A 61,318-nucleotide genomic window follows, 5' to 3' on the forward strand; every position below is an offset into this window, starting at 1 on the left:
TATTTTGTGATATTGATAATATTTTTATATAAACAACTAAAATTAATTACGGAGTTATTATTTATTTATAGTATTGTGATATAAATATAAATTATCATAATCACTATAATGCTGCCCTCTGTATATGAGTCTAATTTGAGTAATATGAGATTCTATGAGTTTATAATTTCTATATTTTCTGCAAAATAAAAACTATGTTTGCATTTTTATGATATTTTTATATATTTTAATAGTTAATAATTTCAATTATTTACGTACAACAATTGAATTAGTAATTTAATTATTTCATATTCTCAAACATAGTTTCAACAATTCATTAATGACAATTAAATTATTTTTCATATTTCTAAAGATTATTCAACAATTATTTAGCTTGTCTATAACAATTAAACTTAATTCAAAATTTAATTTCTTCTACATTCCTCCGTGCTTATATTATTTTATTTGGTATAGTCACAGACGAGATAAATGAATAGATCTCGCATACAATGTATTTTTGTGGTCCACAATTGGAGGGTCTTAAAGATCCCTTTACCATTTTCGTATCACATCCTATTACACTAATTCTGGCAAGTTACACACTGCAGCACTACTAATAATGAAACTTATAATTAATACCACAAACGCAATGAAACATATTTGAACTCATTTAGACATAAAATAGCAATCAAGTGAATCAACATAAATGATTCTATAAAAAAAATTAGTTTCTCATCTTCTATAATTACAATCATTTCTCTCGTAATCACCAAGCAAAACAAATTGTAAAATTTGATATATTATTATTTTTATATTTTATATAAAATTAAATATATTCTTACCAAATTCAACTGTCATAACTTAATAATTTCCTTGTCTATTCCTTCTCGCGCAAATATAACTGTCCTTGTCGTATACTATCGCTCTTCTTGTCTACTGCGCGTGTATGTCTGTCTTTGTCGCTAATGACACTAGACAAGGAGAGCAACAATGTGCGAGGACAACCTTCGATCTATAGAAAAAAAATGCCACTTTTTATATACACGTATAGAAAAGTAGTAAATTCCTTTTTTAGTACCACCGAATTATCAATAGATGGCGCCACCGTCACCTTTAATGAAGGGATTGAAAGTGTCGATGATAATGCGAGAATGATGTAGGAAGTGATGATGTGGGTAAGATGAGGAAAGGTTGTGGCATTTCATCTCAGAGTCGCTGCCTAGATCCAATGGGGTTGATGGCAGCGATTCCTTAACCCAGAGACGCTTGGTTGTTGTAACTACTCGCTAGGCTGGATTTTGATCACCCATCCTAGCGGTTCCGCACTCTGTTTGCTTAGCATCGAATATCGATTGACTTCGACGCTAGGCGCACAGCCACTTGCGGCTTGTGCAAGTTGGTGTTCGAAACTCATACTGGAGGAACTATAGGTCGCTACATTATCATTGACAGGTGACAGATTTTCCACAAATTACGTGAAGAAATTAATTACGAGGAATCATTTGTGAACTGTTATGGTTGCGTCTTCGATTTTAGAGACCCTAAGCTTGCGTTTTATGTTTTGTTTATGTATAGTTTACGTATATAAAGAATGTTTCAATTTCGTTTACGTAGTAGTGCCAGTAGTGAGTGCATAATTTTGCACAAACTATAGTGAATATTAGATTCAGATTTGTTTGCGAACGTAACTGATAGCATTATCTTTAAAATATGTGCTCGGAAGTGTAAATTAGTAGCGTGAAAAATTAAAATTAATTACCCTTACATGGTTATAGAAAGTTTAGTTCCACCGGCGCTAGTGTTTCTTACCCCGTAAAACAGTGAAATTTTCATTTGCGAAAAAATCTAATTTAGCGAAATGAATTGTAAACTTTGGCGATTGTATTATCCTAATTAGACCCTTAGCTTTCTTTTCCCCATTTGACCCGTAAAATGCAGAAATAAGTATTTTTAAAAATAATTAGTACCACTGAGTTATCGCTAGATGGCGCCACCATGTCCATTTTGTGACAGTTCGCACTAATTACGAAAAAAACCTAATTAAGAGGAATAATTTGCGAACTTTTTTATATGCCTCCTTAAAATTAGGCTCCTCGCGTTCTTTCTATGTATGTTTGTCTTGGAAAAAACTGTGTGTAAAAAGTTGAATTTTTTTTTCAATAGATCGAAGGATGTCCTTCTCGCACACTGTTGCTCTCCTTGTCTAGCGTCATTGGACAAGGAGGGTGATAACGTGGGACAAGGACAGACATATCTATGTGGTAGACAAGGAAAGTGACAGCATACAACAAGGACAGACATATACGCGCAGTAGAAAAAGAAAGCGGTAGTGTGCGACAAGGATAGACATATTTGCGTGGTAGACAGAGGGCAACAGCGTGCAATAAGGACAACAATATAAATTAATTCCGACACCTATCCTAGGAGTGATGCACACAGTGCATGCTTAATTCATGGATGCTTTACATGTGCATAAAAATTAATTAGACGTAATTACTATCGTAAAATATAATAAAAGAATAATAAAGATACGGTTAATGATAATTTTTATTATTAGTATAAATGGTATAAAGTCGAATACAATTAACAAAATGATAGTCCGGATGACGGAGCTGATACATTTTGCACTAAACGTAGTTTCATTTCTGTTCATGTCTTATTAATTAATAGAAAACTTAGTATACATATCAGAAAATATTTTCTTGTTAAAAAAATGAATTTGAACATTATATTCGGCGGGCATCACACTCCTATTGCATCCGGGTTTGTACTTAAAAATAAATACTATTATCTACTAAGAAAAAAGATCTCTTTCTTTTATATTTAAAAAGGCACGATAACGACTAGGTAGAAACAAATGGTATGCCAAAAATAGTTTCGATCTCGCTGAAAAAATTACTCGTGCTCCTTATTCAATAAAGTAGTAACTCTGATGTAACGGACAAATAAGTTTTGTACGAAGTGCAAATATATAAATGCAATAATATTTGTTTCAATCCTCGTGAAACTCTTCCTTAAATTTGATTTAAATATTATATTACAGAATATTTTCTCATATGTTGTACATATCTCTATAAATATAAAGTACTAACATGGTGTTGCGAATTCTGTTTTTAATCTCTTCTTTATTGTTTTTTTAAGCAAAATATATCATTCTGACGTGCTTTTTCTGTATCTTTTTTTTTTAAAGCATTTTTAAAAACGTGCTGTTAGAACTCTTAAGATTATTTCATGGACTTATTTTCACATAAGGCGACAAAATTCCTCTCCTTGGGGATCGCCCTGAAACAAAGAAAAAAGATTATATTATATAGAAAAAAAATTAAAGATAAGATTATATTTATATAGAAAAAAAATTAAATGAATTGAGAAGTTGAATCACTTAATAAACCCAACTGACATGATGTGTATATTATTCGACAATTAGTAATTACAGAATCTAAAATCAATATTAATGAGATGATGAATATTGTGCGTTCATGCCTGCATGCATGTAAAGATACACATACACGCATATTCTCAACATACACACGCACGTACATGATATTTACTGGCATTGATAACTATTTTACTACTGATTCGGAAATTTTGTGTATTTTAATGAAATCTTTTTATTCTGTAAATTCAATTTCACGAATGAAATATGCTTCGGAAAGAATGAAATCGTCAATGGATATTTCCATCGATTTATTTCATTTAGCTCACACCAAGCCTTTTTGGAAAAATGTTTTAAAAAAAAATATTTATGCATGCATCGAACCGGCAAAATTTTATAATAAGCTTATGAACACAAATGAAAAATCGTTTCTCCCTTTTTTGGCTTCCACATATATAAAAACAATATTGACACTTAGCAAAATTTTAATCATTTCAATAAATTAATATAGCAGCAATAAAGTGATGAACTGTATGTTAATAAGTTTTTAGCATTTTAACGTTTTTTTTTTTTTAGTATAAATAGATTAAAATACCAATAGTATTGCGTTAGTAATATATATACCAATAGAAAATGTTGAACAATAACTATATACTTATATGAGAAAAAATATTTGGAATTGTTTAAATGCGTATCTTAAAGACAATGTGGTTAACAAATGAGATGTTTATATTTTAACAAAAGATTATATTACTCTTAACACTTATGAAGTTTTAGTTAAGCGTGAGCATGAAAATAAAATGCTGTGAAGAAAAAAACAAAGCAAATAATTCCTTTTATTTGAAGCGCGAATGACATTGATCACCGGCGACTATTTTAACGTTCGATAAGTTGAAAACTTACATAAACTGACCCATCAGAACCATTCGGTCGCCCACTTAATATGGGTATCTTCTCTATGGAATAAGAAGATTCGTTGATGACACATATCCCGATTTTATTTTACGTTTCTAATATTAAGTCTAACAGTAAAATCAATTTAACGAAAACGTGTATATCTTAAAGAAACTTTGTACAATATTTTAACAATAAATGTCAAAGAAATTAAAATATTCTATAGCCACATTGTCTTCGTTAAATACAATTACAAATACAAGTACACAATTACCAAAAAGAAAAAACAAATAATTTTACAAAAATTATAAAATCGTTAATTATTTCGTAATTGGTTTTCAAATTTTCAATTCAACATGGATACTTGTACAATAACAGTTAATGCAGTTAATTTTTAAAGATCGTATTTAGTTCGATATTTCTCACTTATATTTTTGATGTTCTTATTAACATAAGCGATAAAAAAGATATTTGAATATTTAAAAAAACAAATAACACTAATACTTATTGCTAGAAAAAAATAAATAAATTTTTCCTTTAGCTGTGAATAAAAAAGAAAAAATAAGCCGAATTAATGTCGACTATCATGGCATTTATAATCTCTATTTTTGTATCGTATTTAGATATCCGTAACATACCTGTTGATGGTGAAGTTCTTCAGAAGGTCGAAAACCCAAGTTTTCTCTATGTCGAGACAAAGACGTAGACAATTGTTGTCTTTTACATTCTGAAGTGGCCATTTCCTATTTAAACACGAAAACATTGAAAATACAATTTATATTCATAAAATGGTACAGCAATAATAGAATCTAAAAAACACTCACTTCGCCTTCGTTATTAAGAAGCATAGTTGTCATGGTATCCGCTGTAAACCATTTTTGACCCTTCATGACAATATTTGATGGTGGTTCATGTGTGGCACCAATATCAGCGGACCATACCATTACAGTGGCACCACTTTCTAATTTTGCGGTACGATGGAACTTAAATACTGTTTCCAAAGAACCAGCTTTGCGAATAATTTGCCAACCACTAAGTCCTATTTCCTATATAGCATAAAAATAAATTGAAAACATTAAATATTAGCGTGAAAAAATTATTACGCACACTGGAATAATTTACCCAGTACTGGACATCTTACTTTATTGCCTTTGTTGGTAAGTTTAACAAATCGTCCTTGAGGATCAGCTTCTGTAATTTCTATGTCCCCTCTAGATGTTCCAGATACACTATAGTCAGTACTACTACGTTCTTCACTTTCCTCCAATAAAGTGCGTTTTCGTTTCCCACCTCTTAAAGGAGTATGTCTTGAAGGAGTAGTTCTACCACTAGATGCTGTTGAGCTCGGTTGTACAGGCATGATATTCAATCTATGGACGAGTAAATTTTCATGTAATCATGTAAAATATTAACAATTCTACTTTATTAAATATTAAAATTTTACTTTATTTATTCTAAAAGTTTATAGAACATTAATTCTTATTACCTAGCTTCTTCAGATTCCAATAATTTTCGATATGCTGCAATTTCCAAATCGAGAGCAACTTTGATATCCATAAGATCTTGATATTCTTGTAATTGTTGAGCCATTTCATCGCGTATACGTCCTAATTCAGCTTCTAAAGATGCTAAACTCTCTGCGTGGCGAGTTTTTTCATTTTCACGCAGATTTTCTAAATCTCTATAATAAAATTTAACTTTAGCAATGATTTAAAATACTTAGAACTATAAATACTTCCAAAAAAATACTCAATACATTTAATTACCTTATTCGTGCATTAAGGGCGTTATTTGATGCTTCTAATTCATTAATTTTTTGATTAAGTGTATCAATTCTTGTTCTTGTTTGCCTTAATTCTTCAACAGCTAAACTTGCTGCTCCGCTATTACGCTGAGCATGAGCTGTCAAATTTTTGATCTTATTTTCATATAACAATTCAATTTCTTCTCTATTAGCTCGCATTTGTGCTTCATACTGGTCTCGTAAATCTTGCAAAGAATGTTGTAGTTTAGCTTCATATTCCTCAGCAAGGCGGCCATCTATCTCAGAAATTTCAATCTAAAATGAAAATAATATGCAATTATACTAAGTATGTTTATATCTATTATTAGTTTTTAAATTAATAGCAAGTACTACTAAAAACAAACCTGTCTCTTTGTACGTGTTTCCGTTAACTCCTGTTGGTACATTTGATCTTTGAAACTAATATCTTCCTTTAAACTTTGAATATTATTTTCAAGAACAATGCGTTGCAATGTCTCTTCACCCAAGTGTTTACGAGCATCTTCTAACAACGCCTTCAATTTCTCTACTTCTTGTTCCAGTTCTTTTTCTCTTTCAGCCAGCTTTTTACGTTCTGCTTGAGACTGATTAAATTGTGATTGCAAATCATTGTAACGTGTCTCATATAACAACAAGTTTCTCTCTGCTACTTGTAAATCCACTAATTTTTTATCCAATCTGAAAAAATCACAAGGAGATATTCATAAATTCGAATTACAATATTAATTATAAATAAAAAATAATATTAATATTTAATATTGATGTAATATAATGTCCCAAAATATTATATGTATTTAACAAAATGTTGTAAGTATTTATAAATATCTAAAACTTTGATAAATTAACACATCAACAGTAATCTTGTACATTCTCATTTGTGTATTAAAAATGTCGAGTTTGATAGTGTCGAATAAAAATCTTTTTCTACGTTTCTTAAAATGTATACAAAATAAGTTTCATAAAAAAATTTTAATCAAGACATTCCGGCAGTCGGGAAGAGGTGAGCTTTCATGTTTCTATTTCAGGCAACCGACCCACATAGAGAAATTTTATTTTATACCACGATGTCTCAAAATCTCTCAATATTTTGTTACCTTAAAGCGTACAATGTATTAGATTCGTAATGTATCAATATTTTTATTACTACAAAAAAAGTAATAAATAAATACAACATTTCAATATGATACGTGAAAAAATATTAAATAAAAAAATTAATTCAAATATTTAACTTAAAAATACAAAAATATTAACAAACTATATCATATTAAAAACAATTCTATAAAATGAGGTAAAATTTATAGACCACGCATAAATTTTATGGAATTATTTCACAAGAAATGTCAAGTTTGTATCTTCATACAAAAACAAGCATTTATAATTCCATCAATGCCGCTTCTTCATCAAGGATTCTTTTTTTATACATATAACTGCTACAGAATCAATGTTGAATGCATATATACACTTTGCATACACTTTTATCTCACTGATAACTGTAGTAGATCTTACGATCTCTCTATGTAATTACTACGAAAAAATTTCGATAAAAAAAGGAGAAATCGAAAAAATCAAAAATATTACATTTTGAGCGTTTCAATGACAAGCTTGCATTCTACAGCGAAACAAAAAACTAATTTCAAGTTAGAAGCTAGCTAAAAGCGGCATCGTTCAAAAACATAACTGGATTGTTAAACAAAACAGAATCGAACATACTGATCTTCAAAATGTATGTCAGTTACAAAGACAGAAATTGAGGTGATTAAAACATAGATGTTCCACTAAATGTTTCAATATATTGCTCGTGTTTATTCGCAAAAATGTAAATGTTAAAAGTCTTCAGTATTTCGTAATATTAAACACACGATACACGTAGAATGAATCCAGCGGTATTTCGACATTAACATATATCTCATTTCTGCTCTTTGCTCATATCTCTTAGCTTGCCTGTGTTGAACGAGGTAACATTTCCCGCTTATTTCTCGTTTTATCCATATTTTTATCGATTGCTTAAACGCGCACTCGAAAGGAGGTCAATGTTTTCAGTCGAGGTTATACATGCCATGGTTGAAAATGACATCACCGCCGCATAGTAAACGTGATACAATCGCTCGTAACGTCACGTTTCAAGTTAGGCACACCCAAATATTCGGAAAATTTTATAACGAATTTTATCAATGGAACTCCAAACTTTCATTCAGTCGTCTTAAAAACGATATAGAAGAATACTATAGATAATTACTATAGTAAGTATCTAGTACAGATAAGTAAAACTTCATTATGTTTTTTTCTTTTTCTTTTTTTTTAAATTAAGATCAAAGAAAAGAGAAGAAAAGAAGAAAAGCAATTAAACTACTTATATTATATAAATATATACAATTTAAGGATCGCTAAATTAATGTAGGAACAAATATGAAGCATTTGCATGTCATTACATGTACCATTCATTTTATTCATATACAACCACTCATTAATAAACACAAGCAAGTGTGCAAGTGTAAGTGTAAATTCTACGCACAAATAAGTATAAAAATACATACACAGTTATAAAATCATTACTTCCTGATATCAGGATATTGCATTTAGTTAAGAAAAAAAAGGATATTGCTCTGTTCAATTTCATGTACAGTTCACGAACATTTTTACTTCAGGTTGGCGAAAAATGTTTCTTCTATCTCAAATATCAACACTAATTTTGTCATTCTTTTTTTTCATTCTATTATTATCATATTTGCGATACGATCTAACTACAAAGTACAAATCGAAATTTATAAATAACATTCAAATTAAATAAAAAAAAAAAATAGATAAAATAAATCATGTACAAACAATCTCGACAGAGAGTTTCATTTATCTTCGCAAATTTCTAAAAAATACTCGTCACGAAAACAGCAATAAACGCGTCGTAAATGAATACGATATACATAGCATCTTAATTATAACTTTTAAACGCAAATTATATACAATGCATGCGCAAAATGTAGACCAGCATAAATATAAAAGATACAAAATCAAATCAATCAGTCTCAAGATCAAAATCAAAAGCTCGAAACACGCTAATTGCAATAAACCGTGAATTCCGGCAATCGTCCCGGCCTTGTCCTTTCGAAAATCGGGCTTGCACGGATTCGTATTCCCAAATACGTACGTCATACACCACTCGAAATGGAAATCATCGGAAAAGCGACTTACTTGGATTTCAGTTCCTCATTGTTATCCCACAATCGTTTCGTATCAATTTCCAGTTTCGCTCGTTCCCTCGCAGTGTCGTCCAGTAATTTCCTCGCGTCAGACAGTTCATGCTCATACATAGACTTTATGTTGGATACTTCGCGGGTGATAGTCTCCTGGGTCGTCTGTACCTCCCGCGTGAGCCTCGAGTTCTCGGCCTCCAAGTGCCGAACTTTGTCGATGTAACAAGCCAGCCGGTCATTGAGATTCTGCAAGTCCTGCTTTTCCTGCAGCCGCGAATAACGAGTTGGGCTCAATGGACTTCCTGGTCGCTGGCCGATCGGCGTTGACGTACTAAATTGCGGCGACTGCACGCTGCCGCTCGAACTCGCCGCCGTGCTCGCCGTCTTCTTCGCTGCCTTCGTTGACATGTTCCTTTTTCTTCCTCTTTTTCCTTTTTTCTTTCTTTTCCTTCACAACTCTTCTATTGCACTATCTCACACACTAGTCGCTCGCACTATCGAATCATCAATTTGATGCACAATAACACCCGTGTCTGTGAGAGACGCTTAACACTATCGAAGCCCAGGATCCTCCTATCTCAGTCAACGGAAGAACTGTTTAGCGGTGACGCCAACGTTAACGAAGCAACCTCCTTACGTGCATCTTTATAATGCGTTGGTAAACGCAACAAGACAATGCGATTGGCCGCGTCCGTGTGCACGAGGCTCCCGTTGACCAATCGCATGCCACTTCTTTGGAAGGATGCGCCAATGGCGAAACGCTTAGCTACACTAGGAAAACGCGTCAATCTTGAATTTCTAACAGAAAGTCCCGGTGAAAAAGAAAGAAAATATAACGAAACTTGCTGCTATTGCGATAGAAATTTTTACCAACTGTAAATTTAACTTTTTATTCGAATACATTTAAAATACATTTTTTTTTAAAAATACAAATTCTCGGAGATCCCGTCGGAACTTTAAACCATAAAATCATCTTTATTGTTTCGTAATGGAGACTTTCTTGTCTCTGATTCAATATTTTAAGGATTCTATATTGAATATTTTATTCTTGATTTAATTACATGATAATACAAACATTATTTATGTAATTTGTTTATGTATGTTATTTTAAAATTCAAAAAGGTGTTGTATGCACTTCTGCATACTTTTGAATGCTTTAATGCAATAATAACAATCTGTCATTTATCCAGTTCAACGTTGAAGGTAATCAAAAAAGTATTAACGAGGTTCCACATAATTGGCTTCTGATAACAAAATCCAATGACGACTCGAAAAAATATGAACACTAAAAAATGATAATACATGTACGAGAGTGTAACAACATAATTTTGCAATGTTCCTTTTTTTCTGTAATTCTCATAGTCTAGTCATTAAAATTTCCATGCTGAGATAATTTTGCAAGTTCTTGGTAACATTTACATGTATTTTTATTTTCATTTCTAGAGTTGTTTTGAAACACGTTGTAAATAAATTCCAGTTAGTGTTCGAATATCCGGTAGAGGGCAGCGGAGTAAAATTTTAAAATGCCTGTGAGTGGTGAATAACCGAAGAGGTGGACGTTGACATTTTTAAACGTGAGCATTGCGATTATTGTGACATAAACATTTTATATTGACATAAATGATTTATGAAACACTGATAATTGAAATAAAATTTAACGTATAGCAAAGAATTATGTACTTACTTGGAAACGATTTGTATATCTATAGATTGTAACAACTGTGTTTACAAGTATTAACACGGATTAATACCATGAAGAAATAACATTCTTGTTTAAGAAATAACATTCAGTCAGCATAAAGAAATCGTCACCTGGAAACGAAAACTGTAACGTCGTAAATAGAAAGAACGTGAATATGTGTGATCTTATAGATTTAGATAGTCCTGACAAAGATTCGTTAAGTTCGAGGCTCGCATCGCCTTTAATACCAATACCTACAGATGTTACGTCTAACAACAATAATACTCGAATCAATACGAACGAGCCAAGTTCTCTAATAATAGGAAAACGTGATAGTTTAGAAAATAATCCTTTTGATATGGTGTTGCATAAAACTACGGAATACATTCAAAAAAAGGACGACCCTTTTGAAATAACACTGGAGAAAGCATTGACAGTGAAGTGCAAAAAAAATGCTTCCTCGAGATCAGGTTCCCTTGATTTATCAAATAATCAGGTTCTTAAGGGAAAAGAGACTAGGCAGAAACTGAAAATAAACAAAACGTTGGATGAGATTTTAATTAATGACGAATTAAATTTAAGAAATACAACCAACAATGAAAAGTCTACTAAAAATGCAATTGATAATTCAAATAATACTAATACATCGAACAACCTACCCATCATCGATGTTCAAGATCTTGATTTATCAATATTAAATCAATCTGTGATGAACGATACATTATTCGAGGACAGCAATAAACAAAATAAAAATGAAATACAATCTACTTTGCACAATAAAATGTTAGTTCCTAATGTGACCTTACAAGTTCCAAAAGTTAAACGTTCTTTTTCACAAGGTGAAGTACAGCCTGATATGAGAAAATTGGAGCATCTATATCAAAGATCATTGGCTAAATCTTTGAGAACTGTTTCTAACAGTGGAATTAGTATATCTTCTTTAAGTTCACCTGATATGCTGAACGAAGGGTTTTTTAAAAGCGATATTGGAAGTTCTGTATTCTCAAGTTTGTCAAATATTTCTTCTATATCAAAAGTGAGTCCTGTTTCTTCAATAATTAGTCCATCATTAATGCTATCAAATGGAACTATGAATCGGACATTCTTAGAAAGCTGTTCCTTTGAGAAATCAGAGAATACAAAATTAACCGAATCTAAAGATCGCAATAAAGAAACAGATTCTGTAGCAACAAAAAATTTGGAAATATTAAAAAAGACTTCACTGTCTGATTTAACAGATCGATTTAATAAACTTAAAGCAAGAGTATCAGGGGTACACATTTCTGAAAGTTGTACAAATAATAAAGATGAACTTACATGTAGCTCTTCCAGTGATATAAAACAATCTATAACTGTAACAGAGAAAAATGAAACATGTAATGTTAATAATAAGTTAATTGATGTAGATGTATTTATGCCAGGCAATAATTCTAGCAAAGAACATTGCAAAAGTTCTTTTTCAGACACGTCATCAGATTCTGTATTTCTTGTAAGTTTTTTTTAAATCATTCCTTAAAGGACACTTTTTGATTTATTTTTGTTTTACAGGAAGGAAATAAGATTAATAAATCAATACTACAGGAAGCAAAATTTCTTGCAAGAACTTTTGAAGAAATGGCTATAAAAACCAGTTCTGACTGTAAGTTCATATTATATTCAACTTTCTTTCTTTTAAAATTTAACTCGTCTATAAAATCTTAATATGAAAAATACTTAATAAAAATTAATTATAAAATAAATAACTTGATATTCTATATTTTAATTGGTAATTTTCATTTCATTATCTAGCAAGCATTGAGGATCTCATTACAAATAATCTTTCATGGACATCAGAGTTATTACCAGCATTTGATGATGAAACTTCTGTAAATTTAATTGAATTACCAGTATCTCCTGAGAAAAATGATTCAAAGTTGAAAAATATAAAAATTACAAAAAATGAAAATAATGATTCATATGAAAATAAAATAGATGAATGTAGTAATAAAATAAAAGAAAATGTGAAAGATTTAGAAATGGAACTCGTCGAACCAATATCAGTAGAAAAACGTCCTACAGCTATAACACTTCTGTTAGATCTTAAAAAATTAATTGAAACAGAAAAGAATGTAGAAGCAAATAAACTATTGAAAAATTTGGAAAAAGTTTTAGGTATTAATTGTGAAAGCAATACCGAATTATTAACTACTTATTTTAATGCAACTAATAATTTATCAAAGAGTCCACAAAAATCAAATAATAGTTTAGAAGTGATCAAAAACGTGATAGAAGATAATACAGAATATAGTAAAGAAAATAATTTGACTAATGATTCAACGGAAAGTATCAAGGAATCAGTATTCTTCGAAAGCATAAATTTAAATGATGTAAATACGAATAAATGTATTGATAATCAAAAGTATTTAAATAGCGTAAATAATAAATTAAAATGTGAAACTTCAGGAGACCAAATGAATATTAGAAACATAAACAAAGAAAAAAATGAAAATGAATTTAATGATCAAAAGACATCTGAAGAAAAGGTGGTAATTGATTTACTTGCAAATATAGGAAAATTATTACAGACTAAAGAACATCCAACTTTGGATATACTTAAAAATTTAGGAGCAGTATTGAATGTTGCTTATAATTGTAATGTTGATGAAAACATAGAAACAAAATGTGAAGATGTAAAAATTCAACGAACTTCAAAAAAATCAAAATTGAAATCTGAAAAGGAAATAAAGTCATCATTTTTATCAAAATCAGCTAATAGATTAAGTTTAAATTTAGACTCAAAGGTAAGAATAATATTAAAAAAGAAATTTATAAAATTCAGATAAATTTATTATGATAGAATTAATAATGTCTATTTTAGAAACAAGCAATTGGTAAAAATTTTATTAGGAGAAGCATATCTGTATCTCAAGCACCGTCAACTAAATCAAGTTCATCTATCAACAAAGATATACCTCAATTGGAAAAACGATATTCTAGTGATCCTAATTTTATTAATCCATCATTAAATAAAAAAGTGATAAATAACAATAAAAATCAATTACGAAAAGGTAATAAATTGTTTTTATAATATTAATAAATTGTTTTTATAATATTAATAAATAATAATAATAATGAAGAATAATTGATATATATCTTTTTCAGATACAGAAACTAAAACGACTACAACTTTAGATTCGCAGAAAGAAAAAATTTCAATGATAAGTACAGTTAAAACTAAATTGAAAAAAAAAATTGACACTAATATCACAAATAAAAAAGGGCCAATGAAAGCTATTATTCCTATAAGAAATATGCAGAAAAGAGGTATAATTAATAAAAAAAAAATTATATTTACATTTATCCTTATTGCACTAACATTTTATTTACATTTTCTACAGATGCTGTTAACAAAAAAATAACTTCGTCTGTTGGAGGTATAATATCACCCGAGTCTCATGAAATAATTAGCAGTACACCTAATTCGATAACCAATGAATTCCCAGTTAAAAAATCAGGATCCTCAAAACCAGTAGCTTCGTCAACTCCAGATGCACCAAATTCTAAAACGCGAAAAATACAATCGCAACTAATTAACAGCCCGAAGAAACGAAACTTTTTTTGCGATATTTCGCCAGTAACTACACGCGTAAATGTTGATAATAACAATACAGTTGACGATAGTCCACGAAGGTAAGTTCAAATAACTCTCATCATGTTTAGAAAAATATAGAACCATATTTACAAAAGATAATTTATTTTTTAGGAGTAATAAATTACCATCGCCAAAGAAAACAACACCCAAACATCGACGTACAGAATCTGGTATTCCAAAAGCGCAAACACCTCCTATAAGCAAGCGATTACATTCCTCATTTGAAGTTAATCACTGTGAGCGTGTACACGAATCCCCACGACGTTCAGTATATAAAAAATCAAATTCGCAAAGATATTCGCCAGTTTCCTTAAAGAAAAATGAAAATATCCAACGAAGTCCATTAAGGGATAATAACAAACTTACCCATAAAGTAAAACCGATTAATCTGGTATGTCCGAAATTGTATCTTAATAACAAATCGTTATTTGAAAGTAATAATTAATTCATAACATTTTTTTAACAGATTTCAAAACTTCAGCGGCATAACAGTAATACAAATGCGATGGATAAAGAAAACAGTTGTGTTTAATTTATAAAATTCTTTTATAATTAATAACAGTTAAGCATGCGTAGAATTTGCTACAGCGTGTGTATATTTTTTTTACGTTTACATTTTTTCACATCTGTGTTTTACAATAAAATATTTGCAACATGTAGTAATTATTATTTTCCTTTGTTTCTTTCCCTATTTGCTACTTGTCATTTCAATATAAGAAGTTGTAATTCATATTTTGCTATATAAAAATATGAAAAAAAAGAATGTATCTAACATTACATCGTACTTTCTTTTGCATATTAAATATTTATATTTAGACTTTTCTCTTTTCCACCACAGACTATGAATTTAGAAACACCAGTCTTTTCTTTTATTTTTCTTACTATTCATCTTTCATCATGAGTTGGGTTTTTTATTTGGAACTTTATTTAATACTCTATTTTCTTCTTGATAGTTTAACAATATATTGGACAGTATCAATACTCTGTTTATAATTTCCGTGATTTCGCGAAATGAAAGCTTTTGCTTTTGAAAACTTTCAAAAGACATTTCTTGAGACAATTTCTTGCTTGTCTCCTTCATTTTTATTATTTGAAATTCTTCGATTTGGGGAATTCCCCGAAGGGGATACTGTTATCGTACAATTCTAGCTGCAAGTAGTTTCTCAGCCTGGGTTGCAGTAATTTTATTTTTTCTGTACCTAGGAATATTTATTTTATTTTTTTATATCACTATATAAAAAATACAGACACATTTACAATGTACGTTCATCATTTTTTTTCACGTCATCCCTATCATTCTTTGACAACGCAAAACGTTGAAATTTTCGTTCGCGATGCACGATGTTGGTCGTGACTCACTGTACCTTAAAATTCACTTGCGATCTGTTGCGTCAGATCCGTCGATCTGAAAACAGGCTCAAAAGGGAGCTACTCGGCCGGGAACGAGGACAGCAGCGCTCGGGAACGGCCGATACGTCACGGTCGTTTCTAAAATCACAGACGCAGTAACGTATCATGCGTCGTGGAAAAAAAATTCTATCCTAACACGTACTTTTCCCTGAATTTGAAATTTACCGAAGGTAAGTAGAGACAAGTAGACGCAAACAGAACAAATTACAATCGAATCTCGCGTAGATACGACATTGTAACGAGAACATTCAGTGAAATATCTTAAAAGAACGTCAAAATTGAATCTCGTCGAACCGTTCGTCATGTTTTCCGTTCGGATGTAAAAACCAAGTAAACAAATTTGAAATTGGACTACGATAGGTTAATTGCAATCGGGGACCCACGCCATCTAAACGGAAGTCCAACGTTGACCACTGATGCCGCATTTAACCTGTTAAGAATAAAATTTCTAAATTCTTTTCTCTCTTTTTTTTTTTTCTTTTCTACTTAAGATCTATCGGTATACTTGTTGGGAGAATGTGCTTCATTGATCAATCAGTCAATTAATCAATTGTTGGTTCGATGAAAAAGCGATCGATTTGAACACGGTCGACGACTACGTGACAATGACGAGCAAGAAAGGAACAAAAGAAGAAAAAGTGAGAACAAAGAACATTTAGGAAAAGCGAGAACAAAGAACATTTAGGGAAAGCGAGAACAAAGAACATTTAGGGAAAGCAAGAACAAAGAACATTTAGGGAAAGCGATGCGCAGAAGCCGGCTTCCGCAGGGTACTGACAAAGGCAACGCCGCACCTGTACGAACCCGTCCCCGCAAAAAGTGCGCTCCGCGTGTTCCGTACTCCAGCGGCGGTCCGTCCACACTCGCGTGCAGCCGCACCCGGCATCGCGCTCCTCGCTCCTCTCGCCGGAGTGATATCGTCGGGCAGCAGTAGCAATCAGCGTAGCGCAGCAGCCGCCGTGTTTCGGTGATCAAGCTTGACCGGCAATGCAAAACGATTGTCTCGACAGTGAATCGTCGGATGTGACAGTGGCAAAGCAAGGTGAAGTGCGTCACAGTTTCTCGGTGTTCGATCTTTTCGGGTGTTCGGTGGCGAGCGAACAAGCGGAGGTAGAGTAACGCGGCGCGCACAAGAGGCCGCCTCTGGGAAAAAGAGCGCGTCTCGCAACGTTGCGGCCCAAACGTAACTTTGTTCCGGGAAGAGAAACGCGATGATTTCGACGCGGAACTATCAGTCGACAAGACGACGTTGAGAGAACGACGATGAAAACGAAACTCCGCGGGCTCTCGGTGACGTGTGAGCGGAGTTTTTCTTTTTTCTTTTTCTTTTAACGAGCACGTTGATTCGCTTTCTCGTTCGAACGTACGCGTGCGATTCGCTGAATGATCTCTCGCCGGTGAAATCGGCAATCGGAGAGAAGTTAGCTGACGCGCGCCCCCCAGTGAAAGAACCCGCGTTCCGCAGGTTTCGCCCGTGTGCGCGATACGGACAATCATCCGAGCTTATCGATATTCTTAGAATCGTCGTCGTGTGTGTTGTCGTCGTCGCGCGACGACGATCGAGACGACGAGACGACACTTCGCAAAGAGGCGAAGATTCAACTCATGCGACTCGTGCACAGTGTCAACGCGCACGAGGATACAGTATCGCAACTGTTGGGAGGAAAGAGGGAAAACGCAACCGGCGACGATATATCCCGCGTGGTACGTACACGCACGTACGCGTAACACGTAACACATACAAGTGCGAATCAACTTTCGTGCACATGCATGTTCGCGCAAAGGACCGTGCAGACTTGTGAAGTCTCTCGGTGCGCCGTTTGATCGCGTGCGTCGAAGTGGCCTGTCGCGAAGCGCGCTTAAACGGAGCTAGAGATCCGAAACGACACTGCGAAAAAGTTGTCGGACACGGTGAGAAAGAGAGAAAGAGAGAGAGATACTAGTGATAGAAGAAAGAGGTATCCCGCTTTGTTAGACGATTGGCGCGTGGTAAAGACGTGGTGTTCGACGGTCACTTGGCACGTAGCACCAAGTGGCGCGATCATTCTTGCGACGAAAAGGGTTATTCACGCGTGAAAACGGATCGGTCGGTGGATTTTCACGAGCGAAACAAAAGAGAGAAGCAAGCGCAAGCAATTCTCGGGGGCCCAGTGCCGAGGAGGACCGCTTCTACTCTTTTCTTTGATAGACTTGATCGTTCGAAATTTCAAATTTGGGCGAGAAACGATCGAGAGTAAGAGGATCGGAAGAAAGTTACGTGTCGCACGGACACGGTAGGTACAACCGACGACGTCGCAAAGTCGCGTGCAAAGGGTGTGAAATGCGTCGCGCTGCAGTTCGATGTTCGATCCGACAGCGGCGGACGACCTGACTTCGCCGGATCGCCTCTCCGTCGTCGCGTTCACCTCCTCTCCTCTCTCGGCTTCAGTCCAACGATAGATCGGCGCAGCTGCGGTACGCGATTCGAAATTCTCTCCCGGTAGCGGACGAGAGCGAAACAAAAGTGTGATCACATCTCGGTAAGCTGCGTGTCCAATCGCAACCGCTCAGGGCTGATTGACAACGAAACGGACTCTGCGGCGGATGTGTTTCGCGCGGTTCCCGAATGCGCCATAGATTTCGCACGCTGTATTGACTTTGTCGATCCGTGCAATCGATAATATCCCATTTGACACGTTGCGTTGTTCTTCTCGTCCTGACTCATTGTGCAATTTAAAAAAAGAAAGAAAGAAAGGAAAGAGAGATCAGACAATCCGAGCGCACAGAGAAAAAACCTATTGGGACACGTTTTTATCATGCGGTGTGTCGCTCACCGACTTGTTTATACGTGCTGATGAAAAACGATCGCGCTCAACGCTCGAAGCGAGAATGATCGACGCTTTATCTGCCCATTGTTGTTTCCAACGGTGATCAAGAATCAACGTCGATGTTTATGCATTGATACATCGAGATACCGTGTAATAAGATATCTCGCGGATTGCGACTCTAAGAGGAAAGAAAGGCAGGCGGACGACGATATTCGATCGTGGAAGGCAGCTGGAGTGGTGAAGTAGTAGAAGCGGGGACGACGTGAACCACGCACGTATAGCGCGACGCACAAGAATTTTTGCCGGCCGTTATGACATTACGCGCGAATGCGTCAGGCACTGTAAAAACGTGCACAGACCGCCGCCAAACGAGCTCGCACCAGTCCCGCGTTCTTTCCCACTGTCCACGCACGAACAAAAACTGTCGGACACACTACCGTGGTAGAGAAAGTCTCATCGACGCGTAATAATGCAGCAGCACCGAGTCGAGACGCAGATACTCCACGAGGAGCAGATCCTGGAGGCGATAGATCAACTGCGTCGGCGAAAGGCGCGACCGGACGCCGACCGTATCTGCAATTACTTGCTGAGGAAGTTCTCGGTGGACGCACGGGACACCATAGCCGATCTTCATCGGTTGATCGAAACCGAAAAAGTGATTCAAGTAGATTATAAGGGGAACACCAGTTACCGAAATGCCTCGAAATGGTCACGACTGCAGCTGTACAAGAATCGGCCGGAGGGTTTTGTGAAGGAAAAGCTAAACTCCGGGATGGTGGCCGGCGCCGTTGCCGAGCTTGTCGTCGAGGAGCCGGATTACCTTGATCAGGGTGTACCAGCGTATAGGCTGATCGAGCAGTTGCTCGATGGTATGTCAAATCCTACCTCAAGACGCATGGTAGAAGATTTTCTCGGGAAAGAGGTGGCCAGTGGTAATTTGACGCGTCTCTCAAACGGTAATTACTCGCTGGTGGCGACGTCTGACATGACAACCACCGCCGAGCCGATACATCGTGAATCTTTTACCATCGAGAATGGGAACGCGCGGCGGAAGGAGCTGCAGACTGTTTCGTCGACCACCGGTGCGTTGTACGACTTCGATGAGACGGAGAACCTGACAATCACGGACTCGAGGTCAAACACGCCGAGATCGTCGCGTCAGGCAAGCCCCAAATCCGATCCGCAGATTAAAAAGGAAGAATGCTTCGAGATAATCGTCGGGAGAAACGAGAGCACCGAGTCACCGGTGGAACACGATCCCGTGAAGGAGCAGGAACCGCAGGAGCCATCGCAGACATCCGTCGAGGACGTGAAAGAAGAATCGAAAAATACGGATGGCCAGACTCATAACCTTAAAAGGTCGTCGAAAGCCGAGCGTAAACAACGCCTACTCGTTCGGACGGACGATCCTATGGACATAGAGATTAAATTCGAGGACTATCGGAATAAAGATAATAAAGAAGAAATAAGTTCGCAAAAGGATAAGAGAGAGGAGACCGGACATCTTAGCGAGGAACGAGAGGACGAGGATGCGGGAAGAAGTTCCACTAATCCTTCGCCTACACCATCCAACACTAACATTGGCGGTTTTCGCAGCGCTCGCAGAAAGGTATGTATTTTATTTCTTTTTTTCTTCTTTTTTTTTACGATTGTTAAGACGAGACTTTTGATCCTATGTGGGTATGCTTGAAAAATAATTACATTTTATAGAGAGCGAAAAAAGTGTTTGATCCTTCTGACAACAACCTTGTGAAAAGAAAACGTGGAAGGCAACCAGGCTCGCAAAATAAATCTTCTGTGTCTCAAGAATCTCAAGATTCTTCTAAACCGACTGTCAAAGACGGACCTTGCAGGCAATGTAGTCTCTGTGCCAAAGAAAAGCAAGAAAATCTAGTTGCTTGTCGTGACTGTACCGTACGAGGTATTGCCATATTTGTGATAAAATGTGATGAACGTTTTAGATCAAAGATGTAATAAATTTTCACTTATTTATAGCACATCCAAGTTGTATTTATAGCCCAGAAGAAATGATTCAAAAAGCTGGCAGCAATTGGCAATGCGAACGTTGCAAAAGTTGTACGATATGTTGCGAAACCTCAGATGCTGTAAGTGATTCGTGAAAGACATGATTTTTTTTTATCTTTTTCCTCATTGTTGTATGGTTTCATTTCAGGGACCACTTGCAACATGTTTTACTTGTGACGAAGCTTATCATTATTATTGCCACACACCACGTATAATAATTCCTAAATCAAATTCAAAGTGGCAGTGCAATGATTGTGTTCAAAAACAGTATAAAACAAACTTAAACCAAAATATTAATCTGGCTACCAGTAGGCCCGATACACCGTCAAATCCTCCTGTGTTACCCCCGGTTCTAAGTCCTCAAGTTTCTCCTACCAGAGGATCTTCTGATCAAATGGAAGATGATAGCCCAAGAGATGGAATTGATCCAAATATACCTGATGCTTCAGATTGGACATCTGAGCAAGTGTATCAATATTTCGCAAGACTCTTTCCAAAAGAAGCAGAAGTATTTAGACAACAGGTATTTTTTTTTTTTTTTTTTATTCCAAAAAATCTTTATATTATCTGATACCTCTTAACAAATATTTTATATTTTGATATATATTTCAGGATATTGACGGCCATTCTTTGTTATTGATGAAAAGATCTGATGTGTTAAGTGGACTTGATTTACTTCTAGGGCCTGCATTAAAAATATATAGACATGTCCTAAAATTACAAGTACGAAGAGATGACCCGAAACTTTATTGGCTGTAAATGCCTTAAATACTTAAGTTTAGTATAATATTTAAATAATAATTACACTGTACAGTTTGATTTCTTTTATATTTAAGAATTGAATATTTTTTTAATTCAGGATACTTTTTTATATTGTACATATTGCAGTTATCTTGAATTAAAAAAATATTTCTTTATCGTAAAAAATTTGAAAATGCCGAAAAATAACGTACAGAATAATAAGAAAAATTAAAAGCTGTTGTTTTCTTTGTACAAATACTTTTGAATTAAATAGTTTGAATGACTTAATATTAATGTAAATTTTCTTTATTACAGTAAAATGAACTTCTTTCAATATTCTATAATTGTAATCAATATTTTTAAAAGGTGCTAATCTTATTATTTGTTACGTGTTAAAGTTAAATTTGTGTCTCATGATAAAAATACTAAAAATTGTTCAGTTTGAATAAAATAGTTCAAGCATGAAGTATAATAACAAGTACTATTTGCATACCTTCACATCACTTCTTCTTTATTTTTTACAATGTATAGTTAGATAATAAATATTCCTAATACAGTAAATTAATAATATTCTATGTAAGGAACATGATACTTTGGTTTGAAATATACTTTCTTATACATTAATTATGTTAATACTTAAAAGATATTATATTTTATACAATTAAAAGAAACGATAAATCTTTGATTACAACTTTTGTAATTACACATTTATTAATCTCTGATAATTTCTCAAAGATTTTAGTTCATTTTTATAAAACAAAATTCTATTTGAAATCAATTCTTATAATGATACAGGACAGGTGGAATTTATTCACCTATTTTTTTTTAAAGAAATTTATAACATTAGTATATCATCTTAACATCACGTTTGTAACATTTGTACTAAAATATTTAATTTAAAGTATATAATTTTAATGTTACAATAATATGAAAATAATATTGCTTTTTGAAATAAATATTCTAGTAACTGTATAATCTTATTGACCTTTTACTTTAAATTACATTAAATTACATTAAATTGAGAAACGTTGTATATTTACTTTATCTACTCTAAAGGTAAGGACATTGTAACATTTTCTTATTTATAAGTAATGTCTTACGTTGGTTAGATAATCATACATTAATCTGTTTCTTGAGAAAAAATACGAAATTTATACATTTTTGCATAATGCAATTAAAATATATCGTGGAAAAATCTTAAATTATATTTCAAAAATTGCAGTGACATAAGTTATGTACTTATTATATGATTCGACGCAATATAGGAATAATATAATTAATATCTAAGACTTTCTTTGTGTAAGAATAATCGTACATAATATTGTACTTACTTTTATAATCATAATATTTTACATTTTCTTATGCAACATAAAACTTACAAATACATAGTTTCTTACTCCAAACCTTATAATTTTTAAATTTCACTTTTCACTGTATCGTAACATTAGATATAAAAAATACAGAAAAACGTATGCATATATAAAATATAGAAATATTTTAAAACAAGCTAACTACTTATATTTTCTAAATATAAAATAAAATTTATCATCATTAGAATGTTTAACCAATATAAAAATAATAAAACAAAACTTTCCAAATACAATTAACTTACAATAATTGTACATAGTTTTTTTATGTTTATACATTATATGTAATAAAATAATATATTGATATAAATACAAAATCTTATCCTTGCTCAATCACTAACAAAGTACATAATTTGCAGTCTTATACATGTGCATATCCATTTTCCAAGTTTTATTTCAGTACTGATTTCAATAACTTTATCTATTGGAAAAAGAAGAAGAATAAGAGCTGTTATTTTCTATTATAAAAAACAATATTATTCTGTACAAAATAACTTTATCATGTATCACCATATATATTCAACCATAAATTTTTCCCACAAAATATTTTGTTACTTATTTTATCATTTATTTTGATTTTAATCTTTATATGTTTCAAAACCTCAATCAACGTTTTAAAATCTTATTTTTATACACATATATTCTTAAAAGCTTATATTTCAATTATGAATAATTTTATCGAAAATTGAGTGCAGTGTTTTTAATAATTGTATTCACAAAAATCTATTATACACAATATAAACAGTTTATTCAAAACTGCATTATCATACTGAAATTTAAATAGTTTTCAAAATTATAGAAAAAATTATAAAGCTAAAACATCTAGCTAAACTTTCATGTTAATGTCTGCTGGATCTACACTATTTTGGAAGGGGTTGTTTATGAAATGATACTTCTGGTACATATAAAGCAACTGTTGAATCAGACTTTTCAATATGTTTTTTCTCAATACGTTCAATATGTTTTTTTCCAAAATGTTCAATGCGTATTTTTTTATAAGAATCAGTAGGTTCATCTGAACAAAAAAGACACATACAAAATGCAGACACTATTCCTACTATAGTAGCAGAAATTAACAACCAGTTTGGCAGTTCAATTTGTTTTGAAGTGCACTGAAGCTGATCAGATTCAGGTACTGAAGTTGATTGGTCATTTTCTCCAGAGTAGTCTGATGGTACACCATAATCCACTGTCTATCATATCATAATCAATCAAATTTAAATAACTTAGAACAAGCAAATGTATTTTATGTAAAATAAAATTTCTACAGAAGATAAATATCTACAATTAAAATAAAGTATTTCTAAAGAATAAAAAATATTAACATTTGTTTCATAGATATACATTTAAAATTGTATTGATTAAATTTTTATTTAATGAAACAGTTGAAAACTTACCCCAGTATCTAAAGGAACAGTCTTAATATATGTTTGTGGTAATTTAAATCCATTAAAATCCCACCATCCTGGGAGAAGTTCCTTTCGTAAGCCTGGATCACTCAAAATATCATTTTCAGGTATATCAGGTGACATTACAAGTAAGTTAGAATCTACACCCTCTCCTATATAAACAGCAACAGAGAAGAGTGACAATAAATCTGAAACACGCTGCTTGGCCATAAAATCACAACCAGTGCTACATGCGTAGCGATCTTGGGGAGCTGTATATGCTTCTGTACATGCTACAACAGAATAAAATAACATTCTATTTGAATGTTTTCTAGTTGCAGCTCCTGAGTAAGCTTTTTAGCAATATTTTGAATTATAAAAAAAATACTTTTAATTGGCATTTAAAACAATCTTATATACAAAATGAAATAATTGCCTAAAGTTTCATTCTACAATTAAATTTAGATTGTCTTTTTACTTAGATGTTGTTACAATTATTATATAATTGTAACAACAATATATAATGTTGTTACAATTATTATATATAGTGTACGTACAAGCTTCGCAAGCATCTCTAGTGCCATTCAAACGATTTGGTTCCAACCCATAATGTAAATCCACTAAATTGAAGAATCTACATCCTCGTTGACAACACGATTTAACGTATTTACTCTAGAATCAGTGAACATCGTTAGTACATTAGTTCATCGTTAATACATCATTTACAAATGTCTGCAAATTGAGAGGACACGTACATTTGTAAAAGACAACGGTGTTTTTTCGCATAAGTTAATGCAAGGATCTTCTCGGTTTACGAGACTGCAGGACATATCACCATGTACAAAATTTGTAAAAAATAATAATAGTAATGAAACGACTCCCTTTTCTTTTATCATCTCGGAGAACTCGCGTTTTCCGAAGGGAGTACTTAGTATATCGACCAAAATATTTCGCCAGACGAAGAGACTTCACTTAGGAAGAGTTGATAGTTCCTCGAATAATCGAGTAAATATCGATTTAATTATGGTGGGTATGCATCGCATTGGTCGACGCATTTGCCGCTTGCAAGAATCGACCAATGTTATTTTTCAAAGTTACAAATGCCTGTCGTCCGCTAAACTTCGATATTTTCCATGCTTTAACTCATGTTACATATAAAAACTTCACGCGATAAGATTGTATCGTGCGTGTGATAATTTTTTGTTGAACGAAACTTCATTTTTTTTCTTTTCTTTTTTTCGGAAATTTGTATTATTACAAAAGACAACATTATGATTCTTTCATTTTTCTTTCGAATGTTAAATTAATAACAGCGTTAGATAAAACGCTATTGACGATTAGATACAGTTTAAACTGTATCCGTATCCAGATAAGTGCCATATCTACGAAAGATAAATTTAGATAATTGAAAACATTATTTCATAATTGTACAATTTCCAAGATTATATCAACTTGACCGTGAGAAAAATTTACAACTGCTATCATTTCTTTGATAAATTCGATGGTTTTTATTTTATAATATTCGAGTTGGATATCGCGATATGACATCAACACGATATAATTCGATAAGTATCGTGAGCTGCTGACGTGTTCGAAATCTGCAAGAATTTGAAGCTACCATGATATTACAATCATATTTACCCATAGAACACCGGACTGGTGGTAATTCACTGATAAATATTGTACATTGATTCAATATTTAGGTAGTTGAGAATATATAGAATTTAAATTTTGCACTGGACGTTAGCAGAAGTTTCCACGTGTTGTCTATATCTATTATTTACTTGTAAATAGTAACGGAAGTATAATGTGGTAAAGTATGAATATATTTTTATTATAAATTATTTTGCTCGCCAATGGCAATTTATAAATCGAAAAATTATAATTTTGATCTTTTGTTATTTTGGTTCTGTGCTTTGGTTCACTCTATTGAAAATAGAAAAAAATGTAATTCAAGTTGAGCTTATATAATTTATGTACAATGTGCCAAATGGTTACAATATTTGTAACAGGATGCCAGTTGAAGAGGGTTTTGCCACAAAAGCTATTCACGCTGGCCAAGATCCATTACAATGGAGTCATTGGGAAGTAGTACCTCCTATTGTAACATCCACTACTTACCGTCAGGATGGACCTGGAGTAACTAGAGTAAATTGCTTTTACTTCAAAACTAAAGACGTTGTACTCTTACACAATGAAAATGTTGATTACTTTAATGAAAAAGTTACATATTTTTAAATTAGTGTCATATTACTAAATTAAATTAATTAAAATTATAGAAATTTAAATTTTATATACTTATTATTTGAATCATTGTTATTGTTCTAGGGTTATGATTATGGAAGAAGTGGCAATCCCACAAGAAATATTTTAGAAACTTGTTTAGCTTCTCTGGAAAATGGAAAATATGCGTTAACTTTCGCTTCTGGATTAGGTGCTACAACAGTAGTAACTTCATTATTAAATGCAGGAGATCATATTATATCTGGAGATGATATTTATGGTGGAACTAATCGTTTTTTTCAAAAATGTTTATGCAGACAAAGTAATACAATAACGTTTGTGGATATGTTGGATATTAGTAATGTTACATCTAATATAAAATCAAATACAAAGGTGAAATGTGGAAAAATCTTTAATCACATTAACAAACATAAATTTTGAAAAATACATTTATATTTTTTAGATGGTTTGGCTAGAGACACCAACTAATCCTTTATTGAAAGTAATTGATATTCAGGGTGTTGTTCAAGCAGTGAAGGAAAAAAATCCTGAAATTATTGTAGTGGTAGACAATACTTTTCTAACAAGTTACTTCCAGGTGACTAATACTTTTTATTTATCATTTTAACAATATTAAATACTTAATAAATACTTAATTTTACAGAAACCATTAAATTTAGGAGCAGATATTGTACTTTATTCTGTAACAAAATATATAAATGGACATTCGGATGTTATTATGGGTGCAATAATTACAAATAGAAATGATCTCCGGGAAAGGCTTGCATTTTTTCAAAATGGTATTTTTGAATAACATATTATAATTTTTCCTTAATATTAATTTTAATTTTATTCACATATATAAAAGTAACCTCAAATTTTGAATTATTTTAGCTATGGGTATTACTCCATCGCCAATAGATTGTTTTTTGGTTAATCGTAGTATAAAAACTCTGAAAATTAGAATGCAACAGCATATGGAAAACGGATTAGCAGTTGCACGATTTTTAGAATCACATTCTTGTGTAGATAAAGTATTTCATCCATGTATGTATCTTTATAAAATATCGAATTTATATCTTTTATACTGCACTTTATGTAGTTTTATAAAAATTTACAGAATAATATTCTCTACAGTTAAATAATATCTATAACTGATATCTTTTGTAGACCTTCCTTCACATCCACAGCATGAAATTGCTCTTAAACAAGCATCTGGTCATAGTGGAATGGTTTCGTTTTATCTAAAGGGCGATTCTAACAAATTTTTAAAGGCCTTAAAAATATTTACATTAGCAGAATCACTTGGTGGTTATGAATCTCTTGCTGAATTGCCGTAAGTAAATAGTAGTTTGTCATTAAGATTTTTCTTGTCTAACAATAAGTTTTCTCTTTTTATTATTTTTATTATTCTAATTTTTTGTACAGATCTGTGATGACTCATGCATCAGTTCCTGAAGAAGATAGAAAAAAATTAGGTATTAATGATCAATTAATTCGTTTATCTGTTGGTCTTGAAACAAAGGAAGATCTTTTAGCTGATCTCGATCAAGCTCTTAAAGCTAGTCTCTAAAACTAAAGTCTAAAACTAAAGTCTCAATGAACATACTAATTGATGTCCGACAAGTTTTTATACAATATATGGCATAAAATATAAACATATTTTTCTAAAAAGTAAAATTGTTTAAGCACTTTATAATGTATATAATATGTGAATTATTTTACTATTAGAAGTTTTCTAAATAATTTTTTATTTAATTTAAATATATACCAACAATCCTGGTACTAATATTGCACATTATAGCAAACAATGTATTAATATAATAATAACTATCAAATTTGTTCTAATAGAAGATCATGATATACATATTTTTTAAAAAAGATTTATTTATTTAACATTCCACACTACATTAATATAAATACATCACTTAATTTAATAGTGCCGCATCTACCATTTAATTTTTGTATGAAAAAATTGAACGTTGTATAATAAGATTTTAAATAATTATATATTAATATTTGTATACATCATACGTCAAATAATTATACACACATAATAGTGATCAAAGAAAAATAAATATTCAAATATTTAATATGTTTTATGAATTAAAATAAAGTAGAATATCTTTATTAAAGAACTTATAATTCTTAATATTTTTCTACAAATTTTTTGAATCTGTATTGAATCAACTTTACATACATATCCTCCAAAAAATAAATTATTCTTATTTTATATTGTACTCAATGTACAATAAAATTTTTATGATTATGTAAATTTGAATTATTGTATATATACAGTCATAGACTGTTTTATTATAAAATATACTTAAAGTGCAAAATACACTTTTCTTTATAAAAAAGATTTAAATTATAAATAATTTATCATTGTAATGAATAAAATACTGTTATAAAAATTAATACTAAATTTGTTCATTATTCATTACATTAATGCAAACGCCTATTTTTATTAAATATAAAATTTTAATAAATAATATTGTAATTACTGTAAATTAACTTTAGAGTTGTATCGTAATTTAGCTTTGTTTAGTTTATCATACTCTTGTGCTCGATTATACAACAATACTCCTATTATTACTAAAGATGTTCCCATAGCTGATAAACCAGTTACTGGATTATTAAATAGTAAAACAGAGAGCCAGATTAAAGATGCTCTTTTTGCTGTATTAACAACACTGCAATGATACAAAATATTATTAGTAATCAAAACTCAAGCTACGTTATAACTATTTTAGTTTAAAATAGCATAAAATACACACCTATGTGTCACAGGACTAATATAATTCATGAGTACATATGCTGTAATACTTTGAAAATGGAAGAACACTCCATTAAGTAGGAATGCTGTGAATAGTTTAAAACTCAATGAATGCTCAAGAGTTGGTAAATCTACAAATAAAATCAATACTGGTATTTGTACCACAATTGATGCTAAACTAGTATAGAATTGCAGTTCCGCAGGCCTGTAATTTTATGTTATTAATAAATGTAAGAAACTTAACTGTATTTAATACATAAAGTGTAAATAACAGTTTTGATATATATACAGTACTTACGTATACCTAAAATTATCACCACTGATTAATATTTTGGAATAAACATTTTGTAAACATTCTGTTACATTTGTAGCCATAGCAGCAATAAATCCCCTAAGGTCAAAACTAATTTCATTTATTGAACATAGGGCTAAACCACCCATTAAAGGAATTAAAGATAAATTTACATATAACCCTGTGTGTTCCCCTATAAATAATATATAAATTGTCACATAATAGTTATATATAACAAAGCATATAATACATATAATTACACAATGATTTTTACCTAATAAATATCTGCTAATAAGGACGGTAAAAAGTGGTGCGCTACTTTTAATAGTTTCTGTGAAACTGACTGCTACATAATTAAGTGATACTAATCCTAATACTACAGTTGTAAACCTTGTACATCCAACCAATATCATATGTTTATAAAATCCTGCTGGTCTCATTAATCTGGGACGTGCTTTGTACATTCCACATGGAAAATACATTTGAATAAATCCACAAATTGTAGTCATTAACATTTGACAAGCACCTAGTTGAAGAAATTAATGCTCAACATTAAAGATAGAAACTATTAATTTTATATTTGTAAAATAGATAAGGTTTATATTAATTTACCCAAAATTGTAGGATTTCCCTCCATATATGATAATATGTATTTATTTAAAAATAAAGTACATCCGCTAATAAGATACCATAATACTAGAAATAACATAGCTTTCGGATAGAAAGAACTACCCATAGCTTCATTTGTTACGGTCGTTTCCTCGTGTTTCTTAATATTTTCTTCATATGAATTAGTTTCACTGTCATGTATTAATGGTTGTTCTGTGTCACGAGGTGTTAACGCGTAATTTATACGAACGGAATGATTTTCCATTACATACAGTTTCTTCTCAAATGAAATGTTTACAACATTACATACAACTTTGCCGGTGAGATCACATTTTTCATACGTCAGAGTCGTATGATGTTGACATTCGTATGTTTCTTCCAAAGATTAAAGAGGTTATATTTTCAAACTTTTAAATTTACAACAAAAATTTTTGTTTCATTGTTACATGCGGTATGAAAAGCTTTATCAACTTATGATATTGACATCCATACATTCAACTTTATACTTGAGTGATTATAATTATTTTATAGTTATTGCATTGTTATAAAGCAGTATGTAATTATGGTCATACTAAACTCGTGTATTTAACACACTTCGAAATCCATGTAGTTGAAATAGAAATCTTTGTTTATTTTATTTTCATAATATATATGCTTAATATAAAGTATGAAATAAATATTAAATAATTAAAAGATGTTCATGTTTTTAATGAAATATAACATTTTGTACAATAGTTTTATTATGAAAATTATCTTTTACAATTTTTTAATAATAACTAATACTAACTAATAGTAATTAACTAACTAATACTAATTAATAGTAATTAACTAACTAATACCAACTATTTTGTATTGATATTATATTATAATTCAATAGATAATTTTTTGGTAGACAAATTTCTTTGTATAATTCTTTCAAAACAAAACTTTGCAGAGAAATCCTTATATGCTAATAATGCAACATTTTTTGCACCTATTGCACTCATCTCCATTGCACTAGCTATCAATTCAATAGCATTAACATGATAGAGTGTATCGTGCAATTTAAATTTTGCTTCAGGAATTCTTGTTATATATTCAGGATATGCCTTCCAAGTTATCTGTTTTTTTTCCTGAACCTTGAACATAATAAATCAATTTTCTCTTACACACTAGATAAATCACAGTTTGTGCAAATATTACAAAGTAAGTCTTACATTTAAAAACATTTCATTTATAATATTGGATTTTAATGGTTTATTACTAAATATTTTCCAAATGTTACTACTTTTCATTGAACCTTCTACAGAGTTTAATCTTCCCAAAGAACTAATTATTGTTTTGTTAGGATTACAACTTAAAATATTATCTAATTCTTCTTCCAAACCAAAATAGTGTGATTTTAAATCTGCTTTGACAAATGTAGCTATAGTTTCATGGTATTCTGCAGAATTATAAAAATCATTGTTTGGAAAGCCTTCAAAAATTATAGGAAATTCTTGATTACTAAAAAGTGGAATTGCCAGAATTACAATATCATATGCTTCCTTCATTATAACTGTACTATCTGAAATAGAAATTGTTAGATAATTATTACAAATATGTATAAGTTATTAGTAGTATTCCATACTTTGCGCACAAGAATGTACTTCATATACATCTGGACTATCATCGTGTGGTATGTAAACAATTTTCATCACTTGTGAAGATATAACATTTACATATTTATTTCTATATATTAAATGTTCAGGTACCTAAAATATTAATACAATTATTGACTGTGAAGTGAAAATATTTTCTATGAAATTAATAGAAGAACAACCTTTTTATTTCCTCCTTTAACAGACCACAAATTAGAACCTGCTCCAGCTAAAGATACAAAGCCAACAAAACTATGAATATTTGTGTCTTGCCCATAATTTACTACCAGTGTTGTTTTCACAAGTTCGTCAATTAACTTTTCTGAATAACCTAGATCTAAAAGCTCATTTTTGATAGATTTCTTTAACAATTTCGAAAATCCAGTATTCACAGATAGTAGCAGATTACTAATATTCACAAAAGCTTCTCCATTATTCTGTAGATGGTATATTTTTTCAAAGTCATTTATTACAGAAATTACATGTCTGTTTAAAATTAAAGAAATCAACTATCATCATAATAATATATATATAAAAAAAAAAATGCATTTCTAATCTAATTCTCCAATAATTTATGTGAAATACCTATTGAGACTAAACGGTTGAATTCCATATCTATAGATTAATTTGACTAATGATAATATTTCCCAATTACTTTCTTCAAATACAATTTCATTGCCATTCCAAATACTTGTTCTCTGATTTTTAGATGGTCTATGCTGTAAACCTAAGTCAAGAGACACGTAGTTTAGATATTTGCGAAATTGTATTTATACAAATCTAGAAGTATTTATAAAAAACGAAGTACCAAGCAGTTGAACAAAATCTTGCATATATTTATTTCGAGGATGTATGATTGAACCCCCAGCTTCGAATTCATTATTATCAATTTTTACCGTGGCCAAGCGTCCGCCGATAGTTTTCGCTTCGTATAAATCGATATCAAGGTTATTATTAAATATTTCTGTGAGAAAGTGAGAAGTCGCTGCACCACCAATGCCACCTCCAACAATTGCTAAAACAAATTTTTGAATGATTTATTTAAATAAAAGTAGCAACAATTAATCAATGGTATTTTATTAATCACCGAAGTGATATCTTCATTGCTTGAAGTACATTTGCTTTGTTACCATTTAATTTAATTTTTCCATTTTTTAGATATACGTAAAATTATTTTATTGTTATTGATATACAGATAATTTACAGATTTTATTTTAATTACCAAACTTTCACTTACCTATGTTCGGCTTACATTTATTATAACAAATTCCTCTTTTAAAAATCAGTATACTTAACAAAACTGTATGCCAATTCATGTTATCGATTGATCTGTTGCGCTTCTAATTTTTTTTCATAAAAATTTAGCTATCTGCATATGTACATATATATATTTAAGATTATGTATTTTTTTATATTAATGATTGATAATAATAAATAAAATTATTTTAAACTTTAATAAAATTTATACCATCCTTTAATTGTTACATACATATTTATATTGTTGTGTAAAATATATGATTTATTTATTCTATAAATATATTTATTATATTAAAATGTGATACATATATATAAATTATATACATAATTAATTATATTTGTATAACAAAAATATGAATTATAAAACCAATTAAATTGTTATTATTTTACATAATTTAATTACATTATTATGAGTATTATTATAATTATGACTTAATTACGTTATTATAAGTATTATATTATTATAATTATAATTTAGATACAACTACAAATGTCAAACTATATATGTTAAATATACTACTCTAGGTAGATTTATTCACTCCATGTTAGAAAGCACGTGTAACATGTTTCTATGCAGTTAACCTCGCGTCGGAAAATATTTTTGGATTTGTTTCTGTGAATTTTTTTAAATCAATCATGACAAAAAAAGAACTAAAACGTAAACGGACCGATAATGTTAATAAGGAAAATATATCGCAAGTTGAAGTTTTACCAGCAAAAAGAGTATCAGATGAGCCACCACCAAAAAAGGTTTAAAAATATTTTTGGTTTTGTTTGCCTAAATTCTAACACAAGTTGGAATATAAATGGATGCAAGACGTATTATGGTAATAAATCTGCCACATATTTTCTTTTTGTAATATAGGTAAAATGGATTAATAGGCAAAGAGTATTGGTATTTGCTACTAGAGGAATCAGTTATAGACATCGTCATCTTATGGATGATTTAAAAACTCTCATGCCTCATCATCGTTCTGAATCTAAAATGGAACATACTAAAAATTTGCAAGTAGTCAATGAAATGTGTGAAATGAAAAACTGTAACAAATCAATATTGTTTGAAGGCAGAAGAAAAAGAGATTTATATTTATGGTTTTCTAACGTCTCTGTAGGACCATGTGCAAAATTTCTTGTTGAAAATAGTAAATATTATAATTTTTAATTATAAGATATTTATAACTGAAATTATAATATACAAATAAACCAATGACTTTTATGTTCTAGTTTATACTATGGGAGAATTAAAAATGACTGGAAATTGTTTGAAAGGTTCCAGACCATTGCTATCATTTGATGAAAACTTTGATGCAAAACCACATTATAGTTTGTTGAAAGAATTGTTTGTACAAATCTTTGGTGTTCCTAATCATCATCCTAAGAGTCAACCATTTTTTGATCATATATATACATTTACTGTATTGGACAATAGAATATGGTTTAGAAATTTTCAGATTTTAACAGAAGATGGAGGTTTAGCTGAAATAGGTCCAAGATTTGTATTAAATCCAATAAAAATATTTGTTGATAGTTTTTGTGGAGAAATACTTTGGGATAATCCATCTTATGTTTCCCCTGCTAAGGTATAAATCAAATTTTTATGATAAACTTAATTAATATAATTTTTCAATGACAAATTTAATAATTGTAATATTTTAATTTATAGTTTCGACAATCTTTGAAGAAAAATACTGCTGGTAAATATATAAATAAAGTACAACAGAAAATAGCACAAGAGGCTAGTAAGCCAAAAAAATCATATTCATTGAATCCCTTGGATGAAATATTTAAAGGTGATCCATTAGAAAAAGCATTAGAATTACAAAAAAAAGAAATAAAACAAGTACAGGATAATGATGACAAACAGAAAAAAGTTCAAAAACATAGTAAGAAACAGTTAAGAAAGAAAGTAGTAAAGTGTAATTCCAAAAAGAAAAAAAAAAATTAGTAATATAATATTGCATTCAAAAATATGTAACATCAATAAACTTTTCATAAATTATTTCATAAACAATATATTTTTATTTTTCATACAATGTAATGTACATATTTTATAAAGACAAGCTTAAAAAAATTAGTTGTTATGTGTATTTAAAAATGTTAAAAGTTTCATGATGAACAAAATATGCAAAAAACACGTATAAACATTTTACATTTCTTCAAATTTTGTGTAATTTTTATATTGTGCATATTTTTTTATAGAATTACATAATTGTGTGATTTATTCTTAAAAATTACTTATATAAAAATACATAATGCTAAACATGAAGCACGAACATAACTCAACATTGTTCAAAAAATAAAGTTATTGCACCTAATACAATTCACTCAAAAATAAACATTTGATTCAATTAATAATAAGATAATATTTTACATAATAACATACTATACATTATAGTGTATTATACAGGTTTCATATAAAAGTAAATTCATTATTGTAACGCGTATCTTTTGATTATATAAAATTATTCATAAATTCTTACAACATTATAAATTGCAGCTGACTCATATTTGTACTTGATTTTGTTACATTAAAGCATACTTTATAGGATAATTTATACAATATATCTTAATATAGAAGTTTGAGTGTTTTCACGTATAAATCATTACTTAATATTAAATTTTAAGTGTAATAAATTTAATTAACTTAATTAAAAAACCATTAATTAAAAAATTGATTAAAAAATATAAAAATTCAAATTGATTCAAAATTTTGAAATATCGAAGTGATTGTTACAGTTATACATTACTGGACCTTCATTTTTATTTAATATCTTAAGAAAATAATAGTATAATCTTAAAAAAAAACCTAATATAAAACATAAAAAAATATTTTATCTACTTATAGTATATGTCATATGATAATAATAATATTTTAAAACTAGGAGATAAGATATTAAAGATCTGAAATTTATTAGAATCAACACATGTATTACGGAATCATATGAAGTAATTCAACGTAACCGTAAAGTAAATTGAAATTGCAATGATACTGGGAGTAGTTTTATTTAGTTTTATACATTATTCAAAATAATTCACCCTCAAAGTTATGATTCCATAGAATTTTAAGTCTGTTTTTTTCATTTCATTGAATAATAGCACTTGTGAATCTTTAATATCGTTTCTTTAGTACTTTGCACTACTCATCTCTTTAATTCATATAGAAAATTATATCTTTATGTTATATTTATAAATACTAATAAAAATTCTAAAAAGAAAAGAAAATATGTACTTTTTTTGAAATAAAAAAATACATATTTCGTTGATGCTTTTACAAAAATATATATATTTATGGACTGTAAAAATGCATAATTAAAATTTATCTTTTTTGCCTACATTAAGTACTATAAAATCTGCCTTTACTAATAAATTTTATAAGATCGTATGTAAAATATAAATGAGTGTTGATTTTTTCTTTGTTTAATATTTTATAAAATTGATTTTAAATATGTCATAATAATTTAGTATTTTAGAAATATAACATTTCCTTTTATAAATAAAATACTTTTCATAATTTTTAACTAATACTTTTTAAAGATATTAATTAATGCTAAATTGATTAAAAATTGATTAAAAATTCTACAAATCAAACATATTTTGTACAAATATATGGCAGTAGTTTCAGACATAAAAATATTGATAAATTTAAATTTAAACTGTTATCTAAATATAATATATAATTTTAGTGTAAGATACATATTTATATCATAATATTTATAATTATTATAATCATTATATATCAATTATATACATAAATATGTATATACTGATTTTATGAATGATTGAATGTTATATAAAAGTTATGAAAAGCTTTCAAATTTATAAATATTAAATGCTATTGTAAGCTATTGAAATGCTATTGTATTTTATACATGCTTATAAAAGCATGTATAAAAGTGAGAAGCAGAAAGTCTGTGTTTTAGTATAATACTTATGTATTCATTGGTACTAATTCATGTGCTTGTTGGCCATTTGAACTAGTATTAGATTCGATTTGAACTAACGCTGATTGACGCCATTTTCCATTCTCGCCATTTAAATTCTTATCTTCACAGATGCAAAGAAACAAAGTGTCTATTACAGTCTGTAATAAAACATTAAACGATAAAGATATGTAATAGCATGTATATTATATTTATATAAAAAATCTGTGCAATATACCTCATAAAGAGAAATAATACAATGAGCAATAAAGAATGCAAAGATACAAATAACGAAAACTGGTGCTGCATAAAAATGTAATCTAGGGTCTTGTTTCATAAATAATAATGCAATACTTCCAGTTGCAGCAGTGACAAAGCATTTACCCAAAAATAGAATAAAATCTCCTATTCCATTAATTACTGCTATTTGTAAAGCATTATTAACAAGAGCTGTAAATGCCTATAAATAAAAGGATGTAAATTATTTCGTTTCCTGTATTATTTTTATAAATTTTTAACAGATGAAATTTTATATATATATATATATATACGATTTTAGCTGCATTGCAAAAATGTGTCCCTTCGATGGCAACTACTGTGTATGCATTATGGTTCATGTATCGAATAAATTTTTCTAAACAATAAAAACAGCATATGCAACATTTTAAGCCACACTGTGCACATGGAGATGTTTCTTTATTTTTCTCGAATCTATAAAATGTTTGTATTTTAAATTTTTGTAATAGTATTATAATCTTATGCATTAGTGAAACATACTTAGCATACAAATATGTCAAGATTAAACGAGGTAACTTAAAAAGTGTTATTAAAAATGAGCCACAAGCTACAGAACCTAAGTGATAACTAACTAAATTTCCCATAGCAGAGCATACTGGGGATGTACTAGCATTTTTGCCTCTGAAATAATAAATGCATGTATCATACAGGTGTGTATATTTTACTTTACTTATATATATAATAATTGTCCTTATAGTATTACCTAAAATACCAGTGTGCTACAGCTCCTGATATTACCATATCTTGACAAGAAATAATGAATTCAGATGTCCATATTAATCCTATGATGTACACCCACCACATATACTTTACCCAAGTTGGGTCTACATATTCCACAAGCGTGAAAGCTGAAATATTTTAATGCTAATAATAAGTGCTAAATTAAAAGAACTTGTGTATATTACTACTTACTTTTAAATGAGTCAAAAGAAAAATCAAATTTTTTTTCTTCAATATACGCACTTTTTTCTCTAATTAAACTCAAATTTAGAGGATCAAATATGTGATTTTTATACATCTGTACAGATTTTGTTCCAGGATAATCTACAATTTTTGTATTACTATATAAATATTATTTCCATTTTGAAATTCTATTACACGAATTAAAATACTTACTGGCTGTTGCAAGGCAAAGAATTACAGTTATCCAAAATGCAAAAAATAGTATCAGTGCAGTAAACGTTAGCAAAGGTTGAAAAAATAAACCTGGTAATTCTGCTAAACATTTAGCACTTTCTTTGAATAATGCTGTCATGAATCCAATACGTTTGCGCAATATACTTAAAAGTAATAATAAGATGACCTGAAACATATAAAAATTTATAAGTGTTTTAATTAATCATAAAAGAAATTAATTAATAACTAGACTTACAGTTATTATTGTTGCAATAATAGAAAAAGCTAAAAATGCTCTTTCATTTCTAACAGATTCCTCTAAAAGCTGATTCGGATTAGTTTTATCTAAAGTTCTTTTAATTTCTATATATGTCCACCATAATAATGCACTCCCAGCTATATAATTAAATAATTCATTGAAATAGAATCTTAATAACTATATTTTTGCATTTCAATAATTTTCAATTTCAACAAAACAATTTCAATAATTACCTATAGTTGATACACTGACAAGAATCATCACAATCCATGTCACAATACTTGCTAATAAATGAAATATAGCAATCATGAAAAGAGATAAAACTGAAATAAAACATTTCATTTGATTATTTGTGAAGAAGATGCAGAACTAGCAATAATTATGGTAAATTTCATACCAAAAGCTAAAAAGGATAAAGATAAAATCTCTCTCCATGTTTTATACAAATCTCCCAAAATTTGCTCAATAATATCCCAAGAATTAATAAGGCCATATAAATTTGCAATTATAGTTTCTCCTACATCTTTTATAGCCTTAGGAATACAACGGTTAAGAACTAGCATACTATTATACACTGGTAATCCAGGACAAGAGCCAGTTTTGTTTTTTCTGTTCCCATTACTACAAGCACTGAAATTATTTGCAGGTTTATCATGACAAAGTTGAGATCCTGTTTCTTCATAAAATTTACATATATCATTCATTGTTGTCATAGTTCGATCTGGGCACTTCTTGACACAAATTTTTAAAGACTGGGTGACATTGTATATATCCAAAAAGAACAGGTATCTGAAATAATTAATTTCATGAAACTTTACAATATTTCTTGTTTTTCAATATGAAAATTGATTATTTTCATATTAATACTAAACGGTTTATCACTGGTGTCTTGTCCAGACAACTCCATACTACCAAACTTTGGATTATTTTTCATACCACAAGTATTTCCAAAGCTGTCATATCCATTTATAAGTCGTATAGGGTTACCATAAACAAGAGCAAAGGCTGCTATCAAAATCTGTAATGTAATATATTTAATCTGTATGTAATATGTTTTACCAGTAACAAGTAGTACACTTGTATAGAGAGAACTGTATGCTTTATTACATAAAATTTCTGTGTCTCGTTTCTAGCTTAAATTTTATGTCTCGCGAGATAAAATTCAACGACAAATTTTGATTTACATACCATAAGAAACCAAAATACTATAAAACAACAAAGCCAAATAATATCGGTGCATTCTCGTACGTGTGTCGGCTCAGGCCGTTGCTCATCGTCCTCGTCTCCCGAACAGCAAGACATTTCTTAAAGCTTAAATTATTATTACAAAATAAGGCACTTAAATATTACGTTAAAAATACTTGAGTTGTCTTCGATTTCAGAGCTACTCCCTCCTTTGGATTACCTTGAAGTTATCTTCAGTTATGAACACATTGTATATAACATGATAATTTTTATTTCGATGTATTCTTTGTTTAATATTACGTTATTCGGAGTAATTGAGGCAAAAGAGTAAAATTACAAAATTAAATCAGTTCACGTTAGTCAACGTGAGTCAAATATTAATAATAATCAGAAAGACGCAGGGGACTTAGTTTCAATGTACAGTATTGTGTTTTGTATAGAACAGATTCGTCTCCAAGGTAACAACAAGTACCAACTACGTCACATGGATTACTACAATGAAGGTTGTAGCAACAACTTATATCTTCATTCGTGTATATGGAATAATGAAACCGACGAAAGGCACTAAATAGTCGAATAATAAAAGAAGTTCGATTTATTTTATTGTAAAATATAAGCATTTCATTCTTCGGAGTATTGTGTTTGTTTCAATAAATATTTTTATTGTAATAATGATCACTGATATCAAGTTCTATTGTCTAGAATTAGAAATATAACCTATTACATCAGGTAAGTACGTATCATCTTCGACATACAATTTTGAAATAAAAATTTACCTTGTTAAATCGTATCGAATTAATTAAATCAAACCATACTTTCGTTGCAAATAGTATATTCGTTTAATTTTTGAAATAATAGCTCATGTGTATTTTCTTTGATGTTTGTGTGCAATTTTATGTTCTTTTTCTTTTTCTTTGATCTTATGCTTTAAAAAATTAGTGGTAGACGATTTTAGCTCACTGAATTTTTATAATTTTAGTGATGGAGGAAGATGGTGGTAAAAGAATGAGAGGCAGAACTCGTGGCAGAGCGCGTGGCAGAACACGAGGAAGAGCTAGAGGCAGATCTAAGAAACAAGTAAAGGTAAATCCGAGTATTTTTGAAGTTTTAAATTTTTGGTTAATTTATTTGTTCAATGTATACATTCTATGTTATTTTATATACATTTCAAATAGGTCATTGAAAGTGATGAAGAAGATACTCCTCAACAAGCAGAAGAAACTACAACAGAAGTTGTTGGAACAGAATTAGAAGAACATGAAGCTCCACCAACACAACAGATTCCTTTGGAACAACAGTTCGACTTAGAAGCTGATATATCACAATTGGAAGCACCAACTTTCACAACCATCAACAGAGGACCTCCTGAACCAATGTTACGTTTAAGATGGGATCATAGAGTAAATCTTATTGGAGAAAAAGTATTAAATCCTATGATACATTGCTGTGACAAGTGTTTGAAACCAATTCTTATCTATGGACGCATGGTGAGGGTTTTCATTGTGAAGAAGATATTAAAACAAATATAAACTAAGTTAAACTTAATAAATTTTTAATATTTAAGTTTAAAAGAAGGTTTAAAGAAAAAACATAGTAGCCTCTGGAATAGAGTCAATTATTATAAACTAAAGTAATTTGTGTTATATTCCTTATAATTACATTATTGTTTTAGATACCTTGCAAACATGTATTTTGCTTATCTTGTGCCAAAAGAGAAGACAAAGTTTGTCCTCGTTGTATGGAAAAAGTTTCTAGAGTAGAACAAACTGGCTTGGGTACTGTGTTTATGTGTACACATGGAGGAACTAGATATGGGAATGCAGGATGTAGAAGAACATATCTTAGTCAAAGAGATTTGCAGGTGATTTCTCTTGATCTGTCCCAGTCTTCATTAATTTATTTAAATCATATAAATATATCAATATAATTGTATATGTACATAGGCTCATATAAATCATCGACATATATCAGCTCCACCACAACAAGTTCAAGGAATGCAAGTTGATCCTCCTCAATACGTGCATTCTAAATCAGAGATAGAGTCTCAGTTAACAAAAGTTTCATCAGTTGCTATGCAGAATACTCGCATAAAATCAGTGCAATCACATATGGTTCAACCAATAATGGGAAATGATCCTAGAGTAAATTCAATGGTCAATCAAACTCCAGTGGAACATAGACAACAACATAGACCGCAGGCATTAATATCAATGCAAAATTATTCTCAAAATTCTGCACCTCCGCCGCCAAATAATGCTACATTAAGAACAAATCTTATAACTGTGCCCATTCAGGATACAGCTATAACAACACATGACATACACACGCAACAAAGTCATCATTATTATCCTCCTCCACCTCCACAAGTTAATTATGGAGGATATAACGTACCACCTCCTGTTTCTCAAACACAACAATACTATCCACAACCACAACATCCTGCTCAAGTATCTTATGTGCCACCACCACCACCACCACAACAGCAGCAGTATGTATCTTCTACACCAACTTCAATAAGGCCATCTCCAACAGGTTATATACAAGATCCATCATATGGTCCACCACCTCCACAACAACAAGCTCCACCACCACAAACACAATGGTCACAACATCAACAACAATTTTATAGGTAAAAAAAATATATGTCTTTATTGTACAGAGCAGTATGATATAAATTGTGATAAAGTTATTGTGGAAGCGATAGATGACGATTAAAAAATGGTTGTAAATATGATTTCTGCAATTACGCTGCCACTCTATTTGAAAATATTTGAAATATTTTATACTTTTCAATAACTACAATTACGATATTCAATGACAAAAATGATACAATATTATAGTAATAAAGTTGTTTTCATCCTATAGATACATTTATTTATTTCCCATTTTTTAACTTATAGTTTGAAAAAAAGGATTTGTAACAAAGAATGAGAATTTTTTTATGTAATATGAAAATGTTTTATACTTATTATTTATATACAATTTACAAATTAAGAGTGATATAAATTAAATAATAGGATATTAATATCCTAAATAAGTATTTCTATTATGTAATGAATAGTTAGTGTTAATTTTTATTATTTTATCCTATATGCGGTATAGGAAAATAGGAAATATGTATTTTTTTAGTAAAATTTAATATTATACAGACTGTAACGATTTTAACATATGTACAAAACTCATTATATATAACATGTACATATATATAATGTGTAATTATTATTAGATTCTTATTATTTAATGAAATTAACAAATATTCATTTATTCATACACTCAATTCTGGCCTTTCGCTTTTTAATTCTAGTCATATTTATAATAAATATTAATTGACTAAAAATCTTATAATAAAAGTACTTAAAAATCTTTTTATAAGTATTTTTTAAGTGGAAGGCCAAAATATGAATAACATACATTCTTAAGGGACAGTTTTGAATCATACATGAAAATAGTTTTTAATTTTACTCAATCGCGTACGTATTACTGTATCTATGTATAATTACTCCATCATTATAGTGTCTTGTTCCCTTCACGTTTTACATCACTCCTTGTATTTACAACCTATTGATATATCAAATATTATCCACATTGCTATATATTTATATGAACTACTTTCCATTCACTTTTTCATATATATATATTTTTAAACAGTTTTTAAACTATAATAATCAACAATTGTTTAAAGTTATCAATGGATGGCAAAAAAAAAAATTGCAACATGTGTTTGTGGCACAGTAGTTGATTGTTGCATTGTTTTAAACAAAAAAAGGATGTTATTTATGACAATATAAGATATATATATATATCTTATATATAAGAGATATATATATATATATATATAATGAATATGATGTGTGTTACAATATAATTAAATGAATATATTTTAAATACCTGTACCTAAGAAATAACTAAAACTATGTTAACTATTTTTAAGCTATATAGATTACAAGATTAACAGAATAAATTAATAAAATACATAATGAATATAACAAATGACATGAATTTATGAGTGTATAAGTAATATATGTGTACTAATTAAAATTTAAATCAAATCTTTAATAAATATTAGATACTTAGGTACAGATATAAATATAATTTATTGTTCATGAAATATGAAAAGAATTAGTTGAAGCTAATTTTTTGCGTAACATAATTCTAAAAGTAAAAGAAATAATGCATCTGATACATATCTTTTTTTTTTTTTTGTAAAAGAATTACTTTTTATGATAAAAAAAGGAATTTGTTTTAAAATTTTTGCTAAAATATGACTTTAAAATAAACTGAAAATGTTTGTGTTTTATAATTATCATCTCAACATGTATATGTATTATACATTAACATTTTACACTATACAGAAGTTTAATTGTAATCCTGATTGTATAAAATATTTTCTAAAACATGTTGGTAAAATAATAATTTTTCCCAAATTTAAATTTGTTCCTAGTAAAATTATTTTATATTATACTGGAAGCCAGTCTATTTTTATTCATTGTTATTAATAATGTATTTTTATCTTCCAGCTATTACTGAATAGTATTAAAAGACGGAACAATGCTGCACTTATACAATATTTCAGGACCTTCAACATGTTTGTTAAAAAAATTTTAATTATTTATCTTTTATCGACAATACTTAGTTACATAAATAGAGTTTATAGTTCTTAGTAACAAAGAACACGATTTTCTTGGAAAATATCATCACAAACTAGAAAAATCGGTGTTTTCCTATATTTCTTGTTAAGAATCTTCTAAAGATTACACGATATACAATCGGTAATATGGCATTATAGTTATAGATAAATTAACTATATAAAATGACATTTTGGTAATGTTAAAGAATTAACTCCATGTTTTATGTTTAAAAACAAATTCGAGGTTGTATACACGAACTGATTAAAACGCCAAGGCACAGTTTGAGTATTACATACTGTTCTTTGGATTTATCAAGAGATATTAAAACATAAATGCTTTTTCGATGTAATTGAATAATTAAAATTTAGAAAAATCTAGAAATACTTTCTGTGTTTTTCATAATTGTGCTTTGCTTATATATTATTAAAAATTACTATTTTGCTAAATATTGCCATATTATCAATATTGTTACATATTATTAACATTTTCTTTAGAAGTTTCTTAATATATTTATACATGTACTTGAAATCAGTCTATCTGATGCAATCACGTAGCAGTAGAAGTATGATTATGTATATTAACACTAACTTGAGGAATGAGAGGAGATGCGAGTGGTTTGGGTGTAGTGGTATCAGGAATTGGAATTGAAACTGCAGGAGGTACTGGAGAATGTTTTTTAGCTCTTTCCTGTTGCCATGGTTTTGCATGATCCTTACTTAATCTTTCACTTAGTGCTTTTAATGCTATTTGCCTAAAAATTATCATCAGTTATAATCTATAAATATTACTGTCTTAAAATTAATTTTGAAATTATTACTAAATTAATTGCTCTTTTTTTTTACTTTATGATGTGTATTTCTTAATGAATAAGAAAAAAAATCAAACCTTCTTCTCTCACTGTCATGTGGATCGATACCAGGAAGATTTATAATGAGACCAGGTGGAGCATTGGACATGTCAAATCTTCTAACTACTTTTCTACAAATTCCAATTCGTACAAAAAAGCCATGTACTGTGTTACTTACAACTGCTATTGGTGGTTGTAAGACATTTGGAAAGAAACTGTAATCAAATCCGTGTGCAAAAGATTAAAAACATTCTACTTAATTTCACATTTTTAAACAACATTAAAATAAAATTTACCTTGCAAATGTAAAATTATCTGCCATATCACCACGTGTACCATTGTTGTGTTTTTGATAGAATCTAAGATATATCCATGATATTAATATACCACTCAGAAACATAGTTGGATGAGTGCCTTCTAGTAATCCAAAAAGCCATAATATTACTCCCATGACCCAAACCATTAATGGTATATTTCTATTTGTAATTTTCCCAATTGGTGTTTTGACTAAGATATGATCTGGCATTATTTGTTTTACGGCTACTGTGACACCTATAAACGAAGATAAATAATAACATCATTAGTTAATTACATTAAAAATTAATGTAAATGATTTTCTTTAAATTATGTAATTAATAGCATTACAATGTTGTACTGTCTATGTTATATATGTACCTATACATATGTAGCACATGTGTACAGTAATGACAACAAAATCTAATCTTATACAAAGAATGTACCTGCAATATATCCAGTTAATCCGTGAATGTGTATATCAAATAACAGATCAGGATCATTAGTGCACATATAGAGGAATAAATAAAACAAAGCTGACAATACAGCAACGCCGAAATTAACGATTGCGAAGAAAGTCATCATTTCCATCGCGCCCCATAATGGTTCAATTAATTTGCCACAGAGGCCTACTGTCACAATGTCCACGCACACTTCCCAGAAATGTATCTCAAGGAAACAGAAAGTGAATGCTGTCCAGATCCAAAAAGCTGGAGGCAGTAGATAACCTGGTGTCACGCTCAGCAGACGTACCGTTTCCGTGGAGAAGGAAAGACAATAGGAAAACAGGACTACTACGCATATGAATTTGACGCTGGTGCTGGTGTTTCCTAAAAGGGCAGCGAATTGTTGCCTCAGATAGGGGATATTTCTTCCCAGACCTTTTATCGCTGCCATTTCTATCGGCAGCCCTCTTAACCTCTTTGAATCACAGAGCCACTTGCACTATGACTTGACGTTTGCCGCATGTGTATCAGATGCATTCACTTCCTTCCTCACACGTTTACCAATGTAATGTGAAGTATAATTTGTAAACATAAAAAAAAATGGACATACACTTCGAACATTACTAATAAGAGTAATCGTGCATCTTTTTATATCTGTAGTACAATAAGCGAAATATTCTTGAGATTGTTACTTGCAATTGTACGCCTGAGTGTTTGTTTTTTGTTTTTCATCGATCAGTAATTGACGTTCGACATTTTTAAACATTTTTTTGGAGTTTGTATAAATTGTTTTCACACACAAAAAAAAAAAAAATTGATAATGGCAAAGTTCAAGAGTAACCATGTGTGAAATCTATCGTGTTCATGATTACTCCGTAAACGTTCACGAATGTTAGAACGTGCGTTGTACAGGTAATCGAAGAAATCTCAGTAAAAGGGGATATTAATGATGTAAATTGTTACAAGTTGATCTAAACAAAAATTTTTGTGATGTATGCCTTGAAATATCGACAAGAAGTAGATAACGTTGATTGATAAATGCCTGGAGTTTGTCCACGTTGCAATCGCGAGGTTTTCTTCGCCGAAGAGAAATTAGCACTTGGAAAAGTTTGGCACACGTTTTGCTTCTCTTGTCGTTAGTATCGTATATTTTTTCCGGAGAATCGAGGATCCGAGTCAATTACGCAATCCTCACGTAATGTTTTCTTTCATTATTCATTCATAAGCCAAACTTGTTTAAGCTTGACTTTCAATGCTCCATAGGTAATTGTCGAAAATTACTGAATAATTGTAACGTAGTGACACATCTCGGTGAATTATTTTGCAAGAGTTGTTACGTTCGCCTATCGACTGCAAATCATGAAATCAAAGAGACACAGCATTCACCAGCGATTTTGACAGTTTCGACGGAGAGATCGTTGAATTGTCACTGTTCCGATAGAGAAAGCTCGATCGATAACGTGTCGTTAAATAGAGATCAGTATTATCGATCCGACAAGTGCAGACTTCGTGGCGGAGGTAGCGAAGCCGAGGAGACAAACGTTTGCCTTGGTAAGGAGAAAAGGCCCTTTTTAGAGAACGAGTGCACAGATCTAAATGTCGTCAATTCGATGACAACAATTTGCGATACACCACCGAGTCCTACCGCAGTAACCACTTGGTATAGTCGGCAACATTTAAAGTTCCACAGGTTTAAATTTACTTTCGATATGTAACTCCACTTTTTCTGGCCCTACTGAATTTTAACTTAAAAAAAAAGTCTTGTTAATGATAACGCTCTTGTTGAAATAGTACGTTGCCTTTGGAATCGCAGAAGAATAACACTGTCGCGAAAGATTACCGATTTAAGTCGCAGAAACAGGAAACAGATCAGTTTGAGTCAAAGACTTCGTTCAGTAATAATGAAGTCAACATTACAGAGGCTCAGTTAAGGTATATCAAATTTTCTGAATCTTCCGCACCTTCTTTCAGATTTTTGTAAGCTATTTTTGAAGAAATGTTTAGCCCTAAGCGCAAAAATAATTGGATACGTTAGACTAGCGTTTGCGTTGAATTTGCATTTACCACGTTCCATTGCAAACACTATCTGTCGGTAAGATATCGATAGTTTCAAACTCTGCAATCGTTAAATAGTGAACTTAACTATTTGGCCACTGCTTTATGCGACAAACTTTAAACGTCTGTATTTTTCCTACATTATTTTCAAGCACCAGTGCAACGACAATTTGTCAAAATAAGGCTTTCTAAGCGTAGATATTTCCAGCACAGACAAAACTCAAGTGACAACCGTTAACCGGGATAATAAAATTAACGAATACGACCCGGTGTACGAATTTAACGGCAGTAACCACTTCATTATTCCATCAAGACGAAAATTTGCGTATCCGCCGGTACCACCGCCTCGCATCCCGTTGCCATCCCGACGACGAGTCTCGTTCCACGACGTCGTTTTCGGGGAAATGCGCAATGATCATCAGGATTGTGTCACGAAAATGCAGAATGTTCATCGTGGGCCCTGTTGCAATAACGACGATAGACAGGAGTGCAATAACTCTTACATTTGGCAAGCGGACGATTCGGTTGATAAAAACGACGGCGGATACGAAAATGTTAACGTAAATCATACCGATAGTGGCAGAATGCATTTTGAAAGAAGCGCGTCGGACTGTGACGAAGAAGACACGCCAAGTAAACACAGTGGCAACGAAGGGAATCGTGAGCAAGATCGTTGCTGCGTCGAGGACAATTCGGAATCGCGCTCGTACAGGATAACAAACGAGAAAGACGATGCGTCGTCGAGGGAAGATACGATGATGTACGGCCATCAAAGTGGCCCGTATTCGTCGAATGAGCTTGATGAAAATGAACGAATGCGGGGAGGATGCGCTGGACAGTGCGGATCTCGTCTCAGACCTTCGTGTGGAACAGCTAAAGTCGAAACTGCTTGTTTTTGTAAAAGTAAACAGAAAAAAAACTGCGTTGTAAATATGGTAGACTTTTGCTTAACTGATCTTTGTATTATACACATTTTATCCTAACAAAAATGTGATTGGTCGAAGCAAGACTTTACTCCAACAGGCAAAGATCATTTATTGACAAAGAAGTAATGCTAATCAAAATTGCAATTCGTTTTAGGGGAACCGGAACAGTGTCGTAACATTGCGACGTCTTGTACAACTTGTTCATCTAATATTCAACCAATCATCGAGAGACGCTGTTGCTGTTCGTCGTCGATTGAACGGCCAGTTTGCAAGAAACCGATCATCAGGTGTCGTCAGTCGTGCGAGCCTCAAGGAGGTGGATGTTGCGGAGGCGGATGTCGCGGTGGTTGCGGAAAACCTGGACAAACGTGTTTACCTGCGAAACCTTGCGTGGTACCATCTTGCCGACCGTGTTCACCATGTTCTTCACCACGGTCGTGTCCTCCACAAGTAATTTGTTATTGCGGTCGAAAATGTGGAAATTGTTGTGGAAGTGGCGGTGGCACGTGTTGCTGCCGGTAAGAGTATTTTGATATTACTGCCTTGTATTAATTTATGGTATTTAGGTATTTATTGATGTATTAATTTATGATAATTTATAGCTAATTATAGTTTTTCTTTTCTTTATGTATGAAGGTCGAAAAACCCAGGGTGTCGAGTAAGAACCAGAAGATGTTGCAGTACCGACAGAGCAAATCCCATCGACCAAGGATGTTGCCGACCGAAAACAGCTTGCGAATGTTTCGGCGGAGGTCTTGATTGTCAGCGCTGTGGACGAAAAGTGTATCAGGCAGAAATGCAGGTAATTTCGAATAATTAATAGCTTTTTTTCGTTTGATAAAACACAATTAAAACACGTTGTTCGATGCCGGTTCAAGATTGTGTCCGGTACGCCATTTCATAATACTTGCTTCAGCTGCTATTGCTGTAGGAAACCATTGGAACCGTTAACGTATCAGGAAAATTGCGGGGAAATTTATTGTAAACGTTAGTTAAATCAAACTTTGTAGTCTTGCTCGTTCTTTCTTACGGTTATATTAGTTGGCGAAGTAATCGACTTTTATATTTTATATCGCTATTTAGAATGTTACGTTCGAAATTTCGGACCTCAAGGATATGGGTATGGCGTGGGACCAGGTACATTACAGACTCCTATGTAAAGTTATTGCACAAGATTAATAAATCTTCTATCAAATTTAGCTTGTATAACTTATAAGTCACTTGATAGTTTATAAAGGTTAGTTTATAGGTTGTAAAGAGAGTTTCTTATGATTTGTTAAAAGATAATTTTTAACTTTACTTCCCTAATATTTGATCAAATTACAAGTCAGGAAGGATCGCCACGTTGATACAAAATTTCGAAGAGTACCAGGAATTTGTAACGCCAATAAAAAGACTGAAACTAATATTTTATAAGAAGAATGTGAAGATTCCAACTAGAAAAAAAGAAGAAGGGAAAAGAAGGCTAATCGTAACACTTGTACTTGTAACGTTGATGTCCGCCGATAAAGAACAAAAGGCGTTGGGAAGGAAGCACGAATAATATATCTCAGGACTCCGTGCAGCTATTTCAAGAATAATGCCAGTGTATTCACGAATTCGCGAACGGATGAAGCAGGATAAGGAGAATGGTTATTTCTTTGCGGGAAATAAAAGCACGCAAAGAAAGGAAGATCGCACACTTTGCAAAACGGAGAAGGAAAAGAAATAAGACGATTTAACGGGTAGTTTTATTGGTAAAAATAAAGGCGGAAGGAGAGGAAGGAACAAAGTTGGATTTCCGTGAAAACACAGCGAACGAAGCGAGAGCAAAGGTATGAGGGAGAAAGAGCGAAAGGGGAAAAGAGAATGGAAAAGAGAAAAAGATGAAGGAAGAAAGAGTGAGTGGTTGGTTTATTGAGTCTCTCCTCTTAGTGGATTGCGGAACGCGGAACGTACGCGGCACTGCTGGCTAGAGGGGCGTTTATATAGCTTTCAAGCGCAGGAGCTTAATCTAATTTCAAATATAAATCTGTTCTCCCTCCCCGTTTTCCTTCTCTTTCTCTTTCCGCCTTCGTTTCCTTCCTTCGACCGGCCTCCCCCCATCCATATAGCAGCGTGCTTGCTCGCCGGCTTATATTATCCAGCTGGCTACGAATAATCTCTTTCGCTCTACCTATTAACGTTACGAGACACGCCGATTTACTTGACTTTGGCGAATTATTAGTCGAAAAGTGGAACACGCCTCGTCTGCCGCGATAAGCACGTACGCAGTTTATTGAAATTATTTAATTTCATTCAATACACGTTTAACAGAACTTAATAGACGTACTAACGTGCATGAAATTGGCATGCTCTAAGTTTTTCGTATTTTCACGCATTTCAAGTTTCTTAATGTTTTAGGTACGCGTGAATGTTTAAATTTTGATTTCACCGTATTTAAAAATGAATTTTTATGTAAAGACAATGAAAGTAATTAGAAAATAATGAACAATGAAAAAGCGACAGATTAAGTTGCTTACAAACGTTGTTTGTGTATAATAGAAAAAAATCACGGTATTCTTCGTACAAAAATTTGGAAAGAAGCGTGGAATGGAACAACGAGCCAAGTATTTTCGCATTGTAAAGGAAAATTCGCCTAAGGCAGAAATTTTTTGATACACGATGCAGTAACGTGGATGCACCTGTGGTCAGGAAATCGAGAAAATATCTCCTCGGTTCGGCGATCGGTTCGCTCAATCTTTTGCGCGCGCCGCTTACTCCGAACGGTATGAAAATCAATTATTTCGTTAATTCGTGCGTTACATTGGCTGTCACGGAACCATCACTGTGAACGACAGCGGCCCAAGGCACTATTTTTCAATTCCCAATGTCGCCCTACCTTTTCGAACGTATTTCCGTCTGATACGTCCGCGTCATTTTACGGCCTTATCTCTCTGGCCGAGTTAAGTAGTATGTTTTATGTTGCACGAGCCAATATTAGATAGACATCAGATAGACAATCAATTACGATGAAATCGTCCGATAAATGTATTTAACTACTAAAAGTAAAAAATACTTTTAATACATTGTTCTGATTGGGTTGATTGGGTTCGTTAAATTTTAAAAATAGAAGATCACATTTAATAAATTTAACACAAGCTGTAATAAAGGTGCATTAATATACATTTCAGCGGTTATTACTTAAATTTATTCATCGTATTTGTAATTTTAAATGTACCACGCAAGTAGGTCTTCGAGAGGCAGGACTATTCGATCGGATGATATTTTAATTAAATCCATTTGCAAAATGTCTGGAACAAAATTCGCGAATTTTGTAAATTCGAAATTTCTATAGTCTACGTTTAGTTATTGATATCTGGATGTATCTAGCGAATTTCGAGAGGAACACGGGAGAATGAACGCGACAATCGAGGGTAGTATCCCATGACGTGGATGTCACGTGAAATTCTGCTACGTTAAAATTAATATCTCCCATTTGTCAATGGCCGATACGTTTTCGTTGTACAATGAAAACTGGCTAAAAAGGGGAGCGTACACAAATGTTAGACCCCAAAATGTTCCCTAAACATTGTCACAACACGGCTAGGTAACTGGGAAGAGTATTCATCGAAGTCACATTAAAATGAATCGTACTTGTAACGTGTTATAAATTGGTTATTTTAACGGGAAGCAAGCAGGTAGAAATAGTCCATTGAACTTTCTAACCAACGATAAATATCCAATTATTAATTCTGGCGAAAATAATAATTGAATGGGAACGCGATAATTTGAATTCTAAATCTGTGTGTCTGTCTTTGAAAAGATTCTTTAATAAAACCTTTTGTTCGTTGCAACGAATAAAAATCATAATAGAATGTTTTAAGTTTCATTGACGCGGAAAATGAATAATTGCTTGCAGACCACGGAGGGTAACAGTGATTTTATCCTGCGTGTCTAATTGGTGGACATGTGGACGCGACCGTGAAGAATCTCCCGCACGCGTTTCAAATGGATCGCAGTTTATTCAGTATTCTGATTTAGAAAGGGTTCTCCAAAACTGCACTGCCATTCACGTAAGTGTTTCAGTTCTTATAGTTGATAATCGCTCATAAATACTAGATCTAGTGTACTGCCAGATCGTAGCTCTACCATTTATCTATCATTATCAGAAACTTTGTATCGAGACGGATATCATAATTTCCTCGTTTTGTTCAATGGTTTTAACAAAAGACGAGAATCAGAGCAATGTTCATGTAGTACGCAAAATGTACGTCGATGCACGGAGACAAGAAATTTTATTAAATGTATATATATAAGTACATGCATATATATATATATATATATATATATATATATATATTTTTTTTTATAACAATTAAAATACTATAGTCGATTTAAAGTTGAAAAAAAAAGGAAAGAACGTGCTAATAAGTTAACAAATCTGTACGAATTTTACCTACACAGGTTGTGTTTGCTGTTCCTGCTCGCCATTCTTTCGTTCAGGAATAAATAAAAGTGATTTCATCGCAGAAGCGGAGCCAAATTGGACAGCACACAGGTATTTAAGAAACAAGTCGGTATCACGAGACACGGGACGAGTAATGAAAACATTAAGAATAACAACGATAGATTTCGGGCAGGGGCTTTTTGCTATGGGCGAACGTTATAGCCGGTCGCGTGTGTGTGTGTGTAGCGTACACATTTAATTTGCATCGTATAAATCGTGTTTCCGGTCGAGCACGCAATGCAAACACGCGTTACGTTTACGCCCTCGGTCCCTCACCGCATTTTCGATCCACCATTCGGGAGGAACAGAGAGAAAAGGAACGCCGTAGAGACGCGCGGGCTTTTGCACGCTGCCACGTATTGTAACCCCGGTAATTTATGATTCGATAAATAAATCAGCCACGTTTTATCCGTCCTCTTTCTCTCATTCTCTGTGTTTCTCTCTCTCTCTCTCTCTTTCTCTTTTTCAATCCCTGGCGTTCGATTTCCGCGCACACACTTGTAAGATGATTTTGGGGGTTACGCCCAGTTTACCATTCGCGGACTTTCCTGGGAGAAATCACCCCTTTTTTTTTCCCCTCCACGTTCGTACCTGGAACACCTCGTCTCGATTGTGTTGTACCCGACGAGATTGTTGTAGATCGATGGCAAAGTTGTCGCAGTTCGAGGTTCAACTTCGCTTGTGACTTTCCATGATTTCCAACGATTTATGGTATCGTTCGGTAGTTTCTGGCAGTTTCATAGATTCATTGTCACTCCGATATTTCAGCGACAGATAATTTGCAAAATGAAACACGAAGGCGAATTGTTGAAGGGACTTGATAACTCGCTGATAAGTTACGACAAGTCACAGGATCGATTTTCAAGTTTCAGCGATTCATTCGCGACGAACTTATTCGGTATTTCTAATGTACAAATTCATGCTGAACTGGGGAATAGTTGTTGTTAAACGAGCTGCTCTTATGTTTCATGATTGTCTATCGCTCGCCGATCATGAATATTCATACCATTATACATTTGTTTATCGCTTCAAGCGTCAGTGCACCGCGATACATGCAAATGGTAACAAAACACATTCATTTTATAGTCATCGATACGCGCCGCGAACGTTTCTTTGAAAAATGTTTCCTGCTCGTGTTTCCCGCACTGATGTCGAATCAAAGACGCTCGTACGTTTGATGGCTTTGAATTTTATTAACATGTTAGAGATGCGTAATTAATTGATCAGCTAGAATATCGTTCGTATGGCTGTACGTACGCGCGGGCAATTGCGGGGAAGAAACGATCAAAGGTGCGCCCCTCGCGGATTCCTCTCAGATGAGAACGCTTAATCTCCATTCACTGAAAATTTACTCGACAACGGATGTTCATTTCCAAAGAGACATTTACTGAATTGACTTTGGCAATTAATATACACGTTGGACCTATTAATAGACCAAAGTAACCGACTTATCGTTTCCTTGGTATATTTCTTGATTGGATGAGTAAACGACACTTTTAACGTTTGAAACGAATGGTTCTTGTTTTTTTTTTTTTTTTTTTTAAATTAACACGCGTAGACATAAATTGTGTTTACTTTACGTCTGGATCTTTATGGATATCCAAAAGATATCTAAAATATGTCAGCAAGTTAGTTTTAAAAGTTTGCTTCATCGCCGATGTTTTGTTGTTAGAACGATTTAATTTAATTGAAATCAAGGTTTATGTACTTAACTTTCCACGGTCTCTAAACGCACCGCTGCTGTTAATAAAAATCTCCGGTACATTTTCACGCGACGTGGTTCGCTCAAGACCGATTCGATTTTGATACCTGCGTTATACTCTGATCGATTTCTCCGAGAAGGAGAAATAAATAGGAGAGTAAAAACGCCGTCCAAAATTTACGAGCGGCCCCCGGTACGTTATGGCACCCGGCACGGAATCAGAACCGATTTCCCTCGGCGTTTTTATTATTTTCTGATAGCATGTTTACGAGGACGGATGAATGGAAGCGTACTTTATGGGACAAGTATGGGTTTTAGATTAGGTATAGGTGACGCTTTTGCAAAATATATATCAGCGTCACTGTTTGCGATCATTCGTACGCATTAACTGTCAATTTGCGGCGAGCAGTCGCAAATTCAACAAAAATATATGGCTCCGCTGATCGAGAAGACCTTCGGATCTAATTTCTCATTTGGCAAAAATTCTTTTACCTTCGCCAATTTTACTTTTACCGTGTCCACGATATTCTTTAGAGAAAAAAGAGGAAAAAAAAAAATTGAAAAATTACAACAATGAGGACAAAAAAAAAAAAAAAAATAATAAAAGAATCGAATCGTTTAAACGACTATAGGCCATAGTCGTTCGATGAAAAATTCGCACGTCTCTCAAATTGACGTGCAATTTCTTTTCTAGCAGCTCGTTTCCGAACGCGCGCGCGCGCGCGGGCCAAGGAAAAATTACGGCTGCAAGTTATTAGCGGATCGGTTTTTTTTCGGGAAAAATTCGGGGAACAACTCGCAACCAGTAGCCCATACGTTGTAGCGGTTCCCGAAAAGAGAGAAAGAGAGACGCGAAGAGAGAGGTGGAGGGAGGGAGGGAGGGAGAGAGAGGGAAGAAAGGGGGTTGGAGCGCAGAGAGACCGAGGGGGGGGGGGAGAGGGAAGAAAGAGAAACAAAATAAAATCAGAACGGTGTCATATGCGCCTGCTTGCATGATAAATGTAGCGATTTAAAATCGAAATTTCTCTTTTCGTGTGCACGAGCCCCGACGTTTGACTAATGGTCCCGCATTAACTATTGGAGCATTATAGAACGGCACGGTTGAAATTTTGAAAAATACATTCGCCCCGACAAGAGATTAATATTTTGTAGCTTTATCTATGCTTCGCTGGGCCCGAGTTCTACGGCTCGTGTCGGCCGGCGTTAATGATAATGATCGCGGGCATCTATCCAACGTTTTTTCCTCGCCCCCGAAATTCTCGGCTCCGGGGAGAGGGGGGAGGGGGGGGGGAGGAACAACCTAATTGTGACGATCAACAAGAAACGAGGCAAGCTCTTGGACTAAATTGAACCGCGATGATCGCACCTTGCGAGCCATGCTTCGATTTAATACTTCACTTTGGTTTAAACCGACTGGTTGATTGAATATCTAACTGGCTCTTATTGAAGCGGTTCAAGTTTGATTTGTGTTTACATTAACCGTCGCTAGTTGTATCATACATGTTAGTGATATCGGATTGAAATCAGTTTCTTTCAATTGTCACGGTCGATTAGGTGATAGTCGTTTGTGTTCTCGTTGTGAAATTTGAACGTTGTGAAATCGAACGAAACCGAAGAGAATTAAGAAGGAAAGAGGTGAATAAATTTGTTGATCAAATATATTTCTTTGCTTCAAAGAATTTGGAATCTTCGAGGCAAGAAGATATTAATATATTTGTTATTCTTACTTTGTTCGTGAGCCGAGAATCTTAGGCATCAGCCTATGTCTTAGGGAAAACCGTGATAAATCAACTGAGATAACGTGCAACATATTTACGTTTAGTGTGAAACGCATTAAACGGTCAGAAAGGTAACCCTTTTGAATGCTCGAGCTGTACTCGACGGTAGTGAAGAGTATCGAAAGAAGACCACCCGTACGAAAACGAGACCGGGTTGACACCTAGGGCGCCTAACCACCCTGTCTATTGTGCACGGTTAGGGGTGGTCTTGCCCGATGGACTGTGCTTTACCGAGCGTAAAATATCCCTATTCTTTAACCCGTAATGCTCGCCGCGTTCTCCGTGCATCACACCTTTATTCTATACAAAGTACGAAACCATGAAAGGTGAGCTACAGCTGATTCGAACCGAAGGATATTCCGATGCTTAAGATGAATCACACTCTACGAATCGAAGATTCAGATTTCACGTCATCTAGCTTCACCTTTGAAATATAAAATATAAAATGTAAAATATGAAATATAAAATGTAAAATATAAAATATAAAATATAAAATATAAAATATAAAATATAAAATGTAAAATATAAAATATAAAATATAAAATGTAAAATATGAAATATAAAATGTAAAATATAAAATATAAAATATAAAATATAAAATGTAAAATATAAAATATAAAATACAAAATATAAAATGTGAAACTGTTAATTGTAAAACTGTAAAATTTAGGGGAATCGTTGAAGCTAAGATGACGGTGATAAAAAAAAAGGAAGGAAAATTATAATTATGATTACAGTGATCGTAGTCTAATGACGAGGCAATAACTATAAATCAATCTACGGACGGAGAGGAATGTTAAGATGATCAGAGGGAACACGTGACACCGCTAAAGACGGTTTTAATTGAAACGCGGAAACACAGGAGTGAACATCGAGCGTGGCCAATATTAACTTCTGTCTCTCAATAAAAAGATCGGCGGAGAAGGGGATGAGAAATTAAAAGAGCTGAGAGGTAATGGCGGATCGCGCGGAAGTAACGAGGTGAAGATACTGAATTCTTTCTCGGCGAATATTAAAACGAAAGCGAAACAGAAGTTCCGGTATATACATATATATATATATATATATCTGGCAATGAGAATCGAAGCGGCAGGTTGGGCGACGAGAGGCAGATGGAAGCAGAGAGAGAGAGAGAGAGAGGGAGGACGAAGTACGGACGAAGCCCCCGTGACAGAATGATAATAATCCCTTGAGCGTTTTCTTTCATTTCCCTTTATTATCATATTATTAAAAAAATCTCCGTGAAATGTTATTAAAATCGTTTAAACGTCGCGTGCCACGGGCCACCGCCATTGTCCTTCAATTTAATAATATTAAGCGCGAACTTTCCTGCCGAGGGGTTGAAAACGTGGGACAGGCGGGCGCTCTCTCCCTCCTCTCCCCCCTCTGGATTCCGGTCTCAGTACGTTGGCGATCGTCGTAACGAACCGAGACCCGCCGCCCTATTATTCCCTTTATTTTTTTGTTATCGACCATTACGACATTTATCTCTCGCCAAGCCGCAGCGTCGTCGCACGATACGCGACGACGGCTTAACCTCTTGCGCTGGAATGACGTGCCGCGCACGTCGAGAATTTCTCGTCCCAAAATTGCAACATTTGCTCAGTTTTAAGTATATATTTAAGTATAACCCAGGCAACAACGTAATAATAAATTTATTACTTCTCAATCATTTCTATCCGGTGATATCATGCCGACGAGTTCAAAAGGAAAGCGACGAATTATTGTATATGATTTTGGTCACTCGTTACGGTCCGCAATCAGTTGCTAGCGCAAGTGGTTAAGAAACAAGCAAGCGATGAATTTAGTACTTAGACGATCGGAACAGTCGAATCTAGTTATTGATATTGGCCGAACGACAACATTTCTATGATTTTTGTGACTTGACGCTAGAACTATATCGATGATTAAAGTATAAAATTTCCATCAGAGACATTGAAGACAAAAGATTAGAAAAATTTTACAATACGATAAAGTATACAATGTTTCATTTAAAAATTAAAAATTACTTAAATCTTTTTACGTTTATAAAATACCTAAAAGAAATTATAAATTTTGATCATTTTGATAGTTCTAATGTTAACAATGAAATGCTTTCATCACAGGGATATAGGTAGTAGAAAATCTTCGGTATTCGTTTTGATTTATCAATCATATCAGTGGCTAGTATCATTAAAATGTTTGCGCATAATATTTACACCGTCAAGTATATATATTGTTTCATATACCTATCAAAATTTTGATACTACGAATTCACTGTAAAAACAGCAAAAAACTTGATAAAGCAACGCCTCATTAGATAATTTATTTTGTCTAATATTGCTGCTGTGAAAAAAACAGATTTGTCAGATGTTGGGATAGAAAGATCGAGTTTACGAACAACCAATGAATTTCGAAGCCGCACCAAAAAATAGAGGCACGAAATTTCAGCGAGCCAGGTGTGTACGAGCTGCCAAGTCCGCAGATCGAACAACAAGCTGCGAAATTGTTGATCGAACGGTTCAAGGATCTCAAAGAATGCCAGCGGCGCGCGCGTAGCGGCGACGAAGTAGAACGAATTAACGTCATTAGCGACGACCGATTTCTATGAGGCGCAACAAGCCAGGACAGTTGCACGTTTGATGACAAATAGATCCTGACTTTTAGACGTCTGCAACCTTGTTCTGCATACGTGGAAGGTGTCGCTATTAATGTCGTATTACCTTTTTTAAGCAAAATAATGTTCTGGCGTCCGTGAATCGAAATTCGAAAGAAAATCGCAACGAAGATTACCTTTATGCGCGATAGTTTATCAATTAATAGTACCAGTAAATTGAAAAAGTTACAGATTATAAACTTTGGCTGACAATTTCTAGAATTTCGTTTCTTTTTACTGTCGAACTTGTTTCTTGAGAAAACTTGTAAAATTTAACTTGTAAGTTTAGCTATTTTTTAAAAACTAATTAGCACTGTCATCTTGACTATTTTGCGAGAAGAAAAGAATGGAAGGAAGAGCGCGGGGAAATTAAAAGAGACGTTTGAAGAGTTGAGCGCAGATGGAAGGAAGAAGGTGGAAAAAGGGGGAGGGACGAATTAAAAAAAAAAAAAAAAAGGAACCAGAGATATATATTAAAAAAAGAAGCTGCGGCTGAGTTTGGCTAAATGGCCGAGGCAAGGACCGAAATGTTTCGGGTAGAATGGACTGACGCAACGAGACGAAAGTGGATGACAGATCGTCTCTCTGTTCCGCGAATAGGCATGCGATGATGGATTATGGAGAAGCGACCAACGCCGTTGATTCGTACCTATAGACACATCGCACCTTTTCCTGCAATTGTCCTCAATGGGGTAGTCGGTTTTTCCATGGCCTCTGCCTTTAAATGCCTCGCGAATCGTCGCCCAATTTTATGGGAAATTTTTTCCACTATTTGCGGCTACGATTTGTCTTTCTTTCGCTGATACATATATACGTGCGTGAGCGTTACGAAAAGTAAATTCTTCTCTTGTAAATTTATAAAATTCAGCTGCACCTTCGTCGAAGCCCCGATAAATCTCGATCGAACGATCTCGAGAGCGAGTTTTAAATAAACGTACGACAAGAATTATACGGCAAGGAGACCGTTATGTTTTGTAGTTTCTGAGGTATTAAGAGCATCGTCGACGAGAACACGAGACAGAGACGGGTGGAATAGTCGACGATCGGGAAGAAATAATAAACGATTGTGAAATCGACAAGTCACGTCCCGTCGCACGATCCACGATCACTTTCACAGCGTGATCCTCCCGATCTCCGGATGAATCGAAGGGCCCATCGTGTGTAAGGGGTGCGTGCCTTCGATAAAGGGACGTTATTTTATGCCTCTCTATCCATTCCACTCTGTCTATACCTCTCTCCCTGAAACCCAACAATTAGTCGCCTGCTTATGTCCGTGATTAATGGACATCTACGAGTGCAGCAGGCGTGTTCCAATAGCGGACGATGAAGAAGAGATGAAGAGAGATAGAGAGAGAGAGATAGATAGATAGATAGATAGAGACGAGGGGACCGAGAAGGAGAAAGAGCGATCGAGTTATATATAGTTGCGAATGATGATAATATTCCATTAGGTACTATTATATTCATCACGGGACTTGATGCATGAGCTTCTTGCGCCGAACGTATCAACCCCTTTACATCAATACGTAAAGTTCCTTCAAAAAAATCTCGTTTCTTCCTTTTTTTTGTTCTTTTTTTTTTTTTTTTAAGTACAAGTTGGTTTTATCGAAAATTTCATCATCGTAAAATTCTCTCGCTGCAGAGTCGAAAAACGTTTACGATAACAAACTACACATTCGTCGCCGCTCCTTTTTCTTTTCTTTTTTTTTTTTTTTT

The 61,318-nt window shown here is 32.4% G+C and overlaps 12 protein-coding genes and 1 long non-coding RNA gene across 17 annotated transcripts; 6 read left to right on the plus strand and 7 right to left on the minus strand.

Moving 5' to 3' along the window:
• Positions 1-2,508: 2,508 nt before the first annotated feature.
• Positions 2,509-9,852, minus strand: LOC122538294 (lamin Dm0-like). Of its 2 annotated transcripts, XM_043672238.1 has the most exons (9): positions 9,219-9,852; positions 6,398-6,710; positions 6,016-6,308; positions 5,736-5,930; positions 5,391-5,619; positions 5,074-5,295; positions 4,888-4,992; positions 4,259-4,311; positions 2,509-3,261 (listed from the first exon to the last, which is right to left on the minus strand). In XM_043672238.1, the coding sequence occupies exons 1-8, from the start codon at positions 9,626-9,628 to the stop codon at positions 4,294-4,296; spliced, it is 1,785 nt and encodes a 594-aa protein (XP_043528173.1). In that variant the 5' UTR covers positions 9,629-9,852; the 3' UTR covers positions 2,509-3,261; positions 4,259-4,293. The 2 variants fall into 2 exon arrangements, with proteins under 2 accessions (XP_043528173.1, XP_043528172.1); XM_043672237.1 differs by lacking the exon at positions 4,259-4,311.
• Positions 9,853-10,624: 772 nt separating this feature from the next.
• LOC122538291 (probable serine/threonine-protein kinase DDB_G0282963) lies at positions 10,625-15,189 on the plus strand. Of its 3 annotated transcripts, none has more exons than XM_043672234.1 (9): positions 10,625-10,794; positions 10,886-12,390; positions 12,450-12,540; positions 12,690-13,681; positions 13,759-13,948; positions 14,043-14,204; positions 14,279-14,570; positions 14,644-14,923; positions 14,999-15,189. In XM_043672234.1, the coding sequence occupies exons 2-9, from the start codon at positions 11,077-11,079 to the stop codon at positions 15,062-15,064; spliced, it is 3,387 nt and encodes a 1,128-aa protein (XP_043528169.1). In that variant the 5' UTR covers positions 10,625-10,794; positions 10,886-11,076; the 3' UTR covers positions 15,065-15,189. The 3 variants fall into 3 exon arrangements, with proteins under 3 accessions (XP_043528169.1, XP_043528168.1, XP_043528167.1); XM_043672233.1 differs by having other exon boundaries at positions 10,930-12,390; XM_043672232.1 differs by having other exon boundaries at positions 10,625-12,390.
• LOC122538297 lies at positions 15,109-16,876 on the minus strand. Its single transcript, XR_006308827.1, has 3 exons — positions 16,737-16,876; positions 15,897-16,372; positions 15,109-15,731 (listed from the first exon to the last, which is right to left on the minus strand). It is a non-coding gene; the product is annotated as an uncharacterized LOC122538297 (long non-coding RNA).
• Positions 16,877-18,739: 1,863 nt separating this feature from the next.
• Positions 18,740-22,198, plus strand: LOC122538293. Its single transcript, XM_043672235.1, has 5 exons — positions 18,740-20,358; positions 20,460-20,670; positions 20,745-20,854; positions 20,923-21,297; positions 21,387-22,198. Exons 1-5 carry the CDS (start codon positions 19,219-19,221, stop codon positions 21,531-21,533), a joined length of 1,983 nt encoding a protein of 660 aa, XP_043528170.1. The 5' UTR covers positions 18,740-19,218; the 3' UTR covers positions 21,534-22,198.
• A 418-nt stretch (positions 22,199-22,616) lies between these two features.
• On the minus strand, positions 22,617-25,478 carry LOC122538296 (transmembrane protein 59-like). Its single transcript, XM_043672241.1, has 4 exons — positions 25,026-25,478; positions 24,828-24,942; positions 24,280-24,563; positions 22,617-24,075 (listed from the first exon to the last, which is right to left on the minus strand). Exons 1-4 carry the CDS (start codon positions 25,164-25,166, stop codon positions 23,743-23,745), a joined length of 873 nt encoding a protein of 290 aa, XP_043528176.1. The 5' UTR covers positions 25,167-25,478; the 3' UTR covers positions 22,617-23,742.
• A 155-nt stretch (positions 25,479-25,633) lies between these two features.
• On the plus strand, positions 25,634-28,376 carry LOC122538295 (putative cystathionine gamma-lyase 2). Of its 2 annotated transcripts, none has more exons than XM_043672239.1 (8): positions 25,634-26,072; positions 26,283-26,472; positions 26,599-26,886; positions 26,957-27,091; positions 27,158-27,293; positions 27,388-27,540; positions 27,664-27,829; positions 27,922-28,376. In XM_043672239.1, the coding sequence occupies exons 2-8, from the start codon at positions 26,284-26,286 to the stop codon at positions 28,064-28,066; spliced, it is 1,212 nt and encodes a 403-aa protein (XP_043528174.1). In that variant the 5' UTR covers positions 25,634-26,072; position 26,283; the 3' UTR covers positions 28,067-28,376. The 2 variants fall into 2 exon arrangements, with proteins under 2 accessions (XP_043528174.1, XP_043528175.1); XM_043672240.1 differs by having other exon boundaries at positions 25,655-26,082; positions 26,283-26,418.
• Positions 28,377-28,886: 510 nt separating this feature from the next.
• LOC122538289 (solute carrier family 35 member E2A-like) lies at positions 28,887-30,769 on the minus strand. Its single transcript, XM_043672230.1, has 5 exons — positions 30,174-30,769; positions 29,836-30,087; positions 29,568-29,754; positions 29,271-29,474; positions 28,887-29,186 (listed from the first exon to the last, which is right to left on the minus strand). Exons 1-5 carry the CDS (start codon positions 30,433-30,435, stop codon positions 28,994-28,996), a joined length of 1,098 nt encoding a protein of 365 aa, XP_043528165.1. The 5' UTR covers positions 30,436-30,769; the 3' UTR covers positions 28,887-28,993.
• Positions 30,770-31,015: 246 nt separating this feature from the next.
• On the minus strand, positions 31,016-33,185 carry LOC122538288 (prenylcysteine oxidase-like). The gene is made up of 7 exons (XM_043672229.1): positions 33,027-33,185; positions 32,598-32,804; positions 32,375-32,516; positions 31,972-32,275; positions 31,780-31,903; positions 31,367-31,716; positions 31,016-31,288 (listed from the first exon to the last, which is right to left on the minus strand). Exons 1-7 carry the CDS (start codon positions 33,103-33,105, stop codon positions 31,034-31,036), a joined length of 1,461 nt encoding a protein of 486 aa, XP_043528164.1. The 5' UTR covers positions 33,106-33,185; the 3' UTR covers positions 31,016-31,033.
• A 386-nt stretch (positions 33,186-33,571) lies between these two features.
• LOC122538290 (ribosome biogenesis protein BRX1 homolog) lies at positions 33,572-35,015 on the plus strand. The gene is made up of 4 exons (XM_043672231.1): positions 33,572-33,796; positions 33,912-34,188; positions 34,271-34,626; positions 34,710-35,015. The coding sequence occupies exons 1-4, from the start codon at positions 33,683-33,685 to the stop codon at positions 34,989-34,991; spliced, it is 1,029 nt and encodes a 342-aa protein (XP_043528166.1). The 5' UTR covers positions 33,572-33,682; the 3' UTR covers positions 34,992-35,015.
• A 1,800-nt stretch (positions 35,016-36,815) lies between these two features.
• On the minus strand, positions 36,816-40,253 carry LOC122538283 (choline transporter-like 1). The gene is made up of 12 exons (XM_043672222.1): positions 39,827-40,253; positions 39,511-39,656; positions 39,036-39,427; positions 38,872-38,961; positions 38,636-38,775; positions 38,380-38,566; positions 38,176-38,307; positions 37,967-38,111; positions 37,744-37,884; positions 37,518-37,677; positions 37,205-37,426; positions 36,816-37,127 (listed from the first exon to the last, which is right to left on the minus strand). Exons 1-12 carry the CDS (start codon positions 39,938-39,940, stop codon positions 36,975-36,977), a joined length of 2,022 nt encoding a protein of 673 aa, XP_043528157.1. The 5' UTR covers positions 39,941-40,253; the 3' UTR covers positions 36,816-36,974.
• Positions 40,254-40,338: 85 nt separating this feature from the next.
• Positions 40,339-42,557, plus strand: LOC122538285 (E3 ubiquitin-protein ligase Hakai). Its single transcript, XM_043672226.1, has 5 exons — positions 40,339-40,552; positions 40,803-40,906; positions 40,999-41,310; positions 41,496-41,684; positions 41,767-42,557. The coding sequence occupies exons 2-5, from the start codon at positions 40,805-40,807 to the stop codon at positions 42,454-42,456; spliced, it is 1,293 nt and encodes a 430-aa protein (XP_043528161.1). The 5' UTR covers positions 40,339-40,552; positions 40,803-40,804; the 3' UTR covers positions 42,457-42,557.
• Positions 42,558-44,051: 1,494 nt separating this feature from the next.
• Positions 44,052-46,614, minus strand: LOC122538286 (transmembrane protein 115). The gene is made up of 4 exons (XM_043672227.1): positions 46,039-46,614; positions 45,595-45,850; positions 45,337-45,513; positions 44,052-45,202 (listed from the first exon to the last, which is right to left on the minus strand). Exons 1-4 carry the CDS (start codon positions 46,487-46,489, stop codon positions 44,998-45,000), a joined length of 1,089 nt encoding a protein of 362 aa, XP_043528162.1. The 5' UTR covers positions 46,490-46,614; the 3' UTR covers positions 44,052-44,997.
• A 457-nt stretch (positions 46,615-47,071) lies between these two features.
• LOC122538287 lies at positions 47,072-50,225 on the plus strand. The gene is made up of 8 exons (XM_043672228.1): positions 47,072-47,173; positions 47,302-47,728; positions 47,830-47,970; positions 48,302-48,996; positions 49,174-49,537; positions 49,656-49,821; positions 49,898-50,006; positions 50,103-50,225. Exons 1-8 carry the CDS (start codon positions 47,077-47,079, stop codon positions 50,177-50,179), a joined length of 2,076 nt encoding a protein of 691 aa, XP_043528163.1. The 5' UTR covers positions 47,072-47,076; the 3' UTR covers positions 50,180-50,225.
• Positions 50,226-61,318: the final 11,093 nt, after the last annotated feature.

Source organism: Frieseomelitta varia, unplaced genomic scaffold (genome assembly GCF_011392965.1).
Source record: "Frieseomelitta varia isolate USP_RPSP 00005682 unplaced genomic scaffold, Fvar_1.2 scaffold_979, whole genome shotgun sequence".
Classification (NCBI taxonomy): domain Eukaryota; kingdom Metazoa; phylum Arthropoda; class Insecta; order Hymenoptera; family Apidae; genus Frieseomelitta; species Frieseomelitta varia.

Coding starts and splice junctions, on each gene's coding strand:
- LOC122538285 (XM_043672226.1), top strand. CDS start 40,805: ATGGAGGAAGATGGTGGTAAAAGAATGAGAGGCAGAACTCGTGGCAGA. Junction 40,907..40,998: donor GATCTAAGAAACAAGTAAAG/GTAAATCCGAGT, acceptor CATTTCAAATAG/GTCATTGAAAGTGATGAAGA. Junction 41,311..41,495: donor TTCTTATCTATGGACGCATG/GTGAGGGTTTTC, acceptor TTATTGTTTTAG/ATACCTTGCAAACATGTATT.
- LOC122538294 (XM_043672237.1), bottom strand. CDS start 9,628: ATGTCAACGAAGGCAGCGAAGAAGACGGCGAGCACGGCGGCGAGTTCG. Junction 6,711..9,218: donor AATGAGGAACTGAAATCCAA/GTAAGTCGCTTT, acceptor TGATTTTTTCAG/ATTGGATAAAAAATTAGTGG. Junction 5,296..5,390: donor TTACCAACAAAGGCAATAAA/GTAAGATGTCCA, acceptor TATGCTATATAG/GAAATAGGACTTAGTGGTTG.
- LOC122538288 (XM_043672229.1), bottom strand. CDS start 33,105: ATGAATTGGCATACAGTTTTGTTAAGTATACTGATTTTTAAAAGAGGA. Junction 31,717..31,779: donor AGTACATTCTTGTGCGCAAA/GTATGGAATACT, acceptor TTTCTATTTCAG/ATAGTACAGTTATAATGAAG. Junction 31,289..31,366: donor TAAATGAAATGTTTTTAAAT/GTAAGACTTACT, acceptor ATTATGTTCAAG/GTTCAGGAAAAAAAACAGAT.
- LOC122538295 (XM_043672239.1), top strand. CDS start 26,284: ATGCCAGTTGAAGAGGGTTTTGCCACAAAAGCTATTCACGCTGGCCAA. Junction 26,887..26,956: donor ATATAAAATCAAATACAAAG/GTGAAATGTGGA, acceptor TATATTTTTTAG/ATGGTTTGGCTAGAGACACC. Junction 27,092..27,157: donor TTCTAACAAGTTACTTCCAG/GTGACTAATACT, acceptor TTAATTTTACAG/AAACCATTAAATTTAGGAGC.
- LOC122538290 (XM_043672231.1), top strand. CDS start 33,683: ATGACAAAAAAAGAACTAAAACGTAAACGGACCGATAATGTTAATAAG. Junction 33,797..33,911: donor ATGAGCCACCACCAAAAAAG/GTTTAAAAATAT, acceptor TTTGTAATATAG/GTAAAATGGATTAATAGGCA. Junction 34,189..34,270: donor AAAATTTCTTGTTGAAAATA/GTAAATATTATA, acceptor TTTATGTTCTAG/TTTATACTATGGGAGAATTA.
- LOC122538289 (XM_043672230.1), bottom strand. CDS start 30,435: ATGGAAAATCATTCCGTTCGTATAAATTACGCGTTAACACCTCGTGAC. Junction 30,088..30,173: donor GGGAAATCCTACAATTTTGG/GTAAATTAATAT, acceptor TTCTTCAACTAG/GTGCTTGTCAAATGTTAATG. Junction 29,755..29,835: donor TATTAGCAGATATTTATTAG/GTAAAAATCATT, acceptor TATTATTTATAG/GGGAACACACAGGGTTATAT.
- LOC122538283 (XM_043672222.1), bottom strand. CDS start 39,940: ATGTCTTGCTGTTCGGGAGACGAGGACGATGAGCAACGGCCTGAGCCG. Junction 39,428..39,510: donor CAAGACACCAGTGATAAACC/GTTTAGTATTAA, acceptor TAATTATTTCAG/ATACCTGTTCTTTTTGGATA. Junction 37,678..37,743: donor TTGACATATTTGTATGCTAA/GTATGTTTCACT, acceptor AACATTTTATAG/ATTCGAGAAAAATAAAGAAA.
- LOC122538286 (XM_043672227.1), bottom strand. CDS start 46,489: ATGGCAGCGATAAAAGGTCTGGGAAGAAATATCCCCTATCTGAGGCAA. Junction 45,514..45,594: donor GATAATTTTACATTTGCAAG/GTAAATTTTATT, acceptor ATTTGATTACAG/TTTCTTTCCAAATGTCTTAC. Junction 45,203..45,336: donor CATGACAGTGAGAGAAGAAG/GTTTGATTTTTT, acceptor GATAATTTTTAG/GCAAATAGCATTAAAAGCAC.
- LOC122538287 (XM_043672228.1), top strand. CDS start 47,077: ATGCCTGGAGTTTGTCCACGTTGCAATCGCGAGGTTTTCTTCGCCGAA. Junction 47,174..47,301: donor CACGTTTTGCTTCTCTTGTC/GTTAGTATCGTA, acceptor AATGCTCCATAG/GTAATTGTCGAAAATTACTG. Junction 50,007..50,102: donor CGGGGAAATTTATTGTAAAC/GTTAGTTAAATC, acceptor ATCGCTATTTAG/AATGTTACGTTCGAAATTTC.
- LOC122538291 (XM_043672232.1), top strand. CDS start 11,077: ATGTGTGATCTTATAGATTTAGATAGTCCTGACAAAGATTCGTTAAGT. Junction 13,682..13,758: donor GTTTAAATTTAGACTCAAAG/GTAAGAATAATA, acceptor TGTCTATTTTAG/AAACAAGCAATTGGTAAAAA. Junction 13,949..14,042: donor TAAAAATCAATTACGAAAAG/GTAATAAATTGT, acceptor TATCTTTTTCAG/ATACAGAAACTAAAACGACT.
- LOC122538296 (XM_043672241.1), bottom strand. CDS start 25,166: ATGATAAAAGAAAAGGGAGTCGTTTCATTACTATTATTATTTTTTACA. Junction 24,943..25,025: donor CACCGTTGTCTTTTACAAAT/GTACGTGTCCTC, acceptor CACTGATTCTAG/AGTAAATACGTTAAATCGTG. Junction 24,076..24,279: donor CTGTTCCTTTAGATACTGGG/GTAAGTTTTCAA, acceptor ATGATATGATAG/ACAGTGGATTATGGTGTACC.
- LOC122538293 (XM_043672235.1), top strand. CDS start 19,219: ATGCAGCAGCACCGAGTCGAGACGCAGATACTCCACGAGGAGCAGATC. Junction 20,359..20,459: donor TTCGCAGCGCTCGCAGAAAG/GTATGTATTTTA, acceptor TACATTTTATAG/AGAGCGAAAAAAGTGTTTGA. Junction 21,298..21,386: donor CAGAAGTATTTAGACAACAG/GTATTTTTTTTT, acceptor TATATATTTCAG/GATATTGACGGCCATTCTTT.